Below are 51284 nucleotides of genomic sequence, written 5' to 3'. Positions count from 1 at the left end.
TGCAGGTTGTAGTGGTGACCGCTGGCACTGTCCTGGGTCTGTGGGGACACAGGTGACACCTGTGCAGCTTCAGCTGGCAGGGAAAGGCAGTTTCTTCTGAAAAACCCTCATTAGGCCCTAAAAAACCCCAGTAAAATTAGTGGCAATGCCCAATTTAACAGATGGTTCTCCCCCTGCCCCCGGATCCTTTATCAGCTTCTGCAGAGTTTGTGACCTGCCAAGTGATAAGGCCCGGAAATCCTGATACCAGCTTGCACTGATGACCAGAATTTCTTTGAGCAGAAGTCAACATTTTCCTCAATTTCCTTCCACTCCCCTGGACCACAGGAGCTACAACTGTCCCACCTCTTTGGGAGCTCTCCCAGCTCTCAACCCTAACTGGCCTTTGCCATATAAAACCCAAACCCTAGTTGGCCTTTGCAGGGAATTAAGGATTTTCACAATCTAAATGGCTTTTCCCAGGCTGGCAGCTCAGATCTCCCAAAATTTTGCAGCAGCCCACTTGGCTGTTTTAATTAGGTAATTTTCTATAGAAGTTATTTTTATTCATCTGTGTGGTCCCACTAGAAACATTTTCCTAATTCCTGTCATCTGTTCAAAGCAAACATTTGCTGATACAAGAATTGCATGGAATATAGCACAGAATTGGTTTCCTCTTTTATTCTCTTATGCAACAATAGCACCCAAAATAGCTCCTTGAATTGTTTGTTAAAGAAACAATAAATTTTTCTTTCTGACAACTTTGCCCTCGCCAGCTGAAGACAACCAATGTTCATACAGGAGAGATTTCTGGGAGCAGTAATTCCTCATGCACTGCTTTCCTCCTGTGGATGAAGGGTTGCTTTGTGTGATGATCCAGATGGAGATGGTTCCTGGCTTTGGAGCTGTCCCTGGTGGTTTAGGATTCCCAGCTGGGCTTGAGGGAGCTCTCAGAGATCCCTGCTCAGCACAGGCTTCACCTGCTCCAATCCTGCCACTCTCCAGCCATTCCTTCACTGTCCTTTTCCAACCCCAAAAACTCCTTTGGGCTCTAAATGGCTTTGCATTTACCTCCCACCACTGCAATGAGTGTTTGCTCTGCTCTCACTTTACAACACAGTGTAAAAGTTGGAGAAACCCTACTCCAAGTAAATCTGCTTTGGATGAGCCATGGGATGACATCATTTCTGCTTGAGCCCCTCTGGGCTGCTACCTCCTTGTGGAAGTGGCCCTGGCACCAGGTCCTGGATTAATCCCAGTACCACACTGCCTCTGGCTCCCTCCTGGTGGGATGGGGGAGAGCTCTGGCATGGTAAAAGTGGCAAAATTTGTGTCTGAGGAAAACCCTGCATGGAAATAACTTCCTGCTATGGGTCTGTGGTGGGGACAGAGACAGCCCAGCCAGGATGGGGAGAGTGTGAGGGTGGGGAAGGGGGATGAGTTCAGCAGAAAACGGAGGAAATCTGTGGCTTGCAGGGAAATTCCTGCCAGCCTCATCCCTGGGGATGAGCTGAGCAGTGGAAGGTTGTGACTCAAAGGAAAGCACCGAGTTTAACTGGAACCAGACTGATCTGAGCAGGAGCGAGAGACTGAGGTGAAACAGGAGCAGAGAGAAATCCTCAAAGGTCTGACCCTGGCACAGCACAGGGAAAATCCAGGAGGTCCATGGATTTCCTGGGAGGGGCTGGAGCAGGCAGGGGCAGAGCTCTGCAGGATGAGAGCCCCGAGGAATGAGCAGGGCTGCGGAAGCTCAGCCCTCCCCGCACGATTCCTTAGAAGAGCTGAGAACTTCCAAACTTCTTCAAGCTATTCCCGAAATTTCTGCTGAGGGCAACAATGGGAATTTCCACCTCCGCTCCTGGAAGAAGGGCATGTCCCAAAGTGCTGTTCAATGATTATTTCCGCACTGGAAATGGGAATTAATGAGGGAGGAAGGCAGAGCACACTGAGATTTGCATTAAGTGTCTTGCACCATGACCTTCCTCCCAGTTCTATGAATCACCAGCACTTCTTTATGCACTTTTTCTGTTATCTTGATCCTTTCTACACCTTAGCAGAAAGGATTGTGCCATCAACCTTGTCCATGTCTCCCTGTAAGGAAATCTTTCCTGCCAGCTCTCGAGAAGGGGCTGATGAAATCCTGTTTTATGTCTGGAATTACTGTCCACAAGGCACAAACATTCCATTAGTAATGCTTTATCCCTCATTTGCTCTCATTAAAAGGTAATTTCCTTTTCTGCCCTGAAAATGGAGAATAATGGCAATAAAACAAGTGAGATGATGATTTCCTTTGTTGATGAGTTCTTTCAAAAGGTGAAAAAGGGAAACTCATGTTCTTGAGAGAGGGACAGGGTACACTCAGGTCACACATCCACACCTGAGCCAGCAGGGACAGTTGACCTTTGCCAATTTCTGCTTCTCCAGCAGGCAGCATCTGCTGGTTTCCTATCAGGAAGGACATGGAGGTCAGCTCAGCACTTTTGGGAGCCTCCTACTGCTCTGCTGCCAGTGGAACTCTGGCTGTGGCTTGGTGGCAGTGGGAGCTGTGACAGGCCACTCCTGCATGCCAGACTTTGCCCTGTGCCACCCAACCCCTCCTCACACCTACAAATACTTACCTGGCTTCTCCTTCTCTCTTTTCCAGCCAGAAGAAACAATCATTCAGCTGGGCTTGACTTTGAAAAGGAGCTTCTTGAACTCTGCCAGGTGAGGAAGAGGAGGAATTGTGGAGAACTTCAAAGGGAAATCACAAAAGGTGCTGAAGAAATGCACATTTCCTGAGGAAAATAAAGATGGCAAATGATGTCAAATCAGATGTCCAGGCAGGAGACCCTTCGTGAGGGGAAAACCAGGACATCTTGGGTGAAGATCTGACAGGAGCTGTTCTGGTTTCTCAAAGAGAGAACATAAAACCAAAGTGAAGCATGAGAAGAGCAGCCCAGACTGTGAGTAGCAAAGCCATCAATCAGCCCAGGGATCAGGATGGAACCATCAGGACCAGATAACTGGAAAAGCACCAAGGAACAGGAATCAGGACCTGGTTTGTAGCACCAAACTGCAAAGTAATTTGCAAAGAAAATTGTCTTCCCTTAGTTTCCTCGAAATCTTCAAGTGTATTAAGAAACATCCTAAAAATACAAAATATTCAGATGATGTCATTTCCCTGGACCCAGAGGAGCTGTGGCTGCCAAAGTGCTGGAAACTCTCATGGATCAAAAGTGAAGTGCTTCAGACAGAAGAAAACTGAAATTTTCTTACATAGTGCTGAATTCCAATTAACTTCTGTTGCTGAGGGAAAAAAAAAAAAGAAGATAAAGTTCTCAGCTGTAAAGGGCACTGTAATCACTGTAGGGAGCTGGGCACCGCCTTCAAACAAAGGTGTAGCACAAAATAAACAGGTTATGGAAAAATACTGGGAACCAGCTCCCAGCAAACAGAAATTCATTGGGAAAGCTGTGTTTGTTCTGTTTGTGAAGACTTGGGGGGGTTCAGGGAGGAGCCACCAGCCATGGGGGAGGTAAAGATGAAATGATGAAATGATTGGGTTGATTAAAGATTCCAGCACCTTCCCCATGGCTGGTGAAACTGGGCACAGGCCAGAGCCAGATCCCTCATCTCAGCCTCCCACCCCAAAAAAGGAGTTTCCTGCTGTTTTCACATGGTGGGTGGCACAGGGGAAGCTCTCACCAAAAGGGTGGTGCCTTGGGAGATGGCAGGTTCATCTTATCTGTCCCCAAATATTGTGAAATTTTGAGCTGCTGAGAAAAGTGAGACCAGTTTGCAGAATTTGTGCTCTTGCAGCTGCTGATTCTGTTGTATCATTGTGGCAGGCAAGAAAAAAAGCAAATTCAACAGAAGTTGTGAAATAGAATAGGACTTGTAAAAGATAATAGAAGTTGTGAAGAAAAGTGAAGTTTTAAAACACAGAACTGCTATGGAGAGTCCCTGGCAAAATCCACTCCTTGGAATCAAAGACAAAAAAGAATACTTACACATGAAATCCAAGCACAATCTATTAATTGCCACCCAGCCCAGTCCCTATTTCCAAGGGTGCCTTTGGCAGATGTTCCCCCCAGTGTCTCCAGGTGAGGAGGAGAGCACTGGGCTTCCATCCCTGCACCATCCTTTGCAGCACCTGGAATTTCCACTGCTTTATCCTTCCACAGCTCCTCATGGCTTCAGGAAGCGCTGAGGGAATGGCAGGGCTGGTGTGGGGCAAGCAGTGAACCCTCCTGGCTGATCAGAACCGAGGCAGAGTCACTGCCTTTCAATTCCTACTTCCATGTCATGGGTGCAGGTGTGGGATCAGCACCCACAGCCTGGGAGCTGTGCTCCGTGTCCATGTGGCTGGGGATGTGTCCCTGTGCTGCTCCCCACTGTGCCTGTGGGATGCTCCTCTGCTGCTCACCGATGCCTCGGGAGGAAATTTCCCGAAACAGGGAAGGACTTGGCTCCGACCCTGGAGAACAATGAGGAGCGGGAGTGCAGCGTCAGCAGCGCCAAACCTGGGTATCCCAGGCAACGCCAACACAAACACTGCCGGGATAGCCCAGTCCAGCCGTGCCAGAGACATCCCTTCTGGGCTCAGAGGGTTTCTCTCATGGATAACCTGTGCTGGCCCACGCAGCACCCAGAGGAGCCCAGGATGGCTCCCTGTAATCTGCTCCAGCCTGTGTGTGAGGAAGTGTCTGGGACTCCTTTTCCACCCAGGCCATCAGTTTTTCCAGACAGCTGAAAGTTAATGGGCACCACGATTCCAGTGAGTAATCCTTGTGAAACCAGCTCTGGAGGAAGTTGCCCAGCAAAACAAATCCCGTGGCCCCAGCTCTGACGTGGAGCCGAACACGGGGTGCTCTGTATAAAAACCAGGAATCATTCCAAGGGAAACGGCACATTTCAGCTCTGCTGAGACATCACACAGAGTGCAGGGATGCAGAAAACTATCCCTGGCTGCTTCTTCCAGAAAATGTAAGTATTTTTCCTTTTGAAATAAGGAATAGCACTTCATTACAGTCAGGATATTCAGTGCTAATCTGCCTTTTTAATTTGTTCTCTTCTTCTCTATATCCTTTGACATCATTCCAGAAGGAAATTTGAAAGGAATTACTTGTTTAAGAGCAGGAGGTATTTTTGGGTACCCTTTAGACTACAACAATGTATTTATGACAAATGAGCAGTTACTATTATCTGGAATTTGGGACGTGTGTCAGGAGAGATTTCTGTGGAAATAAAAAAATAGTGCACTGAAAACACCAAGTGCTGGTTCAGGAAACCTTCTGTGAGCTTGAACTTAGCTTTCATCTCACCAAAAACTGTCCAAGTGTCCCTGCCCATGTGCAGGAATCCTCTTGTGGGTGACCTGAACCACAGGCCACAAGAGCTGCTTTGTAAATTGTAAATAAATGGGTGAAGCTCAGGTTTCCTCCTCCACAGAGTGACCATTCTGGAAACACTCAGGAAACAGCTCCCACTCCTGTTCCCATACCTGGTGAGATCCCACATGCCCAGGTGCAGACAGAGGGAAGGGTTTGCGCTCTCCTCACCGAATGTCTCTGTGGGCTGGTGGGATTTCCCAGCTGGAGGAAGCCATGGATGGGATCCTGGCAGTAGGAGCTCAGGTGAGCCACACAGGAGAAGTTTGTGGCTTTAGCCCCTGCCTGTGCTCTCTTCATGCACCTGCTCTTCACCCAAGTTTACCTTTCTCTTACCTTGCAGAGGCTGTGTCTGACCAGTGCTGTGCCCAGGGAGCTCTCTGGCACTGATTTGGTGACAGGAGCAGGGACTGTGCCCTCACAGCATCCTTGTGGGGTAGTCAGCATTCCCTGCCTCCTCCTGCCACATCCCAACCCCTGTCCCCATGGAGGGTGTGCGCTGGCAGTGCCAAAACTCTGCCAGGGGCCTCTGGAGTTCTCCATGGAGAGAACTCCAGCACCTGGGAACATCTCCCAGCTCTGCTTCATTCACAGGAGCAGATGAATCCAAACAGCACTTAGAGCAAGTCCCAAAAACTGGGATGTCTCTTCCAAATGCCTCGGTGGTGACCCATGGGGCTGCTCCTGATCCCTGACCCTTGGCCAGGGTGTCACCTGTTTTCTCACACTCTGCCCAGATTCCTTTAGAACAAGGACAATCCCTATCCACCCACAGGAGATAAACATCTCAAACCCCTGAGGGGAAGGAGGAAATAAAACCTGGCTCTGCTGCATTCTGGATGACAGTTTTAACCCCTAAATTATAGTCTGGAAGAGGTGGAGGGAGCAGGAGGGAACCCTGGCAGCAATCCTGCCTTGAGGGACAGACATGGAATGAAGGGACAGATACCTCTGGCTGTCACCAACAGAAAGCAAGAGAAGGGATCCTCCAGCCAGAAGCTCCAGTTCCTTCCCAAAGGACACTCTGGTGTTCAGAAAATGCTGGCAGCACTACAGAAAATGCTGAAGTTTCGAGAAGAGAGGATGGGAGAAACATTTTGAACTCCTCAGGGTTCTGCCCTGGGCACCTCCCCTAGCTTCTCCGGCTGTTCCTGATTCCTAACACTCCTCCTTGGACTCATCACCAAACCCTGGGGCAAGGTAGGAGCCAAAGTCCAGAAGCTCTGAGTTCAAATGCTCCACATAGATAAGATCTGCTGTAAATCCAGCTCTAAAACAAGCAAAGATCTTTATCAAGGCATGTAATTTATCTCCTCAAAAATATAATTCATGAAAATGGACATGGAAGTAGGTTGCAAGAAAAAAACTAATGACAGGAGATCCTTAATGTACCTCTCAAAGGAGTAACTTGCTTGGAGATAAGAAGATAAATCAGGATTCAGCTGTACATGTCATGGCTTTGTTCTCCTCCTCTTGGAGCTCGCACGAGTTCCGTGTTGTGGATTCAGGGTTTGTTCCATTAGATTGGAATTGCTTTGGTGCTCTGTATCAAAACAAAGGGTTAAACCAATAATGTAGTCATTAAGGTTGGAGAAGACCTCTAAGATCATTTGCTTTTGCCACAAAATGCAGAATCGTTTTTCCACTTAATCACTGTGGGAAGGGAGGGTAGGATGAGCTGACTCAGCTGAAATACAGGGAGAAATCTTTTCCTACTTCTTCCCCAAAGTAATCCCTCAGCAAGTTGGGTCAGACACTTCAAAGACAAAGGAGAACAGGCACATGTGAATCTCAGATGAATCAACCTGGTACCAGTCAAGTCTCTACAAGCAACGGGAATCCCAGTCTCAAAAACCTGGGTCCGTACATTTCATGGGAATCACTTATCATCTTCCCATCGTCCCAGCAAAATTAAACCCAGGTGATGACTTAAGCAGGCACCCAGACCTGCTGGGTAATGCACTGGAAAAGCTCTGTAACACCAGCTCCAAGGTGCTGACATTGGGAATTCTGGGAATTTACATATGGACATAATTGCTCAATAGGAGGGAAATGGAATTGCTACACTCGGCTCAATCTCTGAGGATCAGCCTCCTTGAAACTCCTTCAGTGACACCTTTTTTGAGCTGTTGCTCTCAAAACTGGTCACACACCTCAATCAAGGCCTAAATTCTGCTGAGTTCCTTCTTGCAGTTCGTGAAAACTACATAATGTGAGATCTCTGCAGAGCCCCACTTGACATATCATTCCTCAAATTCCTGAGAAGGAGCCTTCCCTCAATTTCCCATCCAGCTGAGTATGACTTAACCACAGCTTCACCTAGGCCACATTTCTTACCTTGCTCCTCCCTAAAATGCCTCATGAAACAGTATTGAAACTCTTCAGAAAATTCAAGCTCTGTGACATGGGCTGGTTCCCACCAGGATTGATCACCCTGATACAGGAGGAAGTTGGGCTCAATCAATTTGCTTTATCTGTGAGAAACCCACATTGCTCTTCCTTATCTAATCTCATCTCATCTCTCTGATTTAGATAACAATTTCCTTGTTTATTTGTTAGAACTGAATTTGGAGATGATTTTAGTATTTTCTAGGAACTGCAGTTTATAATTTTCTGGCTACTTCCTTTCAGGGACAGGGATAATTCACACTTACACCCCTTCTGTGCAAGATTACACTAATTATGCTGCTACCTAAAAATATCCAAGCACTGACAAACTTAATTCCTATTTATGATATGAGTGTGTAAATACAAGCTCAGATCCTTGAGCTGGCATCATCTCCAAGTGGTTCTTGACACCGGAATGTGCCTGTACAAGTGCAGGTCCATTATAATTTGCCTGGAATCCATCCTGTTAATTTTACATTTAATCACTGGGGTTTTTTTAATATGTATTCCAGGTATTCTTCCCTAACTGGCATTTCAATGGACAGAGACCACATGAAAGATCTCAGGAGATACCTGGCACTGAAGTATATCCAATACCTCGTCCTGTCTTCCTCCAACGCTGTCAGCACCCTCCTGGGGCTGCTGGGCAGCGTGTACACCATGATCCTCCTGCAGTCTGCCAAGGTTTCCTCCAAGTCCACTGCAGTCCTCATTTCCAGCCTGGCCCAGGCAGACATCCTGGTTTTGCTTAGCCTTGTTTCTGACGTGGTTTTGGGGAGTTTTGGTGCCGCTGCCTCTCCTGCAGCCTCGGCCGTGGCGCGGATCCTCCTCACGGCCAACGCCCACGTGAGCTGCGTCCTGCTCAGCTGTGTGGCCTTCGAGGCCTACATGATCACCTTCCTGCCCTCGGAGTCACGGCCCCTGCGCACTGTCAGGAATGCCAGGCTGCTGTCCAGGGTGATCTGGGCGCTGGTGGCCGCAGAGTGTGCCCTGTTCCTCCTGGACGAGCACCTGAGGGCCGGCGGGGCCTCCTCTCCCTCCCGCGGCCTTCCGGGGCTCCTGTTCCAGCTCTGCGGCGCGGCCGCGGAACTGCTCAGGTCCCTCAGCTACATCCTGGGAATTCTGCTGAGGATTATCAACGTCTACATCTACTACAAGATATTTTTCAGCATGTCTCCCAGGTCTAGACTCAAATCCAAGTAGGATGTTCCTTCTGGGAGTGCTGGAGCGACACAAGGCCCTTCAATGCAATTCCAAACCATTTAGAAACTCTTCAATAACCAGGACCAAGGCTCACCGGGGAGGGTAAACCTTCCTGATTCCTGGTACTGTTATTGAGAAGAGTTTGGGGCTGAGGAGCCCCTTGGCATTAAGACACCACAGCTGGTGTGTGTTTATTTAGACTTTATTCATTCTAGAGGTGAAACAGAAGACATTTCATGGTTGTAAATCAACCGCATTATTTTTTATATAAAAAGGGTGCTTAAATGCTTCCTCAGGGATCTGTTGAGCCAAGAGTTGTGTAGTTGTTTACTGAAGACAGGATCTATGTCCTAAGATATTCCTAACTCAGGTGACCCCCAGGCTCTGCAGGTGGGCTGGAGAGACAAGGTGAGCACCAAGATGTCCAAGGTGGGCTCAGGGCATCAGCCCCACCTGGAGAGTTCCTGGGACAGAGCTGGGCTGAGATGCCACGCTTTGGAACATTCCCAGAGCTGTTCTTGGGAGGTTGTCACAGCAAAGTAGGAAACAGCTTCTCTCACATCCTTCTTCAGAAATAAAAGGGTGGAAAGCTGCAGTGCAGCTGTTTGCTTTAGCCCTAGGAGAGAGAGTTTTAGAACCCCACTGTGTGGAGGGTTCCATGTACTGCATCCAGAGGCATCCCCAGTGATTCCATGGCTGTGGGTTTAGAAGCAGGGAAGGATTTGCTGGCATTAGCAGAGCTGTCCCACCTCCCCTGGCAGTGGTGTGGAAGATCACAGCCACCAATGTCCTTCTGACCACACTGGGGCTTGGGTGGATGTGTGAGAGCTGTTTCCAACTGGTGATTCCTGGGATTTCCTCAACTCTCTGGGATTTTATCAGCAAAGCACAAAGTATTCCAGATACTTCTGACACTGCCCAATGCACACACGGCCATGGGCACTTCCAAATCCTCCTGAATTCCCATGGGACCTCCAGGTACAGGCTGTGGTGAGAAGAGACTGAACTTCAGCCAGATGTTCTGTCATCCTCAGATCTTTCTGCCACCCCCAGATCATTCTGCCATTCTCAGGTCTTTCTGCCATCCCCAGATGATTCTGCCATTCCCAAATCTTTGTGCCATTCCCAGCTCATGGCTGCAGCACCAGCAGCTAGTGCTGAGTGCTGACTTTGCTTCTCAGGAGACTCAAAAAGAAGCTCTGCCAAGGGCTGGGGATCAGTAAAATCAGAGCAGAAATGTAATCAAGTCAATTAAACCCTTGGATGAATATTCCCAATCAAAGCTGATCCCATCAGCAGGAAGGATGTCCTAATAACTTGATGCACTGTGATAACCTGTTCCTGCTCCTGAAGCCTGAAGTGAGAGACTCCCAGGAGAGAGGAAATGTTACTTGAAGTGCTGTATTTAATAAAAATGTATTTTGTTAAAGCCTGGACATTATTTATGTATTTTTGCTGAGGTTCTGCTAGAGAGATCTAGAGGAGATGATTATTTTGTTACAGCCCACATTGGCAAGGTTTTTATAGTGAACATTTAGACCACGTTTGACTGCTTGATTGGCTAAGAGGGACAGAGAGAACCCAGTGACACCGGGGGTGTTCTATCTCCTGCCCCATCTCAGCAGATTCACAGTTTTGCTGTGGTGCAGTTCCTGGCAGCTGGTCCCCCTCAGCCCCACTTCTGATCACCTTTGCAGATGGAGAGGAAACAAAACCCTGCACAGGATGATCAAACTGATAAATGGAAGAGTTCCCCCTGTCAGCAGAAAGCCACCAGGGAAGACCCAGAGGCTGCTGGTGGTTTAGCTGTGCTGCTGATGGGTGCTGTGGGGGGAAGCCCTTCCTGCTGTTCCCCAGGGCCAAGAGCAGCCAAGAGCTCCCCCCGAAGGGGAGGAAATAATTTCCCAGGAGAATGAGCAGCCTTTAAGCTTTTCCTTTGGCTGGCTCCACCTCTGCACATGGAACAGCTCAGGTTAGATTTGGTGACCTTGGAGATCCCTTCAGCCTTGATGATTCTCTGATGACCCAACGTCCCTCCTGAGAGCAGCTGGGGTTTGTGGCAGTGGCCAGGCTGAAAGGGAAGGAGATGCTCCACAAGGAAATTCTGGGGCAGAACACCAGGCTTGGAGAGATCTGCATGGCTGGGACACCCAAAGCGCTTTGCAGTCAAGGACAGAACCTCCATTCCCCTTGTTCACATCCTCGTCTGAAGATTCCAAATCCTTATAAAGAGGCTTTTCTACAGTTCAGCTAAAGCAGATGAGCTATTTTTATTTTTCACTTGGATATGATTCCCTGAGTCGTTTTGGCTGGCTTCTGTTGGTTGATGTAGCTATGGCTGTGGGGTCAGGCCATTCTCTGCAGAAGAGCTCAGAACCTGCCTTTGCCAAGAGCTAGGAATCACAAAATCATGGAATGATTTGGGTAGGAAAGGGTAGATCTAATCCAGCCCCTGCCATGGGCAGGGACACCTTCCACTATCCCGGGTTTCTCCAAGTCCTGTCCATCCGTGGATGCTTCCAGGGACAGGGCAGCCACAGCTTCTCCAGACCACCTGTGTTTATCTTGGAGCTATTTCCTGCACCAAACCCCCAATCCATCCTCTCCAGGACCACAAGAGCCTTTTTTGGAGTGCAGGGAGATGCACCCATTCCTGCAACAGGGAATTCCAATGGAAGCACATGGAATTCAAATAGATCACGGCTGGCATGGGGCAGCTGAAGGAAGGCATTTCCCTCTCACAAGACATTCTCCCAGGACATTGGATTTGTGTAAACTTTGCCTCTTGGAAGAAAAGTAGTTTAGATTTCACTTCTTGTGAGTGTCAGCCAGGCAGGACTTGCATCACTGCAGCAGCACCATGAAAGCAGAAAGGTGAAATAAAAGAATTTTTGGAACAGATATGTAATGGAGCCCATGAAAGGGAAATTCCCATGTCATAGGAATGACCAAAATCCTAAAATTAGAGCTGAGGTTACACAGCATGTTTACCTTACTTAATGATTAAGGCTAGGAGGGAACTTTTCTCCTACTTCTGCTGGGAAGCCTCTTTCAAAGAAAGTTTGATAATAGTCCAGGGAGAAGGAAAGACTCAGGCAGGAAGGTATTTTTCTACAACTTAGTCATTTTTAGAGATGAGCTTCCTGAAGCATCAATTATCCAAACACTTGGATTTAGACCTCACACCACCCACAGAGCAAATTGAATTGAGGAGATGGGTTTGCTCCCGGCAGTAAATCATGTTAAAAGACATTGAATGTACTTGGGAAATGTTGCTCTCTCAAGATCAAAATTCCGGAAAATTAGGGGCGATTTGGTTTCTTCTAACAGATGCTGGCTCCATTTTCTTGAATTCACAGACATTTCTCCGAATGCCACTTAAAAGACCTCCGGGTGTGTTTAACATCGAAACCAAGTGCTCTCGACAGTGCAAGAAGGAGTTTGGCCCCGGCTGGGAGCAGTGAGTGGCCCTAGCCACCCCAACCACACGCCGTGTCCGACACGTACCGTCTGAGTGAGGGCTTTTGGCTCTTGTTCCTGATTGCTGCATCATTCCTGGAATCGCTCCTGGCCGGGGATCTCCGCTCTCGCTTGCACATCGTGCCCTCTGCTGGGAGAGGGAGACCAAACCAGCCCGAAGGAAAGCCCGGCTGTGCTCCGGCACTGCCTGGAGACCTGGGGCACAGGCACAGGACAGGGGGAATGGCTTTAGGATGGAGGAGGGCAGGGTTAGATGGATATTGGGAAGGAACTCTTCCCTGTGAGGGTGGGCAGGCCCTGGCACAGGTTGCCCAGAGAAGCTGTGGCTGCCCCTGGATCCCTGGAAGTGCCCAAGGCCAGGTTGGACAGGTCTTGGAGCAGCCTGGAACATGGGAAGGTGTCCATGCCCATGGATGGGCTTTAAGGTCTCTTTCCAAGGGACCAGTCTGTGATCCCACAAAGGGGCACAGGAGGAAGCAGGTCACAGCTAGCTCCACATCTGGTTGCCAAAGACACTTTTCAGTGGCCACACAATTCCCCTTGATTAAGACCTTGTTTTGGGACCTCTCCCTTGCACGGTGCAATTGCCAGGTAAGTCCCCCGGGGGCTGTTTATCGTTTGAGCCCAGGATGGTTTGAGTCAGGACAAGCCATTGCCACACTGAGTCAGCCAGAGCCCTGCACTGCTCTGCAACCCTCTGGCCCTGCAGGAGGCATCCTGGATGGATATCTTACAGCAGAATAGGGAAAATGGGATTGGGTGTGTTCTGGAGGCTGTCCCTGGAGAGCTGGCACACATGGCTGTGGGGATGGGACAGGGATGGACTGGGACTGTAACTGGGGGTGACACAGTCAACGTTTTGATTCCTACCTTTCCCTCACACTGACCCCCATGTTTTCCTGAAATTAGGCTGGACAGGCATCCAAACCAGAAGCATCTGCTTCTCCTTTTGGCATCAGCAGTGTAAATAAATTGCATTTGTGATGTTTGGATTCCATAAATCTATTGCTCTTGGCTTTCCCCTGAGTGTGCTGAGGAGCAGAGGGATGGAGTCCTGGGCTCTGATCTGTCTCCAGGCACATGGAAGTTTGTTTACAGAGCTGGGTGACCATGGGGAAGTGTGGGACTGCCTGTCCCTCACAGGAACTGTCATTTCCCCCAGCCCTGTGCAGAAGCAGCTCCTGGAACAGCAGCTGGACCTCCCAGGGGCTGCGACTCCCAGTTGCCAGTGGCCACCACAGAATGGTTCTGTTGGAAAGGGCTTTAAAGGCCATCTAATCAAATCCCCTCCATGAGCAGGATACCTTCCACTAGAGCAGGCTGCTCCAAGCTCCATCCATCGCCTTCCTATGCTGCTCCAATCTCACCACCCAGGGCTGCCTCCCCTGGCACATTCCCCAGCCCAGCTCGTGCTCTTGCCACGGTGGGGAGCCAGAATCCTTCAGGAAGGGTTTTGTCTGTCCAGCACAGCCCTGTCCCCGGAGTGGGCTAAATCCCTCCTGGAGTTTAGAAATAATGACCTGGAGCACCCGACCTCTTGCCAGCTCCAAGCAGTGGCAGGGCTGAGTTTGTTCCTGCTTGCTGTAAACCTGAATTTGGGTGGAAAACCCAGCACCTCACTGGTTTAAAACTCAGAGCAGATGTGTCACTACAGGTGGTACCAAACAATTATTTAAAACTGATTTTAGTTAGTTTCATTTTTCTTCTATTTTTTAAAACAGTGGAGTAGGAATATTTATTCCAAGTTCCCTGGATGAGCCATGAAAAGTCTCCAGCTTCTCCCCCAAGGATTTTTAATGGGCATGAGAACACCAAAAAAAGGCATTTTCCTTGTAAACACTGTGGTTTGCTGGAATTCACCTCAGAACAGAACCCCCACTTAAGTGAAGAGGTCACACTATAAGCAGATACTTTACCATAGTTTACATTTTCAGATGGAGGAAGACACAGAAGCACAGGAGATTTTCCTCTGCCTGCTAAACAAAACCAGGGGATGTGAATCCAGGTGGACACTGACCTCAGGGCTCCACTCAGGGCTGGTTTGGGGACCTCCAGGCCTTGGGGACCTTGATCCCACCTGGCCCCAGTTCTATTCCTTGTTACTTTTCTTAAAATCCCCTACACCTTTTAGACATCAGAGCCATAACCTGGCAGCTTTTTCCCAGTCACTTTCCTTATGATAGGCTGTTTGCCCATTGTAACTCTGAGGAAGAGGAAGAGGAGGAGGAGGAGGAGGAGGAGGAGGAGAAGGAAGGGATGCAAACCCCATTTTTCCTCTGGGCTGGAAGGTGGGTTATGCTTCAGACTACTCTCCCTGAGCCTGGGAGTATTTTCTTCCCAATTTTCAGTCTTGGGGCTCCAAACCTCACTGTTGATCACCTACATGAGGAAATTCAGATTTGCCTGTTCTGTGGCTGATCCAAAATGCAGTAGCTCAGCCCCAGGGATGCATAGATACTGCAGTGTGGCGGGGTGTTATTCCAAGGGCAAGCTCTGCCCAAGGAGATAAATTAAAAAGAATGAGATAAACATGAAAAGGAGAGGGATTTTCTGCAAAGAAAAAGGTTTTTCTCCAAGGAGGCTGCAGTGAGAATGAGAGAGAAGAGACATCAGGAGACTAGTGGAGCTGCTGGCCTTGGATCCAGGCAAAATCTGCTCCTCAGTGAGGTCAAAAGTTGTATTTGCTTTTGAGAAAAGCCTCGGAGCTGCAGCTCTTTAATCCAAGAGCAACAACCCCGCGTGTCCCAGGGAGGAGGGAGGAGGGAGGAGGGAGAGCATTTCAGGCTGAAAGTGAGATGGAATAACTGCAAACCCCCACTCGTGCAACACCCCCCTCCCAGCGGGGTGAAGCTGCCAGGACCTGCTGTGCCAGGGCTCAGAGACTGCTGCCAGGACCTGCTGTGCCAGGACTGAGACATTTTCATGCCAAGCGGTGCCAAAAGCTGAGGAATCAGGGATTTCTGACACCAGGGCTGGTTGCTTGGCCACAGGGAGCTGCTCTCCCAGGAATCCCAGTGCTCCAGAGGTGGATCCTGGGCTCAAAGACTGAACCACAGCTTGGGATCTGATTGCTCCAAGTGCTCAGAGGAAGGGTTGGAAAACAGCTTAAAATCCATCCAGTAGAAAGGTGGGAAAACTCAAACTGGAACTACAGAATGGCTTCAGTCTCCTTTTAGATTCCTGAGAAATTTCAGGCTCATCCTGCTCTTTTTCCCCATCTTCCCTTGTGTAGAAGGCAGCTGACATTACTCCTTTAATAATTTGGGTGTAAAAGACTCAGTAACCTGTTTTAAAGTGATTTTTGAATTCAATTATCTGCACGATTCATTGACAAGGCAGGAGGCACAGAAAGCAGCTGGAAGAAGGAAGGCATTTTTGAATACCTACATGGACAGAGAGCAGAGATGAAAAGCAGATGTTGGAGGCAGCTGTGTAAAACAAATACTGAGGGGGCCAAAGAAGAGATCATAAAGAAATAATATCCCCACTGACACCTCCCCAGAACCATCTCTATTGCTGGATAGAGCAGGTTTTTAGGCAGACAGGTTTTTATCCAGTCAGGTTTTTATCCAGTCAGGTTTTTAGTCACCACCTTTTGCCTCTCTCCTAAAGCTGTGCCAGTTTGTAGCTACATCAATACCCCAAAACTGCCAAGAGCCCCAAAGAGCATCACTCCAACCTCCTCTGGGGCTCAGTGATGGCTCCACCTGCTAAATTTTGGGAATCTCATCCTCTCCCCTCACCTCTTCTCTTCTCACTCCATGGAATGTGCTCATGTGAATTATGATCTCCCTAAATTTTCCTTAAAGACAAAGAAATTAAAGCAATTAATCTCAACTTTTACTGTCTTCTTTCCTGGGAAGAAGAAAAAATCCACAAAGGGGGAAAGAAGGGATTAATTGATTGCAAAATAAAAGAACTTTGTTTTCTCTACAAAGCAAGCCATGTTTTGTATCCATTTTCATTAAATCCCTCAAGATGATTGCTGTTGTTATTTAATTATGAACAGACACCTCCAGGCAGCCCTTCCCTGCCTCATCACAGGCCACTCTGCTGGTGACAGTGGCAGATGTGAGACCCACACCATATCTTGCTCTTCTCCTCTGCTCAGTGCTCTTCTCACTGTCACAGACTCAACCAGAAATTTCCACACTTGAGAGAAAATTGTCCCCACATTGTCCCCACAGCCAGTGGCCCAGTAGAATGGGGCACATTGCCCTCTAAACCCAGCCCAGACTCAGGGAATCATTTAAGCTGGAAAAGTCCTCCGAAATAATGAAGTCCAACCATTTCCTCAGTGCTGCCAAACCAGCCCTGCCCCATGTCCCCAAGTGCCACATGCACAGCTGTGCCAATGCCTGATCAGCTTTGTTCATGGAAAAGCCAAGGAGAATGAAGCCCAGGTCAGCCCTGTCACAGGGGTGATGCCCAATGCTTCCAGAGGCTTTGGAGTTTCACTGTAAATCACACGCAGAAATAAAAATTAGGAAGGAAATAAAAATGATTGGCTTTTGTCAAATTTTTTTTTTTTTTTTTTGACTGATAATGCTGTCTTGCTCTCACAAAAGGAATACAAATGTCTCACCTATTTATAATCCAGCTTTGGAAAGTTCCGTTTGCTCCTTCCTCCAAGCAAATCAGAATTCCCAATCAGACCAACCATAAATTCATCCTTTGAGCATTTTTGATCAATCTCCACACTCAGGCCAGAGCACAGGCCTGGGGCAAATTCCAACCTCATTTAAGCTCCCTCAGTTCCTTCCTCAAAGAAAGTGATGGTGAAAAGGTGTCACAGAAAGATCTGAATTCCTTTTTTCCCAAGATAAAATTGAGAAAAGATAAAACCAAGCTGTGGCAAGACCCAGGCTTGCTCAGGCATTATTATTCCAGTGCAGATTAAGGCCTGACCCAAACCACCAAGGAGCTCTTGCCCTGCCTGGGAGAGGCTTTCACTGCAAAATGATTTCCCACAACTGGATGTGAAGAAAGGAAAAATCCACTTTTCTCTCAATTTGTCCCATTTGCCATCCCCAGCCCTGTGGATGTTCCTGCAGAGGGAATGTGCCCTAAGCAGGAGGGGCCATCAGGCCTTTCCCTGCTTCATCCAGGCCCATCTAAAGCCTCGTGATGGTTTCAGCCCAGATTTAATACAAAGCACAGCAATAAAACCACTTTCCCCTAATAAATAAAACCTAGAATAACCACAATCTTGCTACAGAGATTAAATCCATAAAATTAAATTAAATTAAATACTGCTGCTGGTGATTAAATACATGCGAAGACACTTGGTCCTACTCAATATAAATAAAACTTCATATAATATAAATATTGAGCCCTACTCAATATAAATAAAACAAGTTCCTGAGTCACAAAAATGCTTGTCAAGGCAGGTTTCTCTTTGACACAACTGCTGAAGATGACACATTTCCTTGTCTGCAAGCATTCTCCAAGGAGAAAACTTCAGGCAATGAAAATAGTTTGGCATTTCACCAAGTATTTAAAATATTTAACAATGACCTTGAGAATTAGACAAGGATCCAGTTGAAGCCCTGGTTTAAGGGGAAAAAAAGGACAAAAATATGTTTCCTTGCAGAATGTGGTCCTGATGTGTGTTTACTGCAGTGCTTATCTCAGCTATGCTCTGGACACAATGAAAATGAGCTTAAAAACAAGGGAAAAGGAAACAAGTTTAACTCCTTGTCTTAGGACTACCCTGTGACCCAGGGAATTAATTGAATTTCCAGAATACCTGATCACTTCCTTCCAAACAGTCAAAGAGTCACTCAGAACAAGCAGAGGGACTAAATCTTATGCTGATATAGAATTGGGATTTTTTTTATTCATGGAAAGGATCTTTGTGGCTCATTGCTGGCCCAGCAAATGAGCCATGGGTCTGCCTTGGACAAGAGCACTCCAGGCAATCCCAAGGGAATATTCCAAAGGCCTCAGCTCCTGTACTTTGTGGAAGAGCCCAAAGATCAGACCAGAGTGACTTTCTGGTGAGTGCATTTCTCTGCCATTTATTATTTCTAAACAAAAGAGCAACTTCAGCCCATTTTAAGGCTGATTTTGCACAAGGAGTGGGACTGAAGAGGTGTGTGCTGACCTGGGTGCTGCTGGGCTGTGCTGTCTTCATGGTACAACTGCTCCTTTCCTATTTTATCAACCTGAAAAACAGCCCCTGGAGCACCAGGTGTTTCTGCTGCCTGGGTTTTGTGGTCCAACAGACAGGAAAAGGGGTTTTTGGTGGGGAGATCCCATTAGTCCCCACACACCTGCGTGTCTCTTTGTACAGTGTGTGTGCCCCTTTTGTGCTGAGAAGCTGGGTCACCTCTTCTTCCCATAATATGGGGTCCTACCAGATTTCCTTGTGTTTCTTAGCAGGTGCATCCCTGGAGGGAGAACCCCCAGAACATTCCCAGAAGGTGAAGCTGTGCTTGGTTAAACTCCCAGGAAATGGGGGTGGACATGGGGAGTTTCTGCGACTCCAAAGTGGAAAGCCCAGAACAGGGAGAGAAGATGGATGTGATGGCTCTGGGTTCTCTGTGATTTAATCCCTGCTATCACTTTTAAAGATCATCAACTGACAATTCCTCACTTCTTTCCCAGAAATGCAGGAATTAGGAAGGAAAACAGAACCATTTCATTTTCCCAGCACATGAACGTTTGCTTCAGTCTCTGCATTTAGTTTTGGCTTTTCACATTGAGAGGATTTTCCCCAGCTCCCAATCACTCAGTGGTGCTTTTCCCATAAATTAATGGATTAGGAAATGCCCAAAAGCTCCCAGACTTCCAGCCACAAAGAAAGATAAACCAAATCATTTAAGTTATATTATAATTGCCACAAAATGCCCTTTGAGTATTTAGAAGACATGTGGCACTTAGGGACACAGTTTAGTGGTGGCTTTGGCAGTGCTGGGTTAAAGACAGAAATTAAAGAATTAATTAAAGAAACCCCTAAACCCAACAATATCTTTTTTATTATCTTTTACCTCTTTGGAGGCTGTAGAAAACCACGTCATGGATCAACACTCCAAGTATTATTCAAACAAAGATCAAAACAAGCACTCCAGACCTAAAGAGCACATCCAAAGTTATGCAAACAAGCCAAGAAAATCCAGCCATGCCAGCAGCCCTTCCAGGGGGCTGTTCTTCAGCTGAGAAGGGTTTGGAGTAAGTTGGGTCAAAAGAAGGTAGAAAAGAAAAAGGTTGGTAGAACTTAATCAAGATCTGAAATTGTGTGAGATCCACCCAAGCTCCCAGCAGAATTCCTCACCATCTTCATAATTCCATATTTTCAGTCTTACAAGGTGAGGTTGAACAGGGCTTGGAGCAACCTGGGATAGTGGAAGGTGTCCCTGTCCATGGCAGGGGGTGGAACAAGATGAGCTTCAAGTTCCCTTCCAACCCAAACCATTCTGTGATTCCATGAATATTAATTTCCTTTAATTTCCACAAAACAGACGTATGCCCTGCATTCATTTTCACCTGTATGTGCATTATTTTTTAGCTCATTGGGTGTGTTAATGGTTACTGTTGTCAATAACAGGGTTTCCAAACAATTTCTGGATGACTTTGTGAACTGGCTGCCAGCTGGACAGAACATTTAGACGAGCTCCAACTTTCTAGTAAATGTGTGTTAAAGAAAATGAGATTTCTTAACGGATATGGAAAGTTTTTCAAAGATTTTCATTGATTTTACCCCTCTATCCTTAATTTTGGCGTTTGACATGGATCCACCAGGACTTGCTGATGGATGGCAGGACACGGAGGGTCACAAGAATGTGCTCAAGATGAAACCCACCTCAGTCATTGCTCAGCGCAGGAAAAGCGACACAAAGACTGCACAGAGCAGGCAAAGACTGAGCTTGTCTTGGTTATTAAAGCCACACATCTATCACCAGGAGAAAATCAGAAATTCCCTGCTCCAGGGGTGTGGGGAGGAGCTGGTGCTGTCCCTGCAGCTGGCAAAGCTGGTGGGTCCAACATGCCAAACACGTCCTCCTCGTGCTGGGAGATAAAGCTCACGTTGAGGGAGCACAAACAACAAGGAACAGCCACACGAGGCTCTGTTAATCACTTCCATGTGCCCATTATTAGCTGGGAAGGCTGAAAGGAAGGGAGAGATCAAGCAGGACTCGACTGATTCAGACTTTTCAGCAGCAACACTATGGATCTTTATTAAATCTGGAGTGCGTGAGCTGCGCTGGCACCTGCTCCGCTGCTGTGGGCAGGATGAGCATCCATGTGACAGAGGAGGATGCATGGAGTTATCCCCAGCCCTGGAGTATATCCATGGGGGGAGACCTACAGCCACCCAAAACCTGGGAGCTCTCTGCCCCCAGAGGGTTGCCCTTGTCCCAGCCAAGCTGCTGTGTTCCGGCACGGCTCCACCGCATTTGTCATTCCTACAGGGACCCAGCACCAGGACAACAACAACTGACTGGGAACAGCTCAGTGAGGCCAGAGCGCCCCTCTGGTGGCTGTCAGTGCAGCCCTGCCCTGCACAGTGACGTGCAAGCACGAGGCAATGCTCCCTTCAAGCTATTCCAGCAATTTATCCCTTAGGACAAATGTATCACCCGAAAACCACCAGTGCTTGCTGCAGCTGTGGGGCCGGCTCTGGGAAGTGCTTTATGGCTCTGCCTAAATATTTGGGTTTCTGCTCTCTCCATGTTTCCATCAGCCTGCTAATTACCCCGTGAAAATAGGAATTCCTCCTTTAAGGAGGTAAATGAACTCACCCCGAGCAGCTGCAGGGAATCAAACATGGCAAAGACACCCAGTGCTCAGAGGCAGCTGCCCAGTGTTCCTGCTTCCCACCGAGGTCTCTCCTCCAAGTGAGGTAGAAGAAAAGGTAAATGAGACCTAAATAAGACCTAAAGCAAGCAGTGTCCATTTGCTGTTTCCCCATTTAATTTAACATAGGCCTGGCACAGCCCAACTTGTCCAAGGGATTTAGGTGAGCTCCTCACTTTGCACCTTTTCTGCTGGGAAGTGATTGGTTCCCATGTTTCAGGTAAAAATCTCCTGTGGCAACATGGCACATGTGAGGTTATGGAATCATGGAATGGTTTGGATGTGGAGTGACCTGAAAGATTTTTCATTTCAAACCCCCTGGCACGGGCAGGGACACATTCCATTATTCCAGGTTGCTCCAAGCCCCATCCAGCCTGGCCTTGGACACTTCCAGGGATCCAAGGGCAGCCACAGCTTCTCTATGTCTGAGTCTCTCCATCCACACAGCCTAGAATTTTTTCCCACTATCCAACTTAAATCTCACTTTCTTCATCCTAAAGCCATTCCCCCATGTGCTGTCCCTCCAAGGAAAGTCCCTCTCCAGCTCTCCTGGAGCCCCTTCAGGCCCTGTAAGGAAGATTGTTCATAATTCATTTATTTAGGGGGAGATAAATCTGTGAGACCAAGATCCACGTTTGCATTAGAGAAGCCTCCAAGCTAAAATTGCAGGAATAGTTAAAGAGTTGCACAACCACATTGTATGAAAAGCAGGAGAACACATTTGCAGTGACCCTCAGGAGACAGGGTTTGGCAAAGCACTCAATGCTCTTGGTGAAATAAAACATGCCCTGCAATCCTTTTTACTGATGATATCAAGTGTAATATTCAATGGTCTTCAGAGGCTGAAAGCTGCTCTGCTGCTTTTGGATTAAAATGAATTGATTTGACTTTAAATTAACAGCAGATGACTTGTGGGAATGTTTATTCCCATATATTCAGCTTTAGACTATTTGTTGTTCTTTTAAAGTGTTAGAGCTGAAGGCAGCATTCCCTGGAGCTCCAGGTAGTCAACAAAACCCATCATAACTGACATCCAGCTTGGCCATCCCATGGCAGCACCACTCCAGCCCCCAAAATTTAGAAGTGCAGGCTTGAAAATAAGCAGATGCTCAACTTCTGCCAAGGGCTGGGTGTGAGTGAACACGTGCTGGAATGTTTTGCTGACTCCCAGCCCAAGTCCTGCTCTGGCAGAGGACAGCTATTTATAGCACAGGTGAGTCCCACCCACAGCTGATCCAGCACTTCCCAAAATCCTGGTGGGCCTGGGAGCTGCCAAGAGCAGCAGGAGCTCCTCAGACTGGGGTGAGGGAGCCAGGGCTGTGTCCTGCTCCTCCACACCTTGCTGCAGGTCCCCAGGGTTGGAAGGGTCCTTCCAGACCATCTCACTCCAGCTCCTTGCAATGGGCAGGGAATCTTCAAGCAGACCAGGTTGATTCGAACCCCTGATCCATGGTTTGGGTTTTCACTGGAGCAAGGTCAGGGAAAGGTTGTCCCCCACCATTCCATCACCTCCTGCCTCAGTCATTCCCAAATTTCCCACATGGCTGCAGAGCTGCACCTGCCAGAGGCCCTCAGGCTGCTCTGAATCCCATCCCAGCAGCATCAGGCTTAGGGATGCTCCCATGGTGCCACAGCTACACCTGGCTCCAGCCCTTCCTTAGCCAAACTCCTGCCTGACCATGTCCAAGGACTGAAATAATCCAGCAGAACTCCCTGGCAGCTCTGCAGGGAGGGTTTTACTCTCCTTCCATTGCCTGTTGTGCAAGCTGGAACTTCTACACTTGCAGGGATGAGCAGGTGACATCTCCTGCTGCCCCTGGCCCCAGAGAGCAGGAATTTACTGAGCATCCACATGACATTGTGGGCCCAATCCAACTTTCATGGGGGGAGACCTCAGCAAACCTCACAGATTTCAGAGAATCTGTGAGGTTGGAAAAACTCTCCAGGGTCACTGAGGCCAAGCTGTGCCCAATCCCCACCTTGTCACAGCCCAGAGCGCTGAGTGCCACATCCAGCCTTTCTTTGGACGCCTCCAGGGATGGGGAGTCTGCCACCTCCCTGGGCATCCCCTTCCAATTCCTGACCACCCTTTCCATGGAGAAATTCCTTCTGATGTCCAACCTGACCCTCCCCTTTTTCTCAAACAACGGCAGTTTATGGAACTGAAGGCAGTAGCACCTCTTGGCTCCCCGTGTGTCCTGCTCATCCACAGGCTCCAGGCTGCTCCTGGCAGCTCTGAGACACCTGGACACCTACACCACTAAGCCAGAAAAGTCACCAAGGGCTATTTATTGTCACAAAGGCACCTGTGGGCTGTAGGTGGGTGATGGCACTGCTGGTTGAGGACAGCAGCACAGCCTGTTCTCTCTCCAGCCATTCCGTGCCTCCCTGCATGGTTTGTGCTCCCTGCCCTCGGCACAGTGGCTGGAAAAGCAGCCAGAGGCAAGGCAGGAAGAGCTCCTGCTCTCCATGGCAACACCCAACAAACTCTGGGAGCTGGGGAGGCTGCCAGAGCTCTGTGGGCTCCAACGGTTTGCAGGACGTGACTTGGGCTCCTGGGTGAGTTCCAGGGGTGCTCACAGCTTGTCCTGCCTGTGCAGGAACACCTGGGCTGGACAGAGTCCCTCAGAGTGGGAACAGAGCGGGGCTGGCACAGAACAGCCTCCCCTGCTTCGTTACCCATCAGTTAATTAGCACAGGATGAGCTGCCTTGGCGGCAGCAGCTGCAGCCAGGGGACACAGGAACACCTGGCAGTGCCAGGACCCTGCCATGGCACTGGGAGTATCTGAAGTGTTTGTTTCTAACACAAGGCTGTTTGCAAATGCAAACATGCAAATGAACACAAATCCCCCAGGAATCAGAGAATCATGGGATCACTAAGGCTGGAAAATATCATCCAGTCCACCTGTTAATCTAAAACTTCCACTTTGCTACTAAACCATGTCCCAAAGTGATACACCCACACTTTTTTTTAACTCTTCCAGGGATGGCGACTCCCTGGTCAACTTATTCCAACATCTGATCACCATCTCCGTGAAGAAATTTCCCCTAATATCCAAATTAAATTTTCCCTGATGCAACTTGAGGCCATTCCCTCTCCTCTTGCTCCCTAGGAGCAGAGCCCGACCCACCCGGCTATCCCCTCCTGTCAGGAGTTGTGCAGAGCCAGAAGGTCCCCCCTGAGCCTCCTTTGCTCCAGGCTGAGCCACTTTCCAGCTCCCTCAGCTGCTCCTGGTGCTCCAGAGCCTTCCCAGCTCCATTCCCTTCCCTGGACACACTCCAGCCCCTCAGTGTCTTTCTCATCACGAGTGGCCCTGACTCTGCTGTGAGCCTGTAAAAATGTGTTAAATTACCTGCCTTCCACTAATATAAAAAGCCAGGAAAAAAGCTCCTGGAGAAGTCTAAGTTTACCTGAAAATCAAGCCAAACAGGTTTTTCCCCCCTTTTTCTGTGTGCTGCTGTCATGAAAGGAGTTTGAATGCGGAGGTATCAAGTTCGCAGCAGTTTAAATGTTAAACGTGGCCTGGAAAAGCAGAGCTTTCTAAAAGCTTTCATTGAGCCTTGTTTTCCCCTCCCCTCTTGTGGCACAGGAGGCCTTCCACAAGTGCTCTATTCATGGGGACCCTGGCCACCAGAGCCCCTAAAATTGTTGGGCCAGTCCCAGTGGCTCGACCTCATTAAAGGGTTTGTGTTTGGGGACGTGCTGTGGGTGCTTTCATCTCCCAGACTCTGCTCAGGTTATTTTTACCCATCAGGTTGGAGGGCTGAGCCTTTGCCTGGACACTTCTCCGTGCCCTGGGTGTTTGTGGAGCTCAGCCCAGAGCCAGAGCAGCCTCAGTGCTCAATACAGCTCCAGAACCCTGCCAGATTAAGGAAAACTCACCCAAATAAACAGATCCAAAGGGGAATGGGCTGAGGGAAAGCCTGGGGACAAAGAGCAGCCACCAGCCCATCTGCTCCTGGTCGTGCCGTGGGGAGCTGTGGTGGGCAGAGATTTTGCTGTATTTGTGTTCCACAGCTCATTCTGTAGGGTTTTAATCTCACTTGTACTGGGTTGTGTAGGATTCCCTTCTGGTTCTTCCCTAGGAATTTTTCCCTGGGAGAAAAAGGAGCAGAAACTTCCTTTCTCCCCAGTTACCAACCTCCCTTCAGAAAACAGGGACACAGGCATTGTCCCCTGGGCTTCTGCCAGGCTGAAGACAGCCCTGCCTGGAGCTGGGAATTACATTCCTTCTCCCCAGAGACTCTTCTTCCCAGCTCTGCTTCCTGAAGATTCTTCTCCCTGGATTCTGGCCCTGAGGATAGACCAGGCTTGGTGCCAGATGAATTTTTTTTTTTGCCTGTGGATCTCTGGAACAAAGACAAGCCACGTGCCAGGAACACAGGTTGAGGTTTTCCAGGTGAGGAGCTGGGTTCAGCCAGGCTGCTCCCAACGCTTCCCTGGGGCTCCAGGGATCCTGAACATGCTTCTTGTTTTTAATGTGTTCAAATATCTTCAGGAGTGACACAAACAGTCATTGAAATCAGCAGGGAGAGCTGGGACCCACATCTCAAACCTCTTTTTCTCTGCACTCTAAAGGTCACTGGTAAGAGCTCCCAAATTTCATTCAAAGTGTCATTTTCTCACCTTAACCCAAGAATCTGCATTGATGTCACTTGAGGAACCCTTTGACACCTGGAAAGTTATAAAAACCTCTGAACTGGAGAAACTCTTTCTTTACAAAGACTTAGCAAGGTTTTCAAGCTCTGTTTTTTTCATCCTGTGCACCCAAACAGAGCAGCAGCTTGTGGAGAAAACTAGATGAAGAAAATATAGAGAAAATACAGAGAAAATACATTTTTTGGTGCAAAACTCCAGCAGACAACCAAAACTGTGGCATTTCTGAGCTTTGGAGGGCTCTGTTTGCAGCCTAAAGCAATTCCACTGCTCTCTGACACCAAGTAGGACCCAAATTCTAAATGGCACTGTGTGAAATCATTGTCATTGGTAGAAGCAACTTGTACAAACCAAGAAAATGGTCTCAAACCCTCATTTGTGTCAAGGCAGCTCTGTAAAACACAATTCATTTTTATAAAACTTTTCTCATCCTTTATCAAGTGGGTCCTACCACACCTGAGCTCTTGCCCAGGCTGTGCAAATCTGATAATGGAGGCTCAAACCCCAATTTTACAGTGTAAGGTGTGTGGGGAACTGTTGGTTTGAATCCCAAACAGCACAAAGAGTTCCAGTTGTCCTTATCCAGCATGGCCAATCCACGGATGTGGGTGTGGATAAAGTGACACCATCCCCTGGCCGGGACAAGGGACACCCAGCAAGCCAGGGAGCCTTTGGGAGTTATCCCACACTTTGGGAACACAAATTTCCACCTTGAATGACAAGCTTCAAGAAGCTGTGGTTGTGACAGCTCCAGGATGTGCTCATTGTTTGAAGCTTTCCCTCAAAACAGGGCAAGGTGAATCCCAAGGAATAGTCAGGTGACTCACAAGAGAAAACACACAATTCTACAGTCAGGTTTCCCCTTGTTTTCTTTAATCCAACACAGAAATCTCCAAGAAAATAAATTTCTCAGAGCAAACATTTCAGAAAAATGAATATTAAATATCCAGCAGTTCTTCCAGGATCCCCTGGCATTTCCCACAGCTTCTATTAAGATTTCTGCAAGCATTTCTCTGGGGGCTGAGTGTGTAAAACACTGCTTGTACCTGTTCCCCTTAGAGTAAATTTGGTCCAAAGAGTAAATTGGGATTCCCTGCTGGATCCCTGGGTGGAGGAAAGGCCTGGTGGGATACCTGGCTGCCCCCTGCATGTGGGGTGACAAACCCAGCAATGACGTCTGGATTGGGAAAAAGAAAACCTCAGGGACTGTCAGAGAGCAGCAGCTGGTAAATCCATACGTAGGAAAACAAACAGGGCTGAGCTTTGATGGTCCAAGTTCACAGCAGAGGTTGCTTTACCTTGGCAGAGCCAGATCCATGACTTTCGGCTCGGAATTCCTTCGGCAGAGCTAAGCAAAACCATGTGTTCTCCTGAAACCAGGGGAAAGTTTAACTCCAGAGCTGGGCAAAGGCAGGGCTGGAAAAAGGAGGCTCAGGGGGGACCTTGTGGCTCAGCACAGCTCCCTGACAGGAGGGGACAGCCAGGGGGGTCGGGCTCTGCTCCCAGGGAACAGGGACAGGAGGAGAGGGGACGGCCTCAGGCTGGGCCAGGGGAGGCTCAGGTTGGACATCAGCGGGAATTTCTCCATGGAAAGGCTTGTGAAGCATTGGAAGGGGCTGCCCAGGGAAGTTTGGAGTCCCCATCATCCAAGGAACACCTGAAGGTGGCACTCAGAGCTCTGGGCTGGTGACAAGTGGGGATCAGGCACAGGTTGGATTTGATGTCCTTGGAGGGCTTTTCCAACCTCCCTCATTCTGGGAATTTGTGAGAGGCTCAGGAGGATTATGGACAATGGCAGGAGGGGTGTTTTGGGAAAGTTAAAGAGAACAGAAAGAGGGGAAAGAATGTTTACAGAAGAAGTGTAACAATGACTTGACAGAGAAGGGAGAGGCTCTGGCAATTCCAGCTGGTCAGAAAAATGTGGGATCAAAGCAGTGTTTAGGGAGGATCTGCTCCTTTACAAAGTGCTCCAAGGGAAACTGACAGTGGTGAACTCTCTGCCCAGGGACCTGCCATGTGTCCGTGCTATTTAAAGATGTGTCAGGGTTAGGATAAATATAGGACCTGCTCAGAATGGTCCGAAAAGTCACCTTGAGTTCTCATGGGAACATTGATTGTGAGCTACAGCTGAGTGCAGTCACTGCCAGAGCTCCCAAGGGAAAACCTCTCTGTGCCACTGTGGAAAACTGCCCTGCACAGGCTGGAGCTGGAGCTGGGGCTGGCCCAGCACCCAGGAACACCTCAAGCACTGATCCCAGTTCCCTGCACCTCTCCCAGGGGACACAGCACTGGGACAAAGGCCACTCATGGTCCTTTTGCAGGAGATGGGGTGACAACCCCAAGGTTCTGGAGAAAGGCTGTTTTTCTGTCTCCCTGAATTCCTCTGGTGCTCCCCTTTGGGCATGCTGGTTTGTGCTTCCCGTCCTGGATCCCAGAGCAGCCAGAGCTGGATGCCCCCAGGCATGGAGTGGGAGCTGTTGGAAGGTGCTGCCTTGACTGGGAGCTCATTGTATTCCAGCCCTGCGAGGAAACTCCATCTGCAGCTCCTGGGGAGCTCCTGGCTGGGATCTGCCTTCAGCTCTGCCCTCAGCACTGACAGGGGTCAGCACATCCTGGCACCCTCCACATCCCATCCTGCTCCAACCCAACCTTGAGTCCAACTGGGGACCGGCCATGGCCTCTTGGAGCCCACCAGGCACTTCCCTGACCTTCCCAACCCTCACAGGACAGGCAGGCCCAGGGTGGAATTAGGCCATTTGGCTTTTTGGCTGCATGAGATTAATCCAAGCCCTTTCCAACAGATCCAGAGTAGCTCCATCAAAGCCTCAGCAAACCTTTGGCCATGCCTGTGTCACTGTCCAGCTGAAAACGGGGACAATCCTCCCAGATTTCTTCTTGCTGGGCAGATCTGTGTCTGTGACAGGGCAGGGATGGGAAAGGGATGGATGAAGGGATCCTCAAGCCCAGAGAACACACTCCAGGACATCAGGTCCCATGGAAGTTGGGCTGCAGGTGCTGTTATTAAGAAGAAAAGCATCCTATTATCTCCCATTCCACAGCCAGTTTGGCTTGGGGGAGTCCAGCATGATTAATAATTCATGAAGTTGCATTGCCAGAAACAAGAAACCAGCAGGAAAGACTTCAATCAGACTCTGTAAAATTAGAGGGGTTGATTTGCTTCAGTCTATTCACTTCATTCAATGCAACCACTACTAAATGTTGAGTTAAATCCTTGCTTTAGGTAAATCCTTTCCCAGAGTTTGAAAAGCAAGACAGGCAAGGAGGGAAGACAGGAACCCAGGAGAAAATCCTGTATTGGCTCTAAGTCACAGGAGGTGCAGTTGTCCTTCCCTGGTCACTTAGTGGTGATAAAATGGGAAGCCCATGAATTATGAGTGAGGGTCTCACGTTTCACGGAGAGCTCTTCCCAGAGTGGGGATGTGTGGGAAATAAGAATAAGGATCTTTTTCAGTGTTGTTCACCAGAAAGCAATCTGGGAAGGATTCAGCTGTGGGCTGGAGAGTTGGCTGATGCTTGCTTTTTGCATTGGTTGGGGTGGTGCCTTTTTGAGGCTTCCTAAAAGCAGAGGCCAGACAAAATTAAGGGAATAAGAAATGGTTATATTTATTGAAGGGCCTTCAAAAGGCACATTTTGGGCAGACAAAGCCCCTGAGGGGCTACAACCAAAAATGGACCACAGGTCATGAGTTTGCACACTTTTAAAAGTTTGGTCCATTTGCATATTGGTGATTAATGTTCGAATTACAGCTTCAGGTAATGCAGTAATTTGCCCCAAGTTTGCTCCCCCTGAACTAATTTTTGTTGTACATTTCTTGGGGCCTGAGGCAGCGAGGTGTCTTTGATTCCCAGGCCTGGAGAGGAATTGTTGTGCCTGCCCAAAATGGGAAAGCAGCAGCTCGCACTGAATATGGAGTTTAGAGTTATGCACTAAAGAATTGTAGGATTACAAATACATGAAAAACATAAAAGCTAAAATCCTGAGGTATCATGGGAGAGCTGTGGACACCACATGATCAGAGGTGTGACTGGATAAAGGAACACACCAACAACACACTGCCATGGCAGGCAGCCAATGAGTGCTTGTTTCAGTTAAATTCTCCTAAGTTTGTTAAGTTTGGGGTATAAAAAGACTTGGTTGTTGCAATAAACAATCTTCTTCAGAGCAACAAGGAGGTCTGAGTGTCTTTGCTCCCCATTGCTACAGGGGTGTGGTGGGGCAGCCATGCCTTCCCCAGGCTTGGAAGGACATCAGGAGGAAAGGTAAAAGGACAAAAATAGAGGCACTGCCCTGTTGGGGCTGCTGTCCTCTTTAAAACAAAGCACTGCTAACAAAGGGAAAGGTTATACAAGGAATTCCATCCTTATCTAGGGAGCTCCTGCCCAGGGAGGCCTTTCCCTGGCATGGTGAAGCTCTTCTTCCCTCAGGAGTCAAAATATTTTTAGCAAAGCAGCTTTTATTTGGTTTATCTCCTGGATTTCTTTGCTTGTTGCTCCATTTCCAACCTGGTGGTCCTGAAGAAATGCCCACCTTTCAGGAGATGATGGGAGGAGGTCCTGTGGGACAGCATTCAGCCTGGGCAGGAATTTTGGGTCATGAACTACGAGCTTTGGGATGAATCTGAACTTCTGGCTGGACTTCCAGTGGATGCCAAGTGTTTATTACAGGCTGGAGAAGGGAGGGTCGGGAATAAGAAGGTCAGGTCCTGGTGAACCAGGATTGGGGGGTGTGAGGACTCCCTGATGGCACTTTGGAGGCATTTTGGGGCCATTCCCAAAGAAATGCTTATCTGCATCTTTTAGGGCTATGGAGCAAGCCCAGAGCAGACAGCCCTGACTGCTTTGCCAAAAGATTAATTGCAATTAGTGAGGCTGAGGGTAGGCCAAAGTCCCAGCAACAACTGGAGAGTGGGAGTGAAGCAGTAGTGGCATAACACAAATAAACCTGCTTGGATTTGCATAACACTGGGAGTTTGTACACCAGCAGAGTTCAGGCTGGGCAAGATTTGCTCTGCTAATGAGCTTTGCTAATCCAAGTCCTACAAGTGAGGCACAATTTGGGCATTTGACCCTGGATGGGCACAATCACAGAGCTCCCTATGAGCCCTGGGCTTAAAGTGCCTCATTTTGGGGTTAAAAGACAGAATCCCATACTGGTTTGGGTGGGAAGGACCTTAAAGCTCATCCAGTCCCACTCCTTCCCATCAGCAGGGACACCTGCTACTGTGCCAGGCTGCTCCAACCTGGCCTTGGATACTGGGGCTGGGCAGCCACAGCTTCTCTGAGCAATCTGTGCCAGGGCCTCCCCACCTCCCTCCTTTGCAAGCAATCTTCAATCTGTGACTCAAACCCAGTCACTTAAAGACATTATTAACACAACAGCAATGCTGTGCTCCCTGAGGACTGACAATTCCCCAGGCCTGTGCTGAAGGATTTCTCTCCATGACATACACACCATGGTTTTGTCTGGTTTTCCATTATTCAGCCCTTGTGGCTTTTACCACTTCCCTTGGGAGCCTCCAGCGAAGCCCAATCTCTGCATTGTTCCAAACATTTCCTGATATTCAGCTGCTTCTTCCTTCTATTCATGCCCAGCAGAATTGTGCTCCTGCCTGGCTGAGCCCTCGATTGTTTGGGGTGCTCCCAGCCCTCTTAAACTGGGAGTTTTTGCTGTCAGAACACAGAATAAATTCCCTGATTTCTCGTGTCCTTGGGATTTGTTGAAATTTAACTTCCCTCTGTGCTTCTGCCTAGGAACAGCAGCCAGCCCTGGGCATGTCCTCCGTCGGTGTCTTGTCCCTTCATTTCTGCCCTGTGCTGGCTCTTCCCACCAGTCCACACTTCCCAGGTTTTTTGGTGAAACTCATTTTCCTCTAGGAAAACAGCAGCACTTGCTGATGTCACTTTCCAGGTAGAGCCATCCCACAGCCTCAGCCCAGGGGAGCTGTGAGGGATGAAATGTGGATATGGGACCTTGTGCTGGCACTCACAGCTTGGGCTGGGAGGGACCCTAAGGATCATCCAGTTCAACCCCTGTGCCATGGGCAGCATCACCTTCCAATCCACTGTCCCTGCCTAAAACCCTGGCTCCACCATGTCTGGAATAGGAGCAGTCACCAGGATTCAAAAAAACCAATAAACCAACTCCACTTCTCCCAATTTTCATTAAAACCCTGCTCTGCAGGAAGGGAAGAAAAAGGGAAGGGTTTTGGTGTCCCTTTGGGCACCGTCAGGCAGGAGTGATGTCAGGCTCTGGCCAGCTGGAGCAGGCAGGCTCTGCTGGAAATCACCTGCTCCCTTTGCCAGGGATAAGATTTCAGAGTAGCTGGATCCTCCTGTCAAAACAACAGTGTCCATTCCCACCGGGAACTATCCCAGCAGCACTGGGGAAAAGGAGCCAACAACCCCAGATCCCATAGAAAATACAGACATGGTGAGTTTCTGAACTCATTCTGGAGAAGAGAATAACCAGGAATTTCTTTCCTGGATGTCATTTCTGCAGGGAGACACCATGAGCTTGACATGGTCATGCTTGGAAATTGCTCCATGTTATGTAAAGGTGGGGAATGAGAGGGAAGTCTGCAGAATGAATCCCTTCTCCATCAACAAGAGAAATTAAAGGCTCTGAAACTACTTAGACAACCATGGAAGAGCCAGATGAAATTCCTGTAGGACATGGAAAGCAAAGGAGTGAGGAGTGCTGGAAACAGGGAGAGGACTCTGTCTGGAGAGATGACTTTCCTGGCTTATTGTTGATAAAATAAAAACAAAGTCTGATGACAAAATGGGAGGTTTGGAGGGATATTCAAGTCCAGGCCTTGGTCCCACTAGAGGTTTGGATTTGCCTGACCCAGCAAACAGCACAAATTTTTATTTTACCTTTTCCCCAATTTCAGCAGCTCATGATCCTGCCTTTGCTTACGTGCATTAAGTACAGAAAGATCTAAACATTTGTAGAAGAAATATCCTGGCATCTATTGGCAAAAAGTTCTGTTGGATAGGAAAGTAATGGAACGTTAAGTGCTAATAAATAAACAAACTGAGGTTTTTAAATGTGGCCTTTTTAAAATTGCAAGGGGATGGCTTCACATGAGCACTTCCCCTTTGTTTTTCTTCTCTGCCATCTCTCAACAGCACTTAAAATTATTTAAAAATTCTTCTAAATGCTTATTAAAAAAACCCCATAATTGAAAAGATGATGCTTTGGCTTCCATTTGATTCCAAAGAGATTTTTGGTTGCTGTGTTATAAAACTTTTTAAAAAAGGTTTCAAATGGAAGCCCTGACAAACCATGGAACATTAGGAATTCTGCAGCATTAATGAGTTCTTGAAAGGTTAGAGAATCACAGAATTGTGGAGTGGTTTGGGCTGAAGGGAACTTAAATCTCACCCAGTGCCACCCCTGCCATGGGAAGGGACACCTTCCACTATCCCAGGTGCTCCAAGTACAGCCTGGTTCTGTTCAGGAATTTTCCTTTAAAATCTTTTCCATCACCAACCTTTTTTTCTGTAAAGTGACTTTTTTCTTTTTTCCCCCAGGAAAATGCCACTATTACTCATCTTTTCCTTTAGTTTTCCTGGCAAAACCCTCAATGAAACACCCTGTTCAAACCCAATTAAACCTGTTGGTTCAATCACCCCAATAATGATCCTTTGGGATCACCCAGATACTAAACATTATTCCACAGGAGTTGTGGTCCTAAAGCTGATGCTTTAAAAGCATGAGACCTTTAGAAGCTGTGCCACAGGATAAGAGAACGAGACAGGACATCATGAATGCATTGCAGACAGGCAAAAAATTCCAAATACAACAATTTGAGACACAAAGTAGATGTTTTGGGCTCATGGGGGTATTCCCTTCCCCAGGCAGGGTTCCTAAATCACTGAGATGCACCAAGCCACCCCTGGATGCTCCATTTGTGCCACAACAGCCTGTTCATGGATTCTATGGATGGAAGGCTCCATGGAATCCTCCAAAGCCATGCAAGATTTAAGGCCAAAATGACAAACGAGTTCTGCTGGGGCAGGAAAGAACAGGAAGGGAAGGAGCAATAAAGGAACACAGTTAATGCCTTGGTCATGTATATTCCAGTGGCCTTCAAATGCCAGCTGGATTTGGGTTCTGCTCTTTGTCTCCTTGGAGGGCTCCTAAGTGCCCTGAAGTAGGAAAGTTGGCACAAGAAAGCCTCAATTGACTGAAAATACTCAGCAGGTTTGACAGCAGAAGAATTAAGTGTTAATCACCAGGAAATGCAATATGCTCATTTTCCAGGCAAAATTATCCCATAAATTCAGGTGCTCCTGCCTGGCTGAAATCAATGGGAATTGCACATCCCAGTCCCAAAGCCACTCCAGCACTGACACAACCAGACAGCCCAGAAGTGTCATTTCCATGGGATATCTGTGCACAGGCAGCAAATTCTGCAAAAAGGGGGTAAAACTTCTGCTTCCAAACATTGTGCCTTCTCAGCAGCCACACTTTCCAATAAGATAACAGCTCAGTTTCCCTTGTTTTCCAAAATAACTCCAGATTATTGATGTCCTGCCAATGTTTTAACAAGGAGAGTTCAGTAAATCCCACCCTGTCCCAAGTCTAGGACGAACACCATGGGATCAGGGTGGGGACACCAAATGGGTTGTGCAGAGATGAAGAGCCCAGGAGTCTGTTCCTTGTTTTTCCATTTTAAAGCAAACACTCTTCTGTAACTGGAACCAAGAAAAGAGGCAGCCTCCTCCTTTCTTCATGTTTGGCAAATAAACCTCTCTTAAGGGCACTGTGTTGGAAATGTTTGTACTTTATTTATTTAAATAAAAATACACAGAATGGGTTGATAGCACAACATTTGGCCTATTTAGGAGGAGAAGGATAAAGGCATCCATGGATTACTTTGAGTGCCTTGAAGGGCAGCAGGGATATATTGCTCTGGGGATGTTTTCTTCCTCATCAATACCAAAAATTTTATGTTCCATAAGGACAAAATTGAAATTTTTGGGTTTTTATGTGATCTCTACAGGTTAGAGAACACTATTATGGCTCAACCTACAGATTGCACTTTTCCAGCTTCTAGTTCTGGCTGTAGCAGAAAATATGCTCCTTATAAAAGGAAAAAAATCCAAAACCAAGTGGTGACTGAATAACCTTCTCACAACAACTTCTGGATTTAATGGCGACCAGGGACAGATACAAAGCTGGAATCACCACGGTGGTTTAGAAGGATGAACTCCACAAAGGGCATAAATCCCATTCCTAATCTCCTGTAACATTTTAAGGAGTCGTTCTCCCAGGCCTTCAAGTTCCCAACAGCTGAAGACTTTTGTCAGGAGAGTTTAATTAAACCAATAACTCCAGAGAGAAAGCAAACATCCCAGGCAGGCACAGCTGCCTGGGTCCGTTCCAGCAGCAGCAAAGTTGGCACAATCACCACATTCTGCCTAAATTCTCAAAGAGGCACAGAAGTTTTGGGTTAAGATTTATGCTGCATTTAATCTTTAAGGGGCCATCACTCTCCTCTCTAATGGGTTTGCCCAGCCCGGGCAGTTTTGAAGCTCAGACCCAAGATGTTAATCTGAGAAAAGGTTTCAGAGAGCTCATCCTAATCTGTGTCAGAGCACCCAGCTCCCGATATCCTTCTTTCCCTAAGAAAAGCTTTGGAATGCTGCGCTGTTGGTCAATGGGTTCCCACTGAGAGCTCTTACCCTCGCATGAGAATGGGTGTGAAAAGCAGCCGCATCTCCCAGGGATCGGCATTTCCATGCAGCCGCCCGAAAATGCCCACAAGCCACGAAACTGGGTTTCTGTGTAAATTTACTGGTGATACTGGCGGGTTTTCCATCCTGAGCCTCCTGCCAGCCCCACGCTCAGGGACAGCGATGCCTTTGGCCACGCCGCCACCACTCCCCAACATTTTCTGCCTCTATTTTTACTAAACAAATATAATGGACCTTTGCCTATCGGGAGCAGGAAACATCTGCACCGCCACCGCTCTCACTCCGAATCCACGCTCCTGTTTTTGAGTTTCGTTAAACGGGGGCTCGCAGAGGCTGGGGCTGAGCAGCCCGGAGCTGCTGGGCTGTTACATGAGATATTCAGGAAGTTATTTGCATGGAGGGATAAAAGCCTGTGGCAGCAGCCGGCTGCGCTGCAGAGGCGACTCAGCCACGGTGGCCACCAGTCCAAGGAATTACATCCCTCGCAGCTTCACAATGAGTTGTTTACTGGCCTCGGCTGCCTGTGGGAAGAGCCAAGGAGAGCGGAGGAAGAGGAGAGACAAACACAATGCGAGCGAGACGCGTTAGGGGGGAGGCTGGGCTTTAGCAGCAGCCCCGGCATTTCAGCCCTATGGAAGCAGAGAGGGCTGAAAAGGGAATAAAATGAACCATCCGCCGCCTTGCTGCTGCTGCCAGAAGAGCCTCGTCCCTACCTGAAGGGCTGATATCGAAGGTAAGAGGGGGAAAGAAGCAGTTTTTAGGCAGATTCACCGCGCGGCTCTCGGGGGCAGCTCCCAGGCAGACGCAGCCACGCTTCTCTGAGTATTTGTAATTATGGCCCTGGAGAAGGAAAGCTGACCGGCTTTCCAGCAGGAATCCAGCGATTCAGGGCAAGAGCTCAAACTGTTCCAGTCAGCTCCTCTGAGAAGATTTAAAACAAAACAACAACCCCCAGCCTAACAAACAGCGCCTTTCTAAATCTGCCCAGGGAAATATTTGCTATTTTATTTCCACGGCCAACTTTGCTCTGCAGCTTCCTAATCTTACCCAGTGCTCTCCCGATTCTCAGCTCCCCCTTCTGCTCCTCACTTTTTTTTTTTTAATTGGAAGGCAAAACAATTACGGCCGCGGGAAGGAAAATCCGAGCTTTGAGGAGCTCGTCCCTGCTCGTTCCCATCGGGCACGCTCTCCCAGGCTGGGTCCCCCGGCTAATTGCTCAGGAAATCCGCGCTGCTCATTGTCGGGCTGTCCTTAAGATGCTAATTCCGAACTGGGAGAGGCTCTGGAAGGGAATCCATGGATAGAGCCCCGCGAGAGGGACCCAGCGGAGACCCGGGGCGGGGCGGGCTCCGGCGCTAATAACACATCCCTGCCCAATGGAAAGCGTTTCCTATGGAGACCCCCAGGAGTTCCCCCTTCCCACAGCCCCTGCCCAGACATTGGGCCCATTCTTGCGTCCCGTTTTCCCAAGACACGATGGCAGCGGCGCTCGGCAGCCCCGATCCCGCTCAGAACAAAGGCCGGGCAGCTGCCGCCCAGCGCGGAGTTTGAGGATGAGCGGCTGAACTTGGACAAAGTGGGATTCCCGCGTGGGAATCGGGCGGTTCGTGTCGCGGGGACACAAAGGACTGTCAGGGAGGGATCCCCTGGAAGCCCCGAGCCGTGGGAATGGTGGCGGTCCCGGTAAGTTCCCCCCTTCCCGAGGCAGGAAAAGCGGCCGGGTTTCATGGCAGCTCCGGGTGGGGGTTCTGGAGGCTGGGATGGATGTGGGGGATGAATCCCGGGTTTCACTGGAGATCCGCGGTGTTTTCCCTGCGCTGGCGACTCCCCTTCCTCCTGCTCCAGCCCTGCCGTGACTGGGGCTGCTTAAAGGGAGAAAGATGAGCTCCAAGTTTTGGGAGAGTAATCCCTGTGCGAGCTACTCCTCCAGATTGCATGGAAATGGTTCTGACTCCCAGCGCAATTCTCCACTCCCGTCGAGATTCTCGCTGTGGCACTGCAGGTGACAAGTTTAGGAGTTTTCTGTCCTCTTGTTTGTTGTGTGTTTGTGAAAAGGATCTCTTGGTTACAGCTTCCTTTTGTACTTGAAGTCAGTGTCATAAAGACACTTTAGGCTTATAATGGGTTGGATAGAAATGTGGCATTCACCTTCGTTTAATGGAGGGCTGGTTTCCACAAACTATACAAAAAATTAGGAATTAAGTTATAAATATTATACTGAAAACTTTAAAAATTTGATTTATCGCTTTGGCTTCCATTCATGGCTAAAAACTACTTCTTTAAAGCTGTAAAATTCAATGAGAAAAATTCAAAGACAGATCTAGCAAAACCCGTGTGTCCGAAGTAAAATGAACAACGAGCATCATTTAAAGATTTGGCTGTTTGGAGAAGAGAGGATTTAACACAATATAAGCACAAGGCAGAAAAATTTGCAGGAAAAGTTTGGAGGTTTTAATGACATTCCCAAATCATTGTTTGAGAGGAGACAATTGTGTGTGGTTTTTGTATTGCTGCCCTATAGGAACAGAACAGTCAAATCCAGAGGATGGGAAGTGCAAAGTTCACAGCTCGGTGATAAGGACATTCCCCCCTTGTAGTACTTTTCCATCTTGCGCCCTTAGGAGAATTCCCTAAAAACAAAACAGGCAGGAACCCTGGTAGTCTGTGGGGTTCAAAGCCTCTGCATTTTAAAAGAAAGTCCTGAAACACAGAGGAGGAAGGGGGTGGGAGAGGAGGCTGGACAAACATTTCACTGGAATCCTTTGAGGCTAAAAATGAGAGTCCTCCTCAACTGATAAAAATCGATGTCTTCCAAATTCCAGGGTCAAGAGCTCAGCTCCACACAGACAAACACAAGAAACGCCCCAGTTCTGCCCTCACCTTCATTTAGGGCATTGCAATGAGGCACAGAACTGCAAAGCTGCACCTGGGGTTGCTGAGGAGGAGGGATGGAAACATTCCCTGGGCAGGGAGAGGATGCTCTTCCAGCTGGAAGATGGATCAGTCCTCCAGCAGTGACCTCATGGCTGAAGCACAGGAGCAGGAATTAAAGCAGTTTTATCCAGAGCTTGGGCCAGGTCCTGGGGGCAGGGTGCACTGTTGGAGGGGACATGGCAAAGCAATTTGGGAATCTGTCACTGTGGCACTTGGAGCCATCTGGGTGGATGCCCTGTCCATGATCCCTCCATGCCACTGCCCCTCGCCCTGCTTACAGCATATTTGGGATTTTGATATTTCCCGATGTCTGAGCGTTTGTGGTCAGGGCTGTGTGGCTGGAGAGGTGCTCCAGGATCCCAAAGGAGCCGGCAGGGAGCTGTCTGGGCAGGGTGGGGATGGCTCCTGGAGCACTCAGCCACCCTCAGCAGGTCTTCTCGGGTCAAGCGTGCGTGCAGAGCCTCACTCTGCTCCTCCACAGGTTGCTCCTCCTCCCTAAATAAGGATCCGATTTAGTCCCGGGGAAGGAGAGCCACCACTTTCCACAGAAGGGAAATTCTCTCCCTGAAAAGAGGAGCTCTTTATTCCCAGAGCAGACAGTGGCTCTGCAAGGCTTCCTCCTGCACCAGCTCCCAGTTCAGCCCCATAAAAGGGGTAAAGATCCACCCTGCTCCAGAGCCAGACCAGCCTGAGCTGACCCTGGCTGCAGGGAAATTTGCTGGATTATTTGTGATGTGTTTGGTTAGTAGGAAAAGGAAGATCTCTTTATCTTGGCAAGTGAAATTAAGGGATATTCATCAGTCCCTGAGCCCTGAGACAAAGGTGTGTTCTGGCAGCAGAGCAGATCCTTTCTCTGGTCAAAACATGAGCTCATCAGGCTGTGACACCCTGTGATGCTGTAAATAGACAGCCACAACAGACCTCTTCATTTCCTCTCATAATATTCCCATTTTCCTTTCTTGAACCTGCAGACAACTCATCCTCTTCCTCCCCAGCATGTTTTACAGATGCATATAACCATATTTAACAGGAAAAGCAGCATCCAGCCCTTGCACAATGCCAAAATGTCATTGCCTTGCCCTCATCTTATAATTAGAAATCTGATTTCTAAGAAGCTTCACTGCAGAAGCTTTGCTGGCTAGCTGAGATTAGATATTTCTGGATTGTGGAGTAATTTCTTACTTATTTTACCACTTTACAGAAAAAGCCAGGTTGGACAAGGCTTGGAGGTGGAAGGTGTCATTGCCCATGGCAGGGATTGAACAGGATGGGCTTTAAATTCCCTTCCAGCCCAAACCATCCTGGGATTGTACAATCCTCAAAATTTCCCCTTTTCCCCTCAGGAAAAAGCCATTGAAGACAATAAAGCCCAGTTAGATCAAGCCCCTGCAGTAAATAAATGCAGGGCACAGATCCCTCAAGGTCCCAAACATGGATTTTGTCCAGCCCCATGGAAGGACTGGCCCAGCACCCAAAGGAATCCAGGACAGCCCCTCCAGCCAGGCCACCCTGCCAAGGTGAAATTGGTGCTTGTGCTGCTGGGCTGGCACCTTCTTGTGCAAGGCAAGACAAGAAAAGTCCATAATTTCTGATAATGGGAGGAGAAAGTTCTCAGCTCTCCCATTTCAGCAAAGGGAGTGCAGAGGATCCAGCCCAACAGAATGAGGATGGGGTGGCAGGAGGGCTGCACGTGGCTCAGAGGAGCTGAGGAAAGGCAACAAAGAGCCAAAAAGCCAAGGAATGGCCGAGGAAGCACTGGAAATTGTGTCAGGGAAAGCAAAGAAAGGCAGCTTGTTGGGCAGGCTGCTGACTGGGAACCTTTTGGAGCTGTGAGCAAATAAACCCAGGCCTGTTGTTGGAGTCCCCAGTGGCTCAGGGAAACAGGAGTCTCTTATTTTTTATGTTTGGTTTTTTTTTTTCTTAGCCACACTTTGTAGTGAACCAGAGCTACATCAAGGACACGGCAACCTCTACCACAAACATTATTCCTGGGTGAAAACAACCTGGTCAGACAGGGTAACTTTGCTTTTCAGCACTTCATCAGCTTTTCTTTGCATCTAAATCTTCTCTATTGAATCCAGCACTGCCATTATCCAGCAATCCCTGGGGCTCCAAACAAGCAGCATTCCCCCACTCCTCCAGCACCAAAGGCCGGGCAAAAAGCCGCTCTTACAAGTGTTAAATAATGCAAACTTCGCCGAGAAGTTTAGGGTGAATCCCATCGTTTCCTGGCTGCGGCCCAGCCCCTCTGGAGGCTGCTGGGGATGGGGAGAGGCAGAGCACGCCAAGGGTTAAAGGGTGATGTAAATGGAGAGAGACATTCTCCGTGCAAACAAAAGGAGAGTCATGCCCTGAGGATCAGTGGCTGAATATGGGGTAAGGCAGTTCGCGAATCTCTTCTGAAGGAAACATTTTAATTAGCTCAATCCAAAACAGATACAGCCCAGAGAAGGCACCACGAGCAGGAAATGCTTTGTAAGTCTCAGAGGACAGTGAGGAGACAACGGCGGTGCTGAGCAATTAAAAAAAAAAAAAAATCAAGGGAGGAAAAAAGGAGAGCGCCTTTAGGGTTCGGGCTGAGAGGCTCAGGTTTCCTTCCCTGCTCCATCCTGGAGAAGAATTAAATCGGGGTCCTGCTGCATTGGTGCACACAGAAAGGAGCAGCTGAGCTTGGAGGGGGTGTGAGGGTCCCCAGGAGCCAAAGCCAGCTCAGACCAGGGGACAGCAGCTCCCACCCATCCCTGCGCTCACTCCGGCTCAGTGAGAGGCGATCCCTCTCCAAGCCCCCCATGTTTGGGGTTTTTCTCTGAAAAAAGTTGCTGAAACCTGACTGAAGCAGGCCAATCCCAACTCCAGCTTCCCACAGGTACAGGAGAGGATGTCACACCCGCAGCAAGGGCTGGGGATTGTCAGGTCCGGTGACACTGAGCACAATAAGTGTCAAAGCCATGAATAAGAGCCTTCCTGCCCCGGTTTTTAGGCTAATCACCCGCAAACGTCCCCATTCCCCGGCATACCGGCCGGGCATTCACTCCGATAAACCGGGCAAGAATGGCCCTTTGAAGCTCCACAAACCTCCGTGGACTTCAAAGTCCCACTTCTGTCTGCTCTTTCCCCACTGTTCTCCAATACATCATTTAGGATTAGGAAATGAAAGAGATTAAAGCGTTTCTCCTTCCCAGCGCTTGGGATCGTCAATGGAGCTTTGTTTACAGGCAGCTGCTCCGCTTCCCACCCTCTAATCCCGGCCTTCCCTTGCTCCCACCACACCGGGGAAGAGAACTGGGGATCTGCCAGGAGCTCCCGGGAGGATGGAGCGCTCACAGCCGCTCAGCGAGCTGAACCCGACCCCAAAATTGGTGTCCCAAGCTATTTCCCATCCCTACACCTTTCTCTGGAGGAGCCAGATCCAGCATCACCTGCTCCAGCTTTCCATAAATCCACACTGCTGGCACTGGGAAAAGAGGCAGCATCGCTGTGCAGCACCAGCTCCTGCCCTGGCAGCCTCCAACAGGGAAAAATCAGCCACCAGATTGCCCCAGACTGGAGGTTTGTCCTTAAAGCTGCTGCCAGTTCACACTCTCAGAGCTCTCCCTGAACAAAACCAACTTTTACTGACAAAAGGAAACAGAAGTAAGTGGAAATTCCATTGCAGGAACTGAGATGTTCAGTTTTTCAGATAGAAGAAGGTTTTGGTTTTTTAAAAATATATAATAGTTTTGATTTTATCTGTTCAAACAATTGCAGTTTAATCTTATTTTATCTATAGTCACCAGTCTAGAAGAACTCAAGTCCTACAGACTTACACAGAATTATCATCTCTGAAAAAATCTGCCAAAACCCCAAACATCTCCCTGCAAAAAAACCCTTATTTGTACCTTCTGCTTAATTAAAGTGGAACAAAGGAAGGAAATAAACACCAAGAAGCTGCAGAGCCGAGTTTGTTGTGCAGCTGTAACCCTGAGCTCCATGGTGGGAGTAAGTTACACACCCCACAGGCATTGTAGCAACGGGGTGAGGAGCAGGGAGCTGCAAACCCTGGAGTGAACAGAATTCTTGTCAGGAGAAGGCAGAAATAAAGCTCTTGCTGTGCCCCAGGAAAATCCCTATTTATTTCCATGCCAGGGGCTGAGACCCTATCAAAAGACAAGGAGTGGTGCCATAACCTAGGAGAAAAGCCAGAGAAACCTCCCCAAACCCCACTGTCCTGCAGGTTTTGGCTTCTCTACCTATAAACCTTTGTTTCTCAAGATTTAAGAGATAACCTGAGTACACACCATGACAATCCAGCAAAGATCCTTCAGCCCTGGGAGGTTTTCCCATTAGGGCTCTGCCAGACCTCCCAAACCCAGAGTTCAAATGAACACACAGGGTGTCCTTCACCTCCAGACTGATAAAGTTCCACTCATCTGACATCTCACATGACTAAAAGAAAATGTGATGATGCCAAAAATGCCAGACCCAAACTTCATGCTGGTGTTTTTCTGACCTCAGCTTGCTGCACATATGGAGAACTGGATCAGTGTGGAGCAGGAAGAATGGCATAATGGAATGACAGGGCTGCTTTTAAAATTTGTTTTTACCCTGCAGTAATTCCTGTTCTAACAAACAGCTCCTCTGGATGGAGCTGCAGTCTGGCAGTTTGGAGGTGTCTTGGGGTGCTGGGAGGAGGAAATACAGGAATTGTAAACAGGATACTCAGGCACCATAGGAAGTAACACCAAGTTTTCCTCTCTTTTCAGCCCATGGAGAATGGGATATTTCTACTGTAAAAGAGCAAAGCCTGGAGCTACTCTGCTGAACCTCACTCTGAATTACAGGGTTTTGTGAGGGATGGCTGGAGGTTTGCTGGTACCATCCCTGCTAGGAGAGAGAATATTCTGAATTTTATCACACTAAACAGGGGGTTTATTCCATTACATTCCTCCCCTCCTGGACTGGCCCCCAGTTGAAATATAGGATTTAAAGCTTTGCTCCACCTGAAATATAAAAAAACCCACTACTTTGTCATCCTGTATTTACTAAGTTTTTAAAAAATATATTGCTTTACATTTTCCTAGCAAGGCAACCACAGTGGTGACCATGAAGAGCATCCCACTGCTTTAATCCATAGTGGAAAGGAAGGAAAGGGAATTTTACACTCGGAAAACTCAATCTGTGGACTCGTCCTACAGAATTTAAAGCACATGGCTGGGTTTCAAAGCCACTTGTCAGCTTGTTTAAACACCTCAGGGTTCCATAGGTAAACAAGGCAGGCTGTATTTTAAAGCCCATAAGTTAACTAGACAATTGCTGGCAGGCAATTCCCAGAGATTGGACAGTGGAAAAAATGGGATTTGACCTTGGGGCTGTCTGGAGCAGAGCAGGGAGAAAAGAATCAGGTGATGGAGCATCTTTTTTCTTGTGTGAGGATTATCTGGGTCAGGCTGCTGGCAAGGAGCACTTGGTCAGCAGTAAAGGTGAGAGTTCCAAAGGCACCCTTCAAACCTGGGTCTTGGGGAACCGCCCAAATCCAGGCCAGGTTGAAAAGTGGGGTTTCCACTGGGCTCCCAGACTGTGTGAGGTTTCCAAGGACACCCAGTCCCTCTGAGATCTCCCCAGAGTGGACCCTGGACCAGGGGAGTGTGGCACACCTGGGGTTCACACACCCAGGGAGTCAAAATCCAGCATAAACACAAACCGCTGATGGAGATAACAGGGAGTGTCTGCACTGGGAGGGAGCTCCAAGACAAGGATTTAATGCTTTAGGCTGACGGTTAAGCCAAGACTCAGCTATTCCTGTTAGAGCTCATGGGAGTTCTCCAATCCAACTTAGCTCTTGTTTAAAGGCATCTGAACTTTCAGGCAAGACCTTTCCTTTTTTCCTTTTACCACAGATCCAAAGAAAATGAGTTCAATCCCACATTTGAGATTTTACTCCTGTCCTTCCCATAAATTTAAATATTTTATATTGGTTTTTTTAGCTTCTTTCCAATAAAGCTCAATTAACCATGAATTTAGGAGGAAAAACATCTCTACAGGAGAGACCTCCAAGTTCCAATTCATCTTTTTGGATGTCTAAAGGATGAAGTCATCTGGGAAGGCAGATCTGGGCATCCTCCTTTATAGCTACATTACCAGGTGCAAAGGTGAGGTGCTGCCTGCTCCCAGGGTCACAGCACCAGAGTTTGGGAAGCCTGTGGTTCTCCAGGCATTCCCACGTGAGGAACTTGCTCCTTCCCTCCAGCAAAGCTGTGGCTATCCCAGCTTTCCCAACACTTGCCATTTTACCAGCAAGGCTGACAGCTCACGTGCGAGAACTCTCAGGAGGAAAACACAGGGAAAACATCTGATTTTGATCATTTGCATCCCAAATTGTGTCAAAACCATGATTTGTTTTCCATTTTATTTGTTTATATGTTGCCATTGCAACCTTTAACGCAGTACAGTGACAGGTTTGGAGCTGGAACTCCTCTGTCAGGGGTTCACTCTGGAAAGGATCCCACTCTTCACAAGAGTTTCGCCTCCAAACTACTCCCAGTTGTAGCTCCTAAATTTCTTAGATTACAAGGAGATTCCAGACTAGTTCTTATTTGGTTGGCTGGAGTTTGTAAGGAAAAGGTCTTTCCCTTTGTGACCCAGCTTTGCTCCACATTTCCAAGAAGTGCTGAGTTCATGATCCAACTCACAAACCTTCCTTTGCTCCAGAGGGACTTACCTCAAGGAGACTTTCTGAGGGATTATTCTCACAGGCATTAAAAATACTTTAAATAGCCAGGAGAGATGATCCAGGGAGTTCAGGAAGCACCCATGTCCAAGTAAAAACATGCTCACTTCACGTGTCTCCAAAGCTTGTTGAGTTGGGACAAAGTCTTACAAGAGTGTAGTCCATGAGATTTCCCAAATTTCACATTCCAAACCTCGACAAAGAGTAGGAATGAAAAGCAGCTGTTGGTACAGCTTAGAGGAATCTTTCTTGGGAAACTTACACTTGCAAAAAAATTCCTTTTGGAAGTAATACCATATTTGCAGACATTTTTAAGCAGGGAAAAAAAGGAAACATGGCTTTGGGAAGTGTTTTTGGTAAATATTTCTGAGCTACAACAGTTTTCCACTTTGGAAAACATGTGTAAGGATGCTCCTATTTTCAATTAGAAAAAAGGCAAAGCAGCTCTTCTTTATCATAGATTTTGGTGGGGGTTTTAATACTTTTGCATCAAAAAAGGTTGAAAATCCATAGAACTCATCTTTGTGCACAGTTTAAAGCAAACACTACAACTTTCAGCTTTTCTCCTCCTATTACAGGTTTAGGGCAAAATTTCAGATGTTTCATTCTGTTAAATTTCTTTCCAAACATACTGGCCCAATTCCATCTCAGATTTTAAAGAAAAACCTTTCGAAGGGGAATGTTGGAATTATCACAGAACTGTTTGTGTTGGAAAGGACCTTAAAGCTCCTCTTGTTCCAACCCCTGCCACGGACAGGGACACCTTCCATAGACCTGGCTGCTCAGAACAATCACTCTCCTTCAAACAGGAGGATGAGGGAGGGATGGAAGGAAAGGAAAGGCCAAATTCAGTAAATTCCATCTCCAACTGTGAAAAGCCCCAATAATAGTGGAATTTGTAAAGACTTGCTTGAAAACTAATTCCTGCTGTTGCTTGCACATCCATTAATTTGGGAGTTTCTCTTGCACAGCCACTTTGGTTCAAGACTGATGGCAGTTCTCTCTTTCTCCTTTAGGATGAAAGGATCCATGAGGGAGATGCGGTAGGAAGGAGTCCAGCCACCTCCCTGGAATGCGTTCCTTCGGGAAGGGACGAGCTCCCTGCCTTATTTTATGGATGTCACTGAAGTAGACTTTGAAGGCCTTTGGAAGCCCATCCCAGACTTGGCATGGGAAACCACAGCAACAACCATACCTGCCTGACAGATGATTCCTTCAAGTACAACCTGTACGGAGCCGTGTACAGCGTGGTCTTCATCCTTGGCTTGATCACAAACTGCGCCTCCCTCTTCGTCTTCCTCTTCCGGATGAAGATGAGGAGTGAGACGGCCATTTTCATGACCAACCTGGCGGTTTCAGACTTGCTTTTTGTGTTCACGTTGCCCTTTAAGATTTTCTACAACTTCAACAGGCACTGGCCCTTCGGGGACAGCCTGTGCAAGATCTCGGGCACGGCGTTCCTCACCAACATCTACGGGAGCATGTTGTTCCTCACCTGCATCAGCGTGGATCGCTTCCTGGCCATCGTGTATCCCTTCCGCTCCCGCACCATCCGCACCAGGAGGAATTCCGCCATCGTCTGCGCTGGCGTTTGGATCTTGGTCCTCAGTGGAGGAATTTCGGCCTCGCTGTTCTCCACCACCAACGTGTCCAACACCAGCACCACCTGTTTCGAAGGGTTCTCCAAAAGGATCTGGAAAACCTACCTGTCCAAGATCACCATATTTATCGAGGTGGTGGGATTCATCATCCCTCTGATGCTCAACCTCACGTGCTCCTCGCTGGTTCTCCGGACTTTACGGAAGCCGGCCACCCTGTCCCAGATTGGGACAAACAAGGAGAAAGTGCTGAAGATGATCATCGTGCACGTGGCCATTTTTGTCGTGTGCTTTGTCCCCTACAACTCCATCCTGTTCCTGTACGCGCTCGTGCGCTCCCAGGCCATCGCCAACTGCTCCCTGGAGAGGTTTGCCAGGACCATGTATCCCATCACCTTGTGCATCGCCACCCTCAACTGCTGCTTTGACCCCTTCATCTACTACTTCACCTCTGAGTCCTTCCAGAAGTCCTTCAACATCAAAACCCAGATCAAAATGGATTCTCTCTTCAAGACAGAGATGCCGCTCACAAAGACGGCACTGCCAGCGCCGCAGGATGAGATCAGTGACCAGGCCATCACCAATGGAGGAGATCCCACATCTGAGTCCCATTTCTAGGGAGATGTTTACACAGGGAGTTACCCCCCATTAACTCCTGATTAACACCACGTGGCAAAGAGTAGCTCCAGAAAATGGGGGTTCACACGTGGGGTTAATGAAGAAAAGCTGCTGGGGGACGACAGGTCCTTGCACTGGGATGGTCCCATCACGTTCCACAGGTGAACACAAAGTTTGAAAATCCCAATGGATCTCCCTTTGGAGATTATGGATAGGCTACAACACATGCATCAACTCAGGAGGGAACAGAACACCTTCTTTAACCAGAAGATGCCAACATTTGGCATTTTTCCCCTCAGCAGTTGACATGGGACCAGTTGGGAAATAGAAAATTTCATTTTTTTTAGAGATTCCTGCCAATATTTCTGCTTTCTGCAGGTGCATCCTCATCCTCATATGTTAACTCAGTAACTTCCCACAATATGTATGTTTGCTTACAAAGGCATAATAAAAGCTTGTGGCTTTTCCTTACTCCACTGCCAGAGTGCAGAGCCTGGTTTTCCTAGAGACTGGAATTTATGGAGAGGTTTGAAGTGTAAATAATTGTTTAGCAATTAGGCAAAAGAGTTGCTTGGTGACAGAAAAGATAATAAGAAAAAAAAAAGATAATTATTACTACAGTTTTGAAATATGAACTTTCATTTTTATCAGATTAAACTGTCATTTAATTTATTTGATTCTTTTTAATGCCACCTCTGGGAAGGAGTAAAGAGCTCATTAATGATCTGTTGCACCTGGGCTTTTATATCCCAGGGGATTATATGATTATTTCTGGGAAGGGCTGGACTGTAAAGTCAGCTGGAGAAGGGCCTGAAAGCCCAGAGTTCTTCCAGGGGCAAAGCTCCCATACAGAAGCTGAGGCAGCTGAAGGACCAGGAGTGCTGATCCACTGAAATATGGACAAGTGGTGTCACAGCACCCACAGTTAAGGTGCTGTGTGATTGCTTAATGGGTTTTTAGGGCCTCAAGGTAACTCAAAAGCCAATTTGCTGCACTCTTTTCTTAGCTGGTTACAGCAATATTGTCTTGTTTTCCAATTAATTTATTACCTTTCTTTTTATAGATTACAGAAATATATGGAAAATTAATTATTTGTATATGTTGCGTTTTACCACCTGGTTCCTTTCTCCAACTCTTGGCTCGTGTTTGAAGCTCTACAGCCCTTCCCAGGCTGGTTTATTCTTAAGCGTAAGACAGAAATGAGGAGAACAATTTCATTTGAAAAAATATAAAGTTACAACTTGTTAGCTCAGCAATATACATTACCATGGCAAAGCTACTTCTAGGGAACTATTGCCAAAAAAAGAGACAAATTATTAATTGAGCAGATGTTTTCCACTCAACTCTATTTTAAGTCTCTCTGACGAAGCCTCGTGAGATACAAGAGCAGCACCTCAAATGTGATCATTTAAAGCAACAGAGGTTTAAGTGCGAGAAGAATTCAGCTGTAAAATGTTAATGCTTCCAAGGGAATATTTATTTAGCACTGCATTCACTTTGAATAAAGAAGTCAGTGGCTAACCAACATTGAGAGACCCCAAAAATTATTCTATTTCAGCCCTAAAATGTCAGTTATTGGCAAAAAGCATATGATCAACTCATTATACACAGAGAGCATGAGAGCAGCCAAAAATATTCTATTTCAGCTCTGAGTTACAGCAATATTTACTGGAAACTTGCACACAGGACTGGCCTGGGAGGCTTTTCTGAAGATTAAACCCACAGACAATTGCACTTTGGAACAGAAGAATGTGAAAACAGGGAGACATACTGAAAAAAGTTGGTGGAATGAGGTCAGTGTGGCAGGACAAGGGATAGGCAATGAGAGGGAATTTGTCAGCAGCTGGGAAAGGTTTACCTCCAGCCCAAGGGATGAGCTGGGCTTTAGGAAGCAGCAATATTTGCCATTTAACCAGTGCCTTGTCACTTTTCCTTCCTGTGCCCCTCTCCTACTGCACCCAAACTCTTCACAGGAAATTTTAAAATCCATATTTCCTTTGGCTAGTCAGCCCATCTCAACCCTTGCTGTGAAATGTGTGCATTTCAGATAAGTTGTTCCCTTCAGATCTAAAGGCAAAGAGAGGGATTTGCCAGGCTTCCCTACAGGCAGAGTTCTCCCTAAGGAGCAAATTCTTCATCCTGTAGCAGAGGAGGGTTGGGGAACCATCAGCAGCTCTGACACACCCCAAATTCTGTGAGAAATGGGGCATCCCATCCCAAAACCCTGACAGGAATTGGACTTAATGAGACACAAGCTGCATTTTTTAGGGATGAGAGAGGGAAGGAAAAAGAACAGGGAGAATTCATTAACAAGATTCATTTCTAGGGGTGGGAGAGAGAAAGAACCAGAGTGAGAAGGATTCACTAAAAAAGTGAGGGTGCATTTAGAACCAAAGAATACCCTGACCTGGAAGTGACCCACAAGGATCATGGAAGTGCCACTCCTGGCCCTGCACAGGACAGCCCCAAGAATCCCACTCTGTGCCTAAAAACATCTTCCTATTTGCAGGAAAAATATTTGGAACATAAGAAAATGCTCTTCTCTGAGGCAAAGCCCTGCTTAATTCAGATTTACAGAGATGAGAAACCTGTTTACACTCAGCTTGATCTCAGCAGGCAACATCCAACTGCCAGCTTGGAAATCTTATTTGGAAGCTGCTGCTTTACACTTGCAAAGCAAGAAGTGATTCCAGAGCTTGTGGGGTTCGGAAGCTTTGTGGGACAGGGCTGTTCTCATGTCTGGTGGCTGCAGAACCTCTCATTTCCAGAGTCCTGAGACCTTCTGCTCTGGGTGTGCTCCACAGACCTTCCTCGGGTAAAATCCAAGGGAAGAAAGAAAAATCCAGGCTAGAAACCACTGTCTGGGCTTCTGAAGGAAATGGTAAAAGAGAGGAGGGAATGAACTGCCTGGGACTGGACAAGCTCCAGGCCCCACATCCATGGCCTGCCTGTAATCCCAGCATAATGGGTGTCTTTTTGGGAGCCAAACCAGTGCCAATGCTTACAAATTTCTGTTTGCAGTTTTATGGGGCAAGAGCTGCGGTGGATATTCTCACATAAAATGTAATCCTGTCATCCTGTGCCAAAATGCCAACTGAAAAGATCCATTATTTTGTAATTTAAGACCTCATAAATTATACGGAGATCACATGATGACTGACACTCACATCTGTTGGGACAGGTCTTGACTAATCTGGTTTTTTCTAGGTCAGGTACACTGAGTACACACTCCATGGTTTGTGGATAAATAACCAATTATGCATTCAGAGAGAGGAAAAGTCATTTTTCAGATGTCAGTAAAGCCAAGCTGGGAGGAGAGGGTGGTAGAAAAGTGGATTCCCAGCTTTTCTGGCTGAGGGGCAGCTGAGTGTTCCACCCCCCAACAAAAGGCTGCTGTCAGCAAAGACAACGCCACAACTTCAAGTTTAAAAACAAAATCAAATTAATTAAAAGTCGCTGCCTTTAGAGGCTCAGACAGGACTCAGAGATCCTAAACAAACATTAATCATGGATTCCCTTGCTCCCAGACAGCTCCCTGTTCCCATTCCCCAGTCCTCCCACAACATTCATTCACCAGCTTTGCAACCCATTGCCCAGCTGGAAAAGCTGCAGCTCCAAAAGGCTCCTGGGCCCTCTGCCCAGACCAAACCCACCCTGGGGTGCCCACACCTGGTGAAATTCTGTGCCAATCCACAGGGGGATGCAGGGCTTTGTTCTACAGTCCCAGGAATCTCCTCTTGGTGCCACCACGGGCTCTACAGTGGGTGAAGGATGCCAGGTCTTGGGTAAATCTTGTGAAAATCTCCACCAGCTTTTCACAATC

At 47.9% G+C, this 51284-nt stretch overlaps 2 protein-coding genes across 3 annotated transcripts; both read left to right on the top strand.

Moving 5' to 3' along the window:
* Positions 1-4805: 4805 nt before the first annotated feature.
* Positions 4806-10378, top strand: LOC108962054 (lysophosphatidic acid receptor 6-like). The gene is made up of 2 exons (XM_018914423.3): positions 4806-4947; positions 8252-10378. Exons 1-2 carry the CDS (start codon positions 4910-4912, stop codon positions 8940-8942), a joined length of 729 nt encoding a protein of 242 aa, XP_018769968.1. The 5' UTR covers positions 4806-4909; the 3' UTR covers positions 8943-10378.
* Positions 10379-35856: 25478 nt separating this feature from the next.
* On the top strand, positions 35857-48988 carry LPAR4 (lysophosphatidic acid receptor 4). 2 transcript variants are annotated; one of them, XM_009090418.4, is made up of 2 exons: positions 35857-36338; positions 46262-48988. In XM_009090418.4, the coding sequence occupies exon 2, from the start codon at positions 46415-46417 to the stop codon at positions 47459-47461; it is 1047 nt and encodes a 348-aa protein (XP_009088666.1). In that variant the 5' UTR covers positions 35857-36338; positions 46262-46414; the 3' UTR covers positions 47462-48988. The 2 variants fall into 2 exon arrangements, with proteins under 2 accessions (XP_009088666.1, XP_009088667.1); XM_009090419.4 differs by lacking the exon at positions 35857-36338 and adding an exon at positions 36754-37288.
* The last annotated feature ends 2296 nt before the right edge of the window (positions 48989-51284 follow it).

This window comes from Serinus canaria, chromosome 4A (assembly GCF_022539315.1).
Source record: "Serinus canaria isolate serCan28SL12 chromosome 4A, serCan2020, whole genome shotgun sequence".
Lineage (NCBI taxonomy): Eukaryota > Metazoa > Chordata > Aves > Passeriformes > Fringillidae > Serinus > Serinus canaria.
This window is presented reverse-complemented; position numbering and strand designations above follow the sequence as displayed.

Excerpts from the sequence above, each read along its gene's own strand:
- LOC108962054 (XM_018914423.3), top strand. The coding sequence starts at position 4,910 with ATGCAGAAAACTATCCCTGGCTGCTTCTTCCAGAAAAT. Across the intron at positions 4,948-8,251 it reads GGCTGCTTCTTCCAGAAAAT|GTATTCTTCCCTAACTGGCA; the intron begins GTAAGTATTTTT and ends TATGTATTCCAG.
- LPAR4 (XM_009090418.4), top strand. The coding sequence starts at position 46,415 with ATGGGAAACCACAGCAACAACCATACCTGCCTGACAGATGATTCCTTC.